Genomic DNA, 72,089 nt, shown 5'->3' on the forward strand with positions numbered 1-72,089 from the left:
GGGGATTTGATTGTTGTTGTTAGCATGTTGGTTGCTTGGTGAAGCCATTGGTTTCTTAATTCAAAAAATATATAAAGAGGGTACTTGGCTTTTTGTTTTAGATTTCCTACAGACAACGCTAATTGATATTGCACGATCTAGTTGCTCCCTCATGTTAGGTGACTCGGAAGGTTTCTTGTCAGGGCCGAGCTAATGAGTTTTTGCAAGAGAGAATGTTAGAGTGCTCGGGTTGTCTTTACTCAGGGAGGGCACTCGATGCTTAAGTCAAAAGGTGTTTAGAGAATTCTTGAGAGAATGAGAGAGTGTAGAGGAGATGGGCCGAATGGCCCATAGATTGTCACTTCATGTTATGTTATGTTTTCTCTCTATTATGGGCCTTATTCTGGGCCCATACTCTGTAGTGTTCTGTTTTTTGTATTTTTCTGCTCACTCAAGGGCCTCTCTATAATTTATCAAAGATTAACTTAAATAAAAGGTATTAGAGTGTTAGAGGGAGGTTTAGTTCAAACTCCTCATCCTCTAACTCTCCTTGCCACACTTCTCTCTCTCTTTCTTCTTCTCTAATCTTCTCTTGTTAGTTTTTCTGGTTTTCTAGCATAGTCTCATACTTCCAGGACTGTTTTTCAACTTGGTATCAGAGCGGGTCGTTACTTGGCGTGTCCCTCATGTGGTTCTAGTTCAGCCAACTGCATGAGGAGGTTCTAGGGCTGAATGTTTATAGTCATTCACCTGGTTCTTGGAGGTCATTGGAGGGTGCCCAAGTTTTCTATACACTTGGAGAAGGGTTCGGTGACCAGGAGGAATCTGAGAGCAAGTTTTTTTTCAGGTTGATTTGAAATCAGAGAAAAGGGATTTCGAAGCTAGCTCAGAGAGCAAAGAGTTCGGCCTAGTTTGAAGTTCAAACCAGAGATACTGTAAGTTGTTTTCTCAGTTCTTTGCTGAGTTATTTTTTGTTATTTGGGAGGACTGTTAAAGCATTCAAAGCACACCTCCATTCGGCCCACTGTTGCTGGACTAATTTCTGGGTTATTCTAGAAGTGTTGTTTGGCTGTTATTAGGCTTCCAAACTGCTAAAAAACTGATTTAAATTAAGTGGTACAAGCCTCTACTTTAGTTCAGCTACTTCTTGGACCTAGACAAAGTGTTCTTAAAGTGATTTCTGCTTGTTAACAGTGAAGTGTTGACTGTTGCATACATAGTGTTTGTAAAATGTCCTCTTAGGTACTGTGGACTATTTTTCTTTGTTCTCCTTGGAAAATTATTGTTGGGAAGCAAGAATGCATATTGTTTGGAGGCCTGCTGATTGTTCCTTGAAGGCTTAACCTGGGTTTCTTTTTTTTTTTTTTTGAAAGTGCTGCCATCGAACTTGGTTCTCACGACTGTTAGTTCTGAACTTAGTTTGTGTATTGTTGTGTTTGCTATTATTTCAACTCAATCTGAGTTCTTTGAAGTTAGATCCTTTTAAAGGCTTGTCGAAACCCTAATTGAAACTGTTACATAATGGACTACTCAAAAATTGAGAACGAGAGCACTGCTGAATATGGACATAATTCGAGAACTACAATTGATTCCTTGTTGGTTGTAACTACAGTTAAATTGGATGAAACCAATTATTTGGCCTGGTCACAATCCGATAAAATTCATATTTGCAGTAGAGGAAAGTGGGGGTTTATCTCTGGGAGCAAGAAGGCTCCCCAGAGGAGGATCCCTCCTATGAGAAATGGGTGCAGGAGAATTACACAGTGATTGGGTGGCTTGTGAATTCAATGCAGCCACAGATTAGCCAACATTACTTGTGGATGAACTCGGCTAAAGAAAACTGGGATAGTGTTGCAAAACTTACTCTCAGAAGTTGAATGTTGACAGAGCCTACAAATTGAGAAGTGATGTGAAGAATCTAAGGCAGGGGAGAAGTCACTTGCAGCATACTTCTCAACCCTGAAATCTCTATGGCAAGAGATTGATTTGATAGAGGTTGTGACATGGGATACCCCCAAGGATGCTGAAACCTACAGGAAATTGGTTGAAAGGAATAGGGACTTTGAGTTCTTAACAGGGCTAAACTCTGAATACGACATTACAAAGCAAAACATCTTGTCCAAGGAAGATGTTTCATTGTCACAAGCATATACTTTGGTCAACAGTGAAGAAAGTAGGAGGCAAGTGCAGGTTAAAGGAGTCGGTATCAATGATCATTTTGCAAATATGGGAATTAAACCCAAAGGGGTTACAGGAGCTCACAGTGGCACAGGAAGGAAGGAGGTGGTGTGTAAATATTTTAAGAAGCCGAAACACACAAAGAACAAGTACTGGAAATTGCATTCCAATCTTGTACCTATCAGATTCCAGAAGAAGAATGATAGTAGAAAGACAGAAAGTGCACATGCAGCCACAAGCATAGATATAGAGGTTGAGTCTACTAGTGCACAGTTGGCAGCCATGAAAGCTGAATATGAGAAGTTTGGAAAGATGATCAGTCAACTTGAAGGTGTATATTCATCATCCATCCCTTCTGAAAGTCTAGCCACCATTGCATTTGCTCACTCAGGTATAAGGGCTTCCGCTAACCATGCATCCACCTCAGGTAATCACAAAACCCCTTGGATCATAGACTCAAGTGTTTCTGATCACATGACCAACCTTTCCACTTTGTTTGTTTCATATGATTTATTTCTTGGTCGTGACAAAATCACCTTAGCTGATGGTTCTCTTGCCCCTATTTCTGGCAAGGGAACTGTCAAGGCTATAAACTCCTTACTCTTATCTTCCACTCTTCATGTGCCTAAATTAAATACCAACTTATTATCTATAAGTAGCCTGACCAAGTCATTGAATTGTTGTGTAACCTTTTTCCCTTTTCACTGTGTGTTTCAGGACCTGAAGTCTCAGAAGGTGATTGGGAGTGGCCATGAAGCGAATGGAATATACTTGCTCGACACCCCTGGCCAATGCTTTGATCATCCCAAGAATGTTGCTTTTGTTCTACTTTTTCAGAGTCTGTTAGTCAAATTATGTTGAGTCATTGTCGGTTGGGTCATTTACCTTTTTCTGCTTTAAGCCATTTGTTTCCAAAACTGTTTAAGGGAGTTAGTGTGTCCGTCTCAATTGTGAGTCCTGTTAGTTGTCAAAACATTGTAGAAAAAATTACCCTGTGAGCAATAAAAGATCATCTTTTCCTTTTCATATTGTGCACTCTGATGTGTGAGGGCCTTATCACTTATCCTCTATGGGGGGTTATAGATATTTTATCTTGTTTATTGATGACTTTTCTAGATTCACTTGGATATACTTAATGAAATCCCGGGATGAAGTCCTAAGACTTGTGAGGCAATTACATTAGCTTGTTTTAACTCAACTTAATGCCATAATTAAGGTTTTCAGATATGACAATGCAAAAGAGTATTTTGAGAAGAGTTTATCCTTGTATTTCTCAGACATGGGGGTTATTCATCAAAGCTCCTGTGTTAGAACCCCTGAACAAAATGGAGTTGCTGAGAGAAAAAATAGACATATTGTTGAAGTTGCAAAGAGCCTTTTGTTAGTCTCACATGTTCCCACAAGATTTTGGGGTGATGCTGTACTTACTGTTACCTATCTCATAAACCGTATGCCATCCAGGGTTTTAGGATTTAAATCCCTCTTTTGTCTTCTTCATCCAGACAATGATCTCTTCCCAATTCCTTTTCGTGTGTTTGGCTGTACCTGTCATGTTCACATTCCAAGTGTGTAGAGACATAAGTTTGAACCGAAAGCCCACAAATGCATCTTCTTTGATTATTCCCCCACACAAAAGGGTTATTGTTGTTTTGATCCAAAGACTAACACCCGACATGTCTCTATGGATGTTACATTTGATAAACTTTCTCCTTTTTATGGTTCCTCTCAGGAAGGACATTGTCCATAGGGGGAGAGTCTGTCACAAGTTCTTGCCCTTCCGCTTCCTGTCCCAGTTGTGTTTCTTGACAAACCTGTATCCTCACCAAATGAATCAAAGGAGGATTAGCCACTTCATACCTCTTGTCCTAATGCCCCTATTTCTTTACCTCCTCGTCCTACCCATAATCCCAAAGTGTATCAAAGGCAGAGATCCAGGAATGAGCAAGTGGTTTCCCTTACAACAGATGAGGCTCATACACTCCCAATCACAGATGAGATAACATGTACCGCTTCAGCTCCCTTGGAATCATCCTTCCTAGACCTTGATGTCCCCATTGCTGTTAGGAAAGGAAAGCAGAAGTGTACCGCACACTGCATTTCCTAACACCTTTCTTATGACCTACTTTCTCCCTCATACTGTGCCTGCCTCTCTTCAATTGCTTCTAACCCCATTCCTAGGTCTGTCTCAGAAGCTCTTGGGATTCCAGAATGGAGAGATGCCATGCAAACCGAAATGGATGCTCTACATGAAAATGGTACTTGGGAGGTGGTGGATTTGCCTGAAGGGAATGATCCAGTTGGGTGCGAGTGGGTTTTTACCATTAAATACAGGGCTGATGGAACTATTGAAAGGTACAAGGCCAGACTTGTTGCAAAAGGCTACACATAGACATATGGGATTGACTACCTGGAGACCTTTGCCCCTATTGCCAAGATGACATCTGTGAGGGTTCTTTTATCTCTAGCAGTTCACTTTGATTGGCCTCTCTATCAGTTAGATATAAAGAATTCATTTCTGAATGGTGACTTACATGAGGAAGTCTACATGTGTCTTCCTCCAGGGATGTATGGGAAAGATATGCAAGGAAATGTATGTAAATTGAAGAAATCTCTTTATGGTCTCAAACAATCTCCTAGAGTCTGGTTTGAGAGATTTAGAGCTGCACTTGTTAAATTCGGCTATGTTCAGACATAGTCAGATCATACTCTGTTTGTGAAGAAAAGTAGATGTCTAGCAGTGTATCTCATTGTGTATGTTGATGACATTATAGTGACTGGTGATGATGCCTCAGGCATTCTGGCCCTTAAGTCTTTCCTCCGTACAGAATTTGAGATTAAGGATCTGGGGGAGTTGAGATATTTCATCGGCATAGAAGTTGCCAGATCCAAGGATGGGATTCTTATTTCCCAAAGGAAATATGTTATTAATTTGTTGTCTGAAACTGGAAAACTGGGTGCAAGACCAGCTGCAACTCCCATTGATATGAGTCACAAATTTTCAGCTTTCAGATGGAACTTTGTTGGAAGACAAAGGGGTTTTTCAGAGACTTCTTGAGAAGCTTCTGTACCTGTGCATGACTAGACCAGATATTGCGTATGCTGTCAGTTGCATTAGCCAGTTCATGCATGCTCTTAGAGATACTCATATGGCAGCACCAGACCGGATTTTTTACTATCTGAAAGGCTTTCCAGGGAAAGGAATTCTATTTACCAAGCTTGGTCATCTGAAACTTGAAGCCTATACTAATGCTGATTGGGCTAGAAATATTGATGATAGAAGATCTACTTCAGGGTATTGCAGTCTGGCAGCTGGTAATGTTGTCTCTTGGAGGAGTAAGAAACAATCTGTTGTGGCCCGATCCTTCGCAGAAGTAGAGTATAGAGCCATGGCACATGGAGTCTCGGAATTGGTGTGGCTAAAGTCCTTAATGGAAGAACTTGGGATTGATCATGACAAACCCATGATGTTGTACTGTGATAATTAGACTACCATCAACATTGCTCACAGCCCGGTACAACATGATCGAACCAAACATATTGAAGTTGATTGACACTTTATTCGAGAAAGAGTCTCATTCGGAGAAGTGTTTATTCCATTCATTACTTCTGAAGGACAATTCACAGACTTTCTCACCAAGGGCATTTCCAAGGCAAGGCTTCATCATGACACTGGCAAGATGGGCATGATTAACATCTATGCTCAGCTTGAGGGGGAGTGTAGAAGAGATGGGCCGAATGGCCCATAGACTGTCACTTCATGTTATGTTATGTTTCTCTCTGTTATGGGCCTTATTCTGGGCCCATACTCTGTAGTGTTCTGTTTTTTGTATTTTTCTGCCCACTCAAGGGCTTGTCTGTAATTTATCAAAGATTAACTTAAATAAAAGGTATTAGAGTGTTAGAGGGAGGTTTAGTTCGAACTCCTCATCCTCTAACTCTCCTTGCCGCAGTTCTCTTCTCTCTCTCTCTCTCTCTCTCTCTCTCTCTCTCTCTTCTTCTCTAATCTTCTCTTGTTAGTTTTTCTGGTTTTCTAGCACAGTCCCATACTTCTAGGACTGTTTTTCAACTGAGAGCTTGAGAGTGTATTATCATGTGTACCTTCTCAAGTAGAAATGAGTTCTTTATATAGGTTTTGATGGTCAGAGCCCTTTACAATGGGTCTCATCTTCTTGTGGAGCCATTTTCGCTTAGTCGAGTGCACTAATAAGTTGTGAGATTTGCGCGGAGGTTACGAATTGCACGAATAACTTTGAGGCATGCAATGCAGTAGGCCGGTCTAACGATCGAGGTATTGTTTCGGAGATTTTGGGTTGGCAATGCACTATTGGTCTAACTCAGCGGACTCTCCTCACAGGTCGTTGTGGATTCCTACGGCTCGGCTGGTCTCTAAGATAGGTCGCCACAAGCTAGGGGGTCTATCAGTTCGGCCCAACCGAGGTGAAGGTCGACCTAGGTGAGGTGATCTAGGCTAATTTGTCAAGCTAGCTTGCTTAATCAGCGCTGAGGTGTTACTTGAAAGCCACATGTCGCGATGTGATTAGGAGGACCGAATTACCCCTCATTAGTTGGTATTACTCTTGAATTTTCACTAATAAATTGTCACATGTTCAAATTTTATAAAATTAATGTTAACTTCATTTTTTCATAAAAATATAATATTAAAGTAAATTTTAATCAATTTTATTAATAATATATAAAATTTTCATAATTTTTAATCTATTTAATATTCAAATTTGATGCGAATTCGACTGGAAATAACGGTTTAGCCCATGTTCAGAATTTTTAACCTCAATTTATGGTTGGGGTACGTATTTTACATTTTGAATGTTTATAGATTTGCCGTGGAATTCAGAAATCTTTAATAGGCCTATCCGTACTTTTCCGAAAGGCGAAGAATGAAAGAGTTATACGAACTATGAACAATTGAAAAAAAAGAAAAGAAAAGAAAAACTAATAAACGAGTCAGGCAAGTCGCAAGCGCAGGCTCAGCTTCTCGTGCTCATGCTCCCGAGAGAAGATCAGAGTCTCCCGCCACACATCCTTGCACATGGAGTTGCCGGAAATCGTCCAATTTGCTAGGAACTTCGCCGTCATGGTTAGGATCCAGGGCCCGGTAAGTTTCTCTCTCATGGGTTGTTTGTTCAAGATGGTTTGATTTGTTATTTTATTATATTTCTAGCTGTAATATTTGATCAATTCCAGGACCCAAAGGGTCTGAAGATGCGGGGGCATGCTTTCCACCAATATCAGTAAGTAAAGCAATGAAAATTAGTTAACACTCTGATTATATGAGCTTTGGGTATTTGATACAGTTTGTTGAATTATCTACTATTGGGCTCAGGTCTGGCATCACTACCCTTTCGGCATCTGGAATGTTGTTGCCGAATTCCTTTAGCGAGTTTTCAATCTTTAAGCATGCCCTGGGTGGTATTGAACGGAAATCTTCGTCTGGGTTGGCTCTGGTTGTTACTGTTGCATCAATCATGGAGCCTTTCCTATCTTTACAGTATCGAGAGAGCGCTGCGCAGGTTGAAGTCATTTCTTTTCACGCCTTATTGGTGCTTTGAATGTTTTGTTGAGGTTAATGGGTGAGGTTCTTTTAATTTGGCTTGTTGAGTTTTAGCTTCAGTTGGGTTTATTGACTTGTTGTCAATTTTCTGCAGGCTCCCCCTGAGTTGATTCCTGGTGCTCAGATTGATGTTATGGTAGAGGCATAAAGTGCTATTTGTATTTCTTTTGAAATGGAAGGACTTTATCCTTAATCCTTGTTTTTACATAATTTCTTCTGTTTTCTGTCTTTGGAATTTTAAACTAACACATTCTATTTCTGGTTCAAGACAAAGGTGGGCGAAAATCTTGGTGAAACGGACAAGGGAACTCCCCTTTGGCTCCGGTCAGAACTTTTAGCACTGGTATTCATCAAAGATTTGTAGCTTCATCTGTTTTTGTTCTCTGTACAATCTATGGTACAGCTTTTCATTTACGATTACTTGGATGCCACTTACATTTTCTGAGAATTATCTTTGTTTCATCTATTCTTGTTTTGAGTGCAATCTGTGATATAATTTTTCATTTACTATTATTTGGATGCAACTCACATTTTTTCCTAGAATAATCCTTGTGAAATCTCAGCAAATGGAGAGATTCAGATCTCAAGTGATGGGCATGAAGTTTAACAACCTTGATAAAAGGAAATTTACATGTTTCAGATGTACTCTTTATCCATTTACAGTCATGAGAAAATTAAAATTATTATATGTGCAGGCTATTAGACAAAGCCCACCTTTTTTTTTTACTTGAAACCGCAGTAATTCTGATGCTTGTGGCCATCCTTACTATTACTGGTGCATTTGAAATTTGAAAACTTTTGGCATGAGAATTTTCTCACAAGTTTACATGTTTAGTGACTAGTTGTGTACTCTATAGACTTCACACCTTGAATCTTCTAATAAGCTTTCACATTCTTTTAGGGTCCTATCTAAATTAAATTTACCACTTTTTAGGGTATATCTTCTCATATATTTAAGGGTCATTGCTTGGTCTAGTAGTAAAATTTTAGGCTGACAAACTTGAGAAATAGGGTTCAAATCTTACAGCAGCCACTTGCTCCAAAATCGTTGGAGGTAAGGTCTGTACCCAGGATAGTGAGGACCAATACTTGGTAATGGCCTTTTTATATCTTTCATTCTATTTTCATACCTTTTTGGTAACGGCCTGTTGAGTGTCAAACTGGAATTGGTGTATAATGTATTGAAATGCAATTAGTTCAGGGTTCAAAATGTTCATATAGTGAGACGACCTCAAAATTTCCACAAAGACGCATCTTTTTTTGGATGAAGGGGACATAGATGTTTGACATATCTTTATGTTAAAATTAGCTTACTTAGATTTATATATTGTGCATTGACTTGTATGTCGTAATGGTGGCCCTTGGAGGCTTGAGCACTATTTTAACATGATTAGGGAATCCATGGGGCAAATGTTAGTTCAAATTAGGCCAATTCCAATGGATTTAAATGCTACGGTGGATGAGCTCTTTTTACATATTGCTTGTTTCCTTAATTTTAGTATTGGAGGATGTCTGTTTATGTTTTTTGTATGGTAATGTACATCTCTTCATAAACACCCTTTCTTTCAGACTATCATATCGTACATGGTTTGGCTTCTGCTTCTTCAAAACATTTCTTGTTTGCCACTTTTCTTCTTTGGGTCTTAGATTTAAGAAATATTAACTTCTTTACTTGCCTTTTCTAGTTTGATTTCCAATTAACGAGTTCTTTTGATCTATTACTAATCAGAAACAAATAAAGATAAATTCTTTATTTTGATTTGACATGAAAAAGTGGAATTATGGTATTTTATCGAGTCAATTACATTACTAATGGTTAATCATTAAACTCTACCCATTTATTATATAACAATAGAAAGGGCAAGAGCCATCAACTTGATGAATAATGGATATGTGAATTTTAGTAAGTGCTCACCTTTTAGTTTAAACTAGCTTTCCTAATATTTATTAGGTCTTATGTTTTCTAGCATAAAACTTAGGTCTTTGTTTATTGTTTGGATATTAAGGTAAGAGTCAAAAGCCATCACAATATTCAAGAGTTGGTTGGGTTGTAAGATAACTCATTCTCTCTTGTTTCTAGAGCAGAGAAGTAAAGGGCTGATAATGTGCTGAGGTAGGAGGAGAGGCTCTTTGTATTCTGATTTTATTGAGCTTCAGTGTTAAACTCCAACTCTTGGGGTGTTTATCATACTTTTTCTTCTGTTTTCTTGAATATCATTAAGAGTTTATTTTACTCATATTGGAATTACTCTAATATGTCAATGTCAAGCTTTTCTTTTGGGAAGATAACCATCCCACCGATGGGCTTATTATAAGCATGGTTCAAAATATCAAAATATATTGGTCTGTATTGACCAATATGTATTGCTTTTCTGGATCACCGTTACTCTCAATAATAGGGGTTAGGTGATTTCAATTGTTTTACACCTTATGACTGATGTGACATGTCACCTGTCGAATTATCAAACCAAAAAGTAAAAAAAGGAGTTTTGATTAAAATAAACTCTTGATATGCAATGTGTTGAGAGTATTGATGCTTTGAACCTTGATTATAAGCTCACATCTTGGTTGTTGTCATTTGCATGGTCAAGTGGCTGTTATTGGCTATGCCTTTTTTGCTAGTCATTAGTGGACCATGTAATTTGTTATGTATTGTAACATGTAATGTACTAGCGTAGGGGTATTTTTGCTTTTTCCTCTTTTATTTTGTTATAAGTTGTCGCCCTAAGTATAAATACAAACTTAGGTGCTGCCAGCCTAGAACTACAGAATAGAACTCCTCTTCTTCTCTCTTTGTTCTCTCTTCTCTCTTCTCTCTTCCTTCTTCTATTCTCTCTTTTATCTTTGCTGGACTACATGGTATCAGAGCTCTTATCTGGACGCAACCTTCTCAGATTGTGTTCTCTATCTGAAACTGGGTTATTTGATTGGAAGAGGAAGTGAAGACTCCATTGGACTGACCTAGCCTTTCAGTCTTCGTTTTTTTCTTTTTCCTCTCTTGGTCATTGTACCAAGAAGAGGTTTGTGGTGGCATCCGAATGCAGTAAGCAGTATTTCTAGGGTTTTCTCCTGGTTTTTTATGGACCGCAGGTTGTGGAATTATTACTGTACTCCAGGTATGTCATTCATATTTAAGTGTTTGACTACTGTGAATGTCACAGTTTGGGGTTGTAGGGGCTGGTTGTCTCCTTTTTTTATAAGCTGAAGTGTTTCGTCTAGGGTTTACTGACCTACAGTCCAGCTGAACCTGTTTTTTGGAGCCTTCTTAAACTACAGTGCTTTAGAAGTACAGAACTTCTGCCTCAGTCCTTTTTTCTTGGAAAATCAGCAGTAAAATATTGGGAAAAATGGCTACTGAGGATTCAACAACCTCTGGTATTACTTCCCATCAAGGAAACCTTAATGGGGGAATGGACAGCATAAATTTTTCTTTGTCTACTACCCCCTTTGATGGCCTAAATTATCTGGAATGGTCCAAAGGCATCAAACTTTATATCACAGCTAGGGGGAAGGCTGGTTACATAAGTGAAAAAATAAAAAAATTAAAGAACTAAAGTCTAGTACAGATGAATATGATAGATGGGATCAAGAAAACAACATGGTTATATCATGGCTGTTAGGTTCCATGCTGCCTCATGTAAATAAAAATTTCATATGGGCTGATACAGTTTGTGAGATTTGGGAACAAGACAAGACAAGACAACCTATTTTAATAGAGGCATTTTGCCAAGATTTATCAGCTCCAAGCAAAATCATCTACTTGTAAGCAAGGAGACCATAGCCTATCTATACTATTCAGCCCTTACTTCTGTATGGAAGGAGTTGGACTATTATCAGATTATTGAGTGGAAGAATGATGAGGATGCAAAGGCATACAAAAAAACTTGTCTTCCAACAACGAGTGTTTGTTTTCTTGTTGGGGCTGAATCCTATTTATGAACCTCTTTGGGTACAAATTTTAGGAAGTAGGGAACTTCCTTCAGTTCAGGAGGTATATGCCTTAGTTCAATATGAAGAGAGCAGAAAAAATCTAATGAATGTTTTTGAGGGGGAGCAACTTGTTGCCCTAGCTACAAGAGGGGGCAACATTGGAATGAAAAGGGAGAATCAAGGAAAAATGAGGTCAAGGACAAACTGTGGTGCACTCATTGTCAAAAGCCTAGACACACTCGGGAGACTTGTTGGGAGCTAGTGAGGAAGCCCAAGTGGGCAACCAAGAATCAAGACACTTCAAAGAAGCCTTCTCAGAAGAAATTTACTTATGCAAATCTGGCTGCACAAGATTACCAATCAAATAATCTGACTACTGGAATTTCTCAAGAGCATCCTAGTGGTTCTGATCCCAAGTGGGCAACCAAGCATTTTATGTGTGTACCTCTTTTCCTGAGTCATCTTGGATCATTAACTTAAGGGATTCAAACCATATGATTGGTAAGTCAAATTTATTTTAGACCTACTATCCTCTCTGGGAGGGATAAAATGAGACTTGCTGATGGGTCTCTATCCACTATTGTTGGTCAGGGATTTGTATTCCTTCCTAATGGCCTTGTTTTACTCCATGCCCTTTACGTTCCCAAACTTCTTATTAATTTGTTGTCCATAAATAGTATTACTCAATCCTTAAACCGTTGTATAACTTTTTTTCCTCGTTCTTGTGTTTTTCAGAATTTAGCCTCGAGGAGGACGATTGGTAAAGGAGATATGGTTGATGGCCTCTACATCTTGCTGGTCCTGCGGCATCAACTCCTGTGAGTCTTATGAGTCAGTCTACAAAATGTCAATTGTGGTTGTGGCATAATCTCCTTGGTCATTTGTCCTTTGAGTCTTTGAATGTTATGTTTCCTGAACTTTTAAGTCTGTGTCTATCATTAGTTTACAATGTCAAACATGTCAATTAAGTAAGCATTGTAGAACAACTTTTCCATCAAATAATAAAAGATCCGCTTTGCCTTTCCATGTTGTCTTTTTTGATGTTTGGGGCCATGTGAACATACCTACAAAGGGTGGGTACAAGTATTTTATCAACTTTATTGATGATTATTTGAGATACACTTGGCTATATCCTATGCATTCTAGAGAAGAAGTACCCAAAATTGTGAAAGATTTCCACCGCATGGTTTTTGTTAGAGTCGGTTGTATAAGGGTAGTACAATCCTCTTATATTTAGTTATATATGTACTGCTCAACTGATGTGGATCTCACTTAAGTGAGGGCACAATGGTAATCCTTGTATATCTTAGAAGAGTATAAATAAAAGAAGGGTCGACTAGAGGGATTTGATTTTTCTCTCTAGTTCGGCTGTGACCTTTTCTCCTTTTTTCTTCTCTTTCTTCCTCTCCTTCTCTCTCTTTTGATCTGAACATATATGAACATCTAATCTGAGTTTTATCATGGTATCAGAGCCACGATAATCAGTTCAGATCAATTGTCTCCTTTTCTCTATGTTCTGCGCATTCCTTTTTAGGGTTTTGCAGAATTCTCATTGATATTTAGAGTCTTCTAGAAAGAAGGAAAAGGACTGGTCGTTTTCTCCTTTTGGGGGTTTCCATGCCTCTAATGAATGCAGTTGTTGTGGTTTTGTGTGGTTGGTAGAAAACCCTCTACTCGCAATTCGAAGAGGTCTGGTTTTGTGATGGTGACAATGCAGACTTGGTATCCTTTACTTGACAGGTACATGATCTTCGAATTAAGTTGTGGTATGTAGCAAGGTTCTTTTATTTGTTGCAGAACAAAAAGTATTATTTGTGAGGTGTGTTGTGAGGGTTTCTAGTGCTGACAGTAAACGACAATAGTAGTGTTGTTGCTAAAAGTGGTGAACAGTTGTGAATATTGTTGCTGAAACAGTGGTGAATGGTTGTGAGTGCTATTGCTGAAGCCTGGTACTAGGAACCCTAGTGGTGTTCAGTCATTTGTGTGGAGTGTGGTGATTTATTAGGGTAGTAGAGTAACAATTTAGTGGTACAACTTCCCCCTTTTATGTGCAGTTATGGGAGACAGTAGTGAATACAAATCAAGTGTGATGGTGCCTTCTGATTATCTGAATGTGTAGATGACATCTATAAAACTGAATGGTGAGAATTATGTCCCTTGGGCTAAGTCTGTTGAAGTTTTCCTGAAAGCCAAAAAGAAAGTGAAACCAATTGATTCTTCGGGATATGATGAATGGGAGCAGGAGGATGCTCACATTATGACTTGGCTACGAAACAATATGGAGTCCAAAATTAGTGCGAACTTCATGTTTTTAGATACAGTCAAGGAAGTCTGGGATCATGCAAGGAAACTATATTCTGGACAAGATAACACTACTAGGGTTTACTAACAACAAGGGAATCAGAGTCTTGAGGACTATTATGCCAGTATGAGAAATTTACGAAATGAATTGAATGTTTATCATCCTCTTACACCTGATGTCAAAATTCAGCAACAACAAGAGAGCAGTTGGATGTGACCATATTTTTAGTAGGGCTGAAATTTGAGTATGAAGCCGTATGGGCACAAATATTAGGTGGATCTGCTCTTCCCTCTCTTGAGGAAGTGTTTGCTCGTCTTCGGAGAATTTCGGTTGGACCCACAGAGACTTCCACTATATCAGATAGGTTTGCATTTGCAGTTACGAGAGGGGGAGGTCGTGGTGGTAGAGGAGGTTAGCATGGTCGTGGTAGTGGTGGTGGACCCATGTATGGTTGTGGTGGTGGTGGAATGTATAATTGTGGTGGTGGTCGTGTTGGAGGGTGAGACTCAGGGGGAGCCCATGGTAGGGGATGTGGTAATACTCAAAGAAGGTGTACTCATTGTGGTATGGAGGGACAAACTATCAACTTTTGCTACAATCTACATGGCCCACCTTCAACTTGGGCGAATCATGCAACTGTAAATGGTGGTAGCTCAAGACAAGATTCTCAAATCACTGATCAGATCCCCACTACATCTACAGATGCTTCTAGAAAGGAGATGGTGAGTGTTTCATAGGATGAGTATGAGCGGTTCATTTAGGGTGTATCTCAACAGAACACAGCTACTCATGTACACATAGGTACGACTTGTCTGACATCCACATCTTCCCGTTGGATTATAGATTCTGGAGCTTCTGATCATATGACTGGAACTCTAGGTGTGTTTTCATCCATTTCTCCATCCTCCACTTCCCAATCTGTTACTCTTGCCAATGGCTCTACATCAGCCATATATGGTGTTGGTAATGTTGACACAAACTCATTATCCCTCTCCTCAGTTTTATATGTTCCCAAGTTTTTCTTTAACCTGATGTTTGTTAGTAAATTGGCTCAGTCTCTTAATTTCTCAATAACTTTTTACGCTTCCTCTTGTGTGTTCAGGATCTCAAGACAGGGATGAAGATTGGTGGAGGGCATGAAGCTGGTGGACCGTATTATCTTAATGGAGGTGGTTCGACAACAACTCTTCAGTTATCTCTCTCCCCTCATCAGTGGCATTGAAGATTTGATCATCTGTGTCTTAGAGCTCTTCAGTTATTTGTTCCATCATTGCGTCGTCTTTCTAATTTAAATTGTGAGTCGTGTCAGTTTGGGAAACATCATCATGTTTCCTTTAGTCCTAGAGTTGATAGTCGTACTTCGAGTCCTTTTTCTTTAGTTCATTCGGACATCTGGGGTCCAAACAGAGTAGTGTCTTATAATGGTTATAAAGTACTTTGTAATTTTTGTTAATGATTATTCAAGGATGACATGGCTTTACCTTATGAAAGAAAATAGTGAATTGTTTTCTATATTTTAGAAATTTTATGCTGAAATTCGCAATCAATTTGGTGTATATATTAAAATTCTTCATTCTAATAATGACCGTGAGTATTTTCCCACACACTTTCAAGAATATTTGGAACAACATGGCATTATCCATCAAACCTCATGTACCTACACCCCTCAACAAAATGGAGTGGCTGAAAGAAAGAACTGTCACCTTTTGGAAACTACTCGGTCCCTCTTACACCAGATGAATGTCCCTAAACCCTTTTGGAGTAATTCCGTATTTACATCTTGCTTTCTTATTAATTGCATGCCCATGTCTGTCATTGAAAGTCAGTCCCCTTTCTCTGTTCTGTTTCCCACGTTGTCTCCTTTTCCCCTTACTCCCAGAGCTTTTGGATGCGTGTGTTTCGTTCATAATCTCGGGCTTGTAATGGACAAGTTAGATGCTTGATCCACTAAGTGTGTCTTTCTTGGCTATTCCAGGACTCAAAATGGTTATAAGTGTTATAACCCTTGTTCTCGGTGTTCTTTTGTGTGTTTTGATGTTACATTTTTCGAGTCTGTTCCTTTCTTTTCCAAGTTGGATACTTCTCCTCTGTTGCCGTCACCCCCTCTCCTAGTTCCTGTTGAGAATTCCATTCCTCTTGTTCCAGTTGTGACCCAGTCTTCGCCTCTAGTGCAGCTACCTAAGAGAGGACCACCTATCCGGCAAGTGTATACACATCGTCAGGCATCGGCTCCTCCCCTAGCTTTGTCACCGTCGACAGATCCGGCTTGATCCCACCCTAGCCCCAACCCCAAGTTCTGACCTTGATCTTCCTATTGCTTTGCGGAAAGGTAAATGCAGTTGTACTCTCCATCCCATTTCCAATTATGTTTCGGTATCTCACCTTTCGGCTTCCCATCGACAGTTTGTTTCTATGTTATCCTCTGTCTCTGCTCCCAAGGATGTCCAGGAAGCCCTCATTTCTCCAGGATGGCGCCAAGCAATGGAAGAAGAACTCTCGGCCCTGACTCGTACTCATACGTGGGACCTCACCACTCTTCTTCTTGGTAAGAATGTGGTTGGCTGTAAGTGGGTGTACACGGTTAAATACTTACCTGATGGGAGTGTTGAACGATTGAAAGCTCGGTTAGTTGCCAAAGGTTATTCACAGTAGTATGGTATTGATTAAACAAACACCTTCTCTTCGGTTGCCAAAATTGGGTAAGTTCGTGTTCTAATTTCTCTTGCTGCTATGTTTGATTGGCCCTTGTTTCAGCTTGACATCAAGAATGCTTTTTTGCATGGTGATCTTCTTGAGGAGGTGTACATGGAGCAACCACCAGGGTTTGTTGCTCAGGGGGAGGGTGAGAAGATATGTAGACTTAAGAAGGCTATTTATGGACTTAAACAATCTCCCCATGCATGGTTTGGGAGATTTAGTGAAGTGGTGAAGAAGTTTGGAATGAAAGTGTCAGGTTGACCATTCTGTATTCAGCTATGAATTAAATGCTGTGAAGATTCTCTTGGTGGTATATGTAGATGTCATTGTCATCACAGGTAGTGACAAACCAGAAATTGATAGGTTGAAGAATTACTTGCATGATCACTTCCAGACAAAGGATCTTGGCAAATTAAGATACCTTCTAGGGATAGAGGTTATATGGTCCAAGAATGTATTAATCTGTGCCAGAGGAAATAGGTTTTTGGGTGCTAGACCAGCTGAAACACCTATGGAACTAAATGTTAGATTGGGTAGTAATACAGGTGAGGAGTTTGAGGATTCGAAAAGGTACATAAGCCTGGTGGGTAAGCTTAATTACCTAACCATCACTCGACCTGATATCTCATTTGCGGTCAGTGTAGTTAGTCAATTTATGTAGAATCCTAGAATCCCACATTGGGAGGCAGTCCTAAGGATTGTGAGGTATTTGAAAGGTGCTCCAGGTCGCGGTTTATTGTAAGAGTGGAGGAAATCTTGAGATAGAGGGATACACGGATGTTGATTGGGCCAGGTCCATATTTGATAGAAGGTCCACTACAGGGTATTGCACTTTTCTTGGTGGGAACTTAGTGACATGGAAGAGTAAGAAGCAGACAGTGGTAGCAAGAAGCAATGCGGAGGCTGAATATAGGGCTATGGCTCACACGACATATGAACTAGTGTGGTTGAAGCATCTACTAGAGGAGATGGGATATTCGATTGACACTCCTATGAAGCTATACTGTGATAATGAAGTTGCAGTTCATATCTCCTCTAATCCAGTGTTTCATGAAAGGACAAAGCACATAGAAGTGCATTGTCACTTTGTACGTGAGAAGGTGCTTAGTGGAGTGATAAGCGCAACATATGTGAACACAGGGAATCAATGGGCAGATCTGTTTACCAAAGGGTTGAATCGGGGAAGAGTGGACTACATATGTAACATGCTGTGATTATATGACATATACTCACTAGCTTGAGGGGGAGTGTTAAGAGTCGGTTTTACAAGGGTAGTACAGTCCTTTTATGTTTAGTTATATATGTACTGCTCAGCTGATGTGGCTCTCACTTAGGTGAGGGCACAATGGTAATCCTTGTATATCTTAGAAGAGTATAAATAAAAGAAGGGCCAACTAGAGGGATTTGATTTTTCTCTCTAGTTCGGCTGTGACCTTTTCTCCTTTTTCTTCTCTTTCTTCCTCTCTTCTCTCTCTTTTCCTTCTCTTTCTTCTGATCTGAACATATACGAACACTAATATGAGTTTTATCAGTTTTTACTCAATTTCATGTTGAAGTACAAATTTTCCAATCAGATAATGCAAAGGAATACTTTCATCATGACTTAGCTGAGTTTTTCTCCTCTTATTTCTTCATAGAAGCTTGTGTGCCAGAACACCACAACAGAATGGTGTTGCCGACATCTTCTTGAAGTTGCCCGTAGTATGATGCTTCACATGAATGTTCCAAAACGATCTTAGGTTGATGCTATGATGGCCACAACTTATGTTATCAATCGTATGCCATCACACCTCTTGCAATACAAGGCCCACATCAACTTCTTTTCCCTCAATCCCCCATATTTTTTATTCCTCTACGTGTGTTTGGTTGTAAGTGTTTTGTTCATGACCTATCTCCAAACTAGGGTAAGTTGGACACGTAGTTGGTTCCATGTGTTTTTTGGGTTATCCATCTTTCCGGAAGGGCTACAAATGCTTTAATCCTGTCACACATAAGTATTTTGTATCGATGGATGTCCTTTTTTGAATCTGAATCCTTCTTCCAAGCCTCTCCTCTGGGGGAGAATAGTGTGGAGGAGGAGAGGCAAGCTCCACAAGTTTCTCTTCCCTCTTTTCCTAACACCTCTCCATTTCGTGTCTTCTTGAGGCACCGTAAGGGACAAATGAATTCAAAGGTTGTGGAGTAGCTAGAGACTATACATCCAACACCATTTGACTCTTTGAAGGAAAATCTAGGTACTCTTGTTCCCCTTGACATGACTGAACCTATTGCTGTTGATGATTCTACCAAGGATTTTGATGTCCCAATTGCTCATAGGAAAGGAGTTAGGTCATATACTACTAAGCATCCTATTGCTTAGTTCTTGTCCTATGAAAACATCACACCCTCATTTCGTGCTTTTTTGATTGCCATCGATTGTGTTTCCATTCTCAAAAGTATTGTAGAAGCTTTATCTATACCTGAATGGACATATGCAATGAAGGAAGAAATTTGTACTCTACGCAAAAACAACACTTGAGAGTTGATGAATCTTCTTGTAGCAAGGAGCCAATGGGTATTCACAGTAAAGCATAGAGTAGATGGGTTGATTGAGAGGTATAAGGCCAGATTAGATGCAAAAGGGTATACACAAGTGTATGGGGTCGATTATGCAGAAACATTTGCCCCAATTGCTAAAATGAACACTATTTGGATTATGCTATCCTTGGCTGTTAACTTTGATTGGGAACTCCGACAACTAGACATAAAAAATGCGTTCTTGAATGGGGATTTGGAAGAAGTATACATGATTCAGACTCTCGGATTTGTAGCACAAGGGTGTGAAGGGAAAATTTACAAACTAAAAAAATCTTTGTATGGTTTGAAACAATCTCCAAGGGCCTAGTTCAACAGATTTCACTTGGCTCTTCAACAAATTGGGTTTAAGCAGTGCCAATCTGACCATACTTTGTTTGTCAAAAGAAACTAGAAGAATGTTGTGGTATTGATTGTCTACGCTGATGACATTGTGATTACAGGAAATTGGGACTCTGAGATTCAAAAAGTTAAAGAATCCCTTGCTGTGCAGTTTGAGGTGAAAGATATGGGACAACTACGCTATTTCCTTGGTATTGAGGTTGCCTGCTCTAAAAAGGGCTTCTTCATCTTTCAAAGGAAATATGTCCTAGATCTCTTGTAAGACATTTAAGAGCTAAGCTTGCAGATTCCCCTATTGATGAAAACCATTGATTTGGTGATTGTAATGGAGAACCAGTGACAAATGTGAAGAAGTTTCAAAGGTTGGTAGGAAGACTTCTCTACCTATCAATGACTCGGCTAGATATAGCTTATGCTGTTGGTGTCCTTAGTTTATGCATGCACTAACATCTTCCCATGTAGAGGCACTCGAGAGAGTACTCGGATATCTAAAGAAATATCCAGGAACTGGGTTATTATTCAAGAAACATGGTCGTATGGAAGTGGAAGTCTACATAGATGTAGATTGGGACGGAGCAGTTGATGATAGAAAATCAACTACCGGATATTGTACCTTTGTTGGTGGAAATTTGATCACTTGGAGGAGCAAAAAATAAAGTGTAGTGGCCAGATCTAGTGTTGAGGCCGAGTATAGGGCCATGGCGCATGGAGTTGCTGAAGTGCTATGGGTAAAACATTTGATTGGAGAGTTGGACTTCTCTATTGATGGTTCAATGTCTCTCTACTGTGACAACAAGGCAGCCATTAATATTGCAGCCAATCCAGTTCTTCATGACAGGACCAAGCATATTGAAGTTGACAAGCATTTCATAAGGGAACAACTTGAAAGGGGGGAAGTTTGTAATCCTTACATTAGTTCCAAGGAGCAATTAGCTTATGTCCTTACAAAGGGTCTTCACTATTTGCGGCATAATGAATTGTGTGACAAGTTGGGCTTGATTGACATATATGCTCCAAGTTGAGGGGGAGTGTTGTAACATGAAATGTAATAGCGTAGGGGTATTTTTGGTTTTTTCTCTTTTATTTTCTTATAAGCTTTTGCCCTAAGTATAAATATAAACTTAGGCGCTGCCAGCCTAGAACTACAGAATAGAACTTCTTCTTCTTCTCTCTTCCTTATTCTATTCTCTCATTTATCTTTGCTGGACTACATTATGCATCACTTTTCAACCATGGTTATGGTAGGTATAACCAATAATATGTTTCTGCAAACATGTATAGCAGTGTCGTCATGCAAACAACAGATGTACATTTGTGCATACCATGTGATGCAGGACCTCCCAAACAGCAGCTATTTAAGTAGTTTGGATGCATCCTAGTTTACCAATAAAGTAGGCTGGACAGAATTAGGAGAGTTCAATAATCAGCAAACTAGAAAAACAAAGCCAGTAAATTGGTGAAAAAGGGATTTCAAACAAGGTCTATAGGAGGCTTAAGTGAAGCGAATGTTGATAGAAGTCTAGAGGGTACGTGGGACATTAAATATGTAATCTCTAACACTCTAAGAGAAACGCAGAAAGCTTAGAAATAGAAGTAAAGAAGGAACTGGAAAAGCAGTAAGAGAATAAATAAGAAATAAAGAGAAGAAAGAAAAAGGTAAATTGGTAGAAACAAGGCAAAGAAGATAAAGTTTAAGACTAGTGACAGAATGAACCAACATTAAGATAAAATTGTTAAAATATCTGTTGTACGGATAAATTAGATCCTAATGGAGTCAGCTCATTATATTTCTCTAAGAGTTAGCTCCTAGAGATGGACTCAGCACCAAAGCATAAAATTGCAAGAACAATTCAAATTTCATTCATTTAGTCATCTCAAAAGAGTCTTTACAACGATATGTATAAATGAACAGATCTTTTTGAGATTTATAAGATATTTTTTTTTTTATCAACAAGTGGTTTATAAGATGATTATCTTCCTAACAAATGTAACTAAGCAAAGAAACGTTTCTATATATACTAGCAGAAGAGCACGTGCTATGCACATGTATCTAATGATTTAATATGAAAAATTTTCTTAAAATAGAATCAAGAAAAAATTACATTATGAAAACTTAGAATTTTTTGTAACCATAATGTACAAAGATTATTACAGCTTTGTAGAAAATTGATTACATGATAATTATTCTAATAAATAATTATCAATAATATACAAAAAAAGAATCTAGAGAGTGCATAATCACTTTTGTTAGTTGGGTAAGTATTATTTGTCTTTTGCTTTTTACTTTCTCGTAGAGCTTTCTCTTGGAAGCTACAAAGGTACAAATGGGATTGGTTAAGAATAAATAAGGATAACAACATATACAATGAGGAAATAAAGATGTTATTTCTCTAGGAAATTAACAATATAGCAATGATTATTAGGGATGGCAAATGGGATTGGAGATCCCTGCTTATATATGTATATATATGTGTAGAGAACACTGATGTGGGCCCCACAGCTGTGGTCCCACTCTGTCCGTAGGGTAGAATATACGTAGTCATCCTAGGGTTAGCTGATGGTCAATCTGTTATTCTAGTTGTTATTTATTTTTCAGTTTTATATTGTTATGTGTTATGTAAATACCAAGGGCAGATGTGTCCTTTCATGTAACTAGCATAACCTATAAATATTAAATAGAAGTGGTGGCGACAGAACATTGAGATTCTGTCCTTCCTTTCAAAGTTTGTGTTCTACTGCTCTCTCACTACTCTTTCTCCTCTTTCCTCTATACTTTCTCTCCTTTTCGAACATGAAATTTATTAGTGCTCAAGACTGATAGCAGTCTTGAATAACTACATGGTATCAGAGCCAAGTTAGGGTTTCTCATGTGAGTCTAGTACCAACCAACCACATGAGAATCTCCTAGGACTAGAAGCTGAAAAGGTGGAGTTCGCAGACCGATTCTTGGAGATCGCCAGAAGGGCTAGCAGCTGTTGAAGTCTTGTCACGGTTGCAGAGTGTTGGTGGTCAGGAAGAATCAGAGAAGACTAGGGTTCAGGTAACCTTGGAAGGCAGCGAACATTTTTTCCTTGTAAGTTATTTACTTTCTAAGAGAAGTTCTATCAGAGAAGATAGGTTGGACCTATCTAGAGAGGGCGGCCGAACCATTCTAGGGTTTTCTCCCATCGATTCTCTAGGGTTTTACAGCAAACCCTACTGTTGGGTCGAACTGCCATAGCTTTGTTTCTCTCTTCTCTAGGGTTTGAAAGTGATCTTGCGGCAAGCCTTAGTGTTAGACTGAACCTTGTGATCTACCTGGAGCTGTCCTCAAGTTTTTTGTTAGCATTGATAAGATTTTAGGGTTTCATATTAACCCTATTGCAAGTCTATCTATACGGTATTGATTGGATTGTGCAACTGAACTGTTCACTTTAAGGACTGATTAAAACCCTAATTCTGCCAAGCATATCAGACCTACTTCTAAGCTGTTTTTTTTTTCAGTCTTTTGGGGTTTTCGAACTCTCTTAAGGGGTGAGAACTCTACGGACAGCCGTTGTTGTGTTTGCTAGTTGGTTTAAGATCAGAGTTATACCAGTTTTGTGCACATACATTGTGAATATAGATTGGTCTTACACTGTTTTTTATTGTGATTGATAGTCCAAGTGTTGTTTTTGAGACTTGACCGAGATGGAGTTTAAAAATCAGGCAGAAGGTAGCTTTGGGAACATCAATTATGGTAGTGTTTCCGAGACGGGTGGTCAGATTACAACCGTAAAGTTTGATGGATCAAACTATTTGGAATGGGTCCAATCAACCGTGATGGCTATTGGGGGAAGAGGTAAATTAGGGTACCTCTTGGGAGATGTGAAAGAAACCCCCAAGGGAGACCCTACGTATACCAAGTGGATCCAAGAAAACTACTTGGTTATGACATGGCTGTGTAATTCTATGCAACCTCATATTAGCCGAAATTACTTGTGGGCAAAGACAACTAAGGAGATATGGGATGTTATGAAAGAAACTTATTCCCAACCCCTTAATGTTGCCAGAGCATATGAATTGAAATGTGAAGTGAAAAATCTTAAACAAGGAGAGAAACCGATTTCAGTATTCTTCTCTACCTTGCAGTCCCTGTGGCGTGAGATTGATCACTTAGAGACTCTTGAGTGGGAGAGTCCCAAAGATGCACAGATATATAGAAAGCAGGTCGAGACAAACCGGGTGTTTGAGTTTCTGGCGGGCCTAAATTCAGAGTATGATATTGTGCAGCAACAAATTTTGACCAGAGACAATGTGACTTTCTCTCAGGCATATTCATTCGTACATAGTGAAGAGACCAGAAGGAAAGTTATGATGCAACATCAGCCCCTTACACCAGCCTTTGTAGCGGTCACGCCCAAATCAGGGGGTGATTCAGAGAAGGAAAGGAGGAAGGAAGACAAGAAGGATGTGGTATGCGAACATTGTAAGAAACCCAAACATACAAAAGTAACATGTCGGAAACTGCATCCTCACTTGGTTCCTGCAAAGTTGAGAAGCAAGAAGGGCACTGCTCATGTGGCCATGAACACTGATTCAGCATCCTCATCTGGCACAAGAGGAACACCTTTAGAGACCTTAGCTGCAGTTCGGGCTGCCCTAATACAGTTAGAAAAGGAAGTTGGAAATTCAGCTCAGCCACCGCAGCCACCATTAGCTCCTTGCCACATCTGCTTTCGCACATTCAGGTACTCGAGCTTCAGCCTACCATGCCTCAGCTCCAGGTACTACTGAACCTTGTTGGGTAATAGATTCAGGTGCATCCGACCACATGACTAGCTTGCCTTCACTGTTTACCACTTACCATTTGTCTTCTGGTAGGGATAAAGTATCTATTGTTGATGGCTCCCTGGTTCCTATTTCTGTGAAGGGTGACATCAAGTTATCAGATACTATCTCCCTGTCATTTGTTTTGCATGTTCCTAAGCTTGATACTAATCTTCTTTCAGTCAGTAGTATTTCCAAGCATATGAACTGCTCAATAACCTTCTTCCCTGACCGATGTGTTTTTCAGGACTTGGAGACGAAGAAGGTGATTGGGACTAGCCGTGAGACGAATGGGATCTATCTGCTCGGGGAGAGGTTCCGTCAGGAAGAGTCAGTAGAGAAGATGTCTTTTGTTTCTCAGAGTGTGAGTCCGGTTATGCTTTGGCATGACTGATTAGGTCATTTGTCCTTTCGGTCTCTAAAGAGTTTGTTTCCAGCTTTATTTAAGTCCATTGAGTTGTCTCAGTTGCAGTGTGAAAGTTGTGAGTTTGCTAAGCATTGTAGAAAGCCTTATTTATTGAGCAATAAAAGGAGTAATAATTTTTTTGATATTGTGCATACTGATGTTTGGGAACCCTATCACATCCCTTTCATGGGTGGGTACAGATATTTCTTGTTATTTGTTGATGACCATACCCGTTTTTCTTGGGTTTATCTCATGCGTTCATGAGATGAGACACCTACCCTGACCCAAAGCTTTCACCAAATGATCCTAACCCAATTTGATGCCAAGATCAAAGTTCTTAGATTTGATAACGCAAAGGAATACTTTGCTAAACCATTGACATCTTACCTTCTTAATCATGGGGTTATCCACTAGAGCTCTTGCCCTCATACACCTTAGCAGAATGGAGTTGCAGAAATAAAGAATAGGCACATCTAGGAGGTGGCTAGAAGTCTCGTGTTTACTTCCAATGTTCCTATTCGCTTCTGGGGTGATGCTATCCTCATGGTGGTATATCTTATTAATCGGGTTCCTTCCCGGGTTCTTGATATGAGATCTTTTTTCCTTCTATACCCAAATGAGGAGTTGTTTTCTATTCCCCTTAAAACACATTCGGTTGTACCTGCTTTGTTCAGCTTCTCGGACCCCATCACTCCAAGTTCGAACCCAAGGCCTCCAAATGCATCTTCCTTGGTTATGCACAAACTCAAAAGGGTTATTGCTGCTATGATCCTGTCTCAGGGAGGAAGTTTGTCTCCATGGATGTCACTTTCTTTGAGGAGACACCCTATTATCCTTGGGTTTCTCCTCAGGGGGAGAGCAGTGAGAGTGGGGCAGTTCATTTACCTATTCCATTGGGTGATGAGAGCTGCAATGGTGAGGGTGGTCAGAGGGATCAAGAGTTGAGGGTCTATCACAGGCGGTGCAGGCAGGTTGATCCTGATCATCAGCAGTCCAGGCTAACTCCAATCTCATCTGCAGCTCCAAGTCCAGGTATTACAGTCCTAGGGCCCACAGAGACTTCCTCTGTCATTGCCATTTCACCTTCTATAGATGACCTTGACCTTCCGATTGCCGTCCGTAAAGGGAAACGACATTGTACCACATCTACAACCCATTGTATTTTCCAGTTTTTGTCCTATGATCGCCTATCTCCTACCTACAGGTCCTACCTTAGTTCCGTTTCCAATGTCCCTATTCTAAGAACAATGCAAGAAGCCCTATCCGTCTCGGAATGGAAAGATGCAATGCAGGTTGAGATGGATGCCCTGTTGAAAAATAACACCTGGGAGGTAGTTGATCTGCCCAAAGGAAAGAAACCAGTTGGATGCAGATGGGTATTTACTGTGAAGCATTATGCAGATGGATCCATTGAGAGGTATAAAGCTCGGTTAGTTGCAAAAGGGCTCACACAAACTTATGGCATAAATTACTTGGAGACCTTTGCCCCGGTAGCCAAGATGACCACCATTCGAGTTCTATTATCCCTTGTAGCAAGTCACACTTGGCCTTTATACCAAATGTACATGAAAAATGCTTTTCTGAATGGAGACCTGCCGGAAGAGGTTTACATGCGTTTGCCTCCTGGATTCTATGATGTAGAAATAGGTAAGAAGGTCTGTCGGCTCAACAAGGCTTTGTATGGTTTGAAGCTATCACCTAGGGCTTGGTTCGATAGATTCAGACTAGCCCTTGTGAAATTTGGTTACGTACATGCCCAGTCAGATCATACTCTATTCATCAAGAGGGTAGAGTCCTCCTTGACACTACTGGCAGTATATGTTGATGATATTGTGGTGACAGGGAATGATAGCCATGAGGTTGAGTCCCTTAAACAACTCCTTCATCAAGAACTTGAGGTGAAAGACCTTGGTGTACTCCGGTATTTTTTGGGTATTGGGGTTGCTAAATCCAACCAGGGGATCTTTATCTCTCAGAGGAAATATGTCCTAGACTTGTTGGCAGAAACTGGAAAGTTAGGTGTCATGCTTGCGGATACACCCATTGAACAGAACCACGGGATTAGTGCAGAGAGTGGGGAGCCTCTTGAAGACAAGGTTATGTTCCAGCGATTGGTAGGAAAGCTCCTATATCTCTGCCTCACTCGGCCATATATTACTTATGCTGTTAGTGTTGTCAGCCAACACATGCATTTTCCTAGAACCACACATCTTCTTGCGGCAGAAAGAATTTTAGCCTATTTGAAGAGATGCCCAGGTAGGGGTATACTGTTTAAGAACAATAACCACATGAAGGTGGAGGTCTATACGGATGCCGATTGGGCTGGGAGTGTTGATGACAGAAGGTCTACCTCAGGATATTGTGCCCTTATGGGAGGTAATCTTGTCTCTTGGAGAAGTAAGAAACAAAGTGTTGTCTCCCGGTCTAGTGCTAAAGCAAATATAGGTCCATGGCTAACGGAGTGGCTGAAATCTTATGGCTAAGATCTCTACTTGAGGAGTTGGGTATTGAGTATGAGAAGCCCCTGATACTGTATTGTGATAATCAAGCAGCTATTAATATAGCACATAATCCAGTGCAACATGACAGAACCAAACACATTGAAGTTGATTGACATTTTGTACAAGAGAGGGTCTCATCTCAAAAAGTATGCATCCCTTACATCAATCACATCCAGTATGCAACTAGCAGATATCCTCACTAAAACCGTATCAAGAAAGAAGCTAGAGGCGGATCTATCCAAGTTGGGAATGATAAACATTTACTCCCAACTTGAGGGGGAATGCAGAGAACACTGATGTGGGCTCCACAACTGTGGTCCCACTCTGTCCGTAGGGTAGAATGTACCTAGTCATCCTAGGGTTAGCTGATGGTCAATCTGTTATTCTAATTGTTATTTATTTTTCAGTTTTATATTGTTATGTGTTATGTAAATACCAAGGGTAGATGTGTCCTTTCAAATATTAAATATTAAATAGAAGTGGCGGCGGCAGAACACTGTGCGTTCATTGTTTCTAACTTTTTAATCGAATATAAATCCCACACCACTTTGTATTGATGGAAGTCCCATCTGACATGAATTCATTGGTAAAAACCAAACGTGTTGGATTCTACTCTTAGCATAAATTCTTGTAGAAATCTTAAAAATTGCATCAATACAGGTCAAACAATTCACTAAAACTTTGGTACAAGAAATCACTTCATTTGTGCATTATTGTGTGGAAAAAAAATTCAAGCACCTAATTAACAACTTAACAACAGGTAATGCTTCAAAGGAAAAAAAATTAGGCATAATCCGACAACCAACAGATTGACTGGTGTTATACAGGCTTGGCGACTATCCGGTATTATAAAGATTGGATGGTTGCTTGTAGTTTTGAATCATCAATTGCAGTTGCAAATATCTATCAGTCGAGTGACAAAATAGTATTTACACTCTCAAATTCATCTAAAACCCAATAGGCCACAAGGTTTTATATGATTCTCACAACTGTACAAACCATTTGACATAGTGGAGACCGGATGGTGTTTTACAGACTTAGAAACCATTTGACATTACACAGGCAGGATGGTTGTTTACAATTTTGAGTCATCTATTATAGTTACAATCATCAATTATATAGGTGATCTAACACACTCAAATTCCTTTAAAACCAAATAAACCACATGGTTATATATGATTCTCATAGGTGTATAGACCATCCGGTATGGAAGATCGGATAGTGCAAGGTTCAAAGTATCGACACAAGTTGATACGCTGGTAGGGCGTATCGGCCTGTATCGGTACTTTTTTTTTAGGTTTTATTTTTTTTTCAAAACCGCTTCAGAGGGGTCGGTTTAAGGCCCGACTACCCTCTGAACCAGTGTCTAACCCAATACAACCCCTGGAGGGGCATATCGGGAAGCCATTGGTACGATATGTATCGGTCGATACCGGCCGATATGTATTGATACTTTGAACCTTGGGATAGTGTACTACAAACTTAAAAACCATATGATATTGTAAAGATCGGATAATTGCTTGCAATTTGTAACATCATTTATACTTGCAAACATCTATCCCCAAGATGGTCTAATTGTAGTTGCATCATCAAATGCACCTAGAACCCAATAAACCATAAGGTTCTGTATGATGTCTAATTGTAGTTGCATCATCAAATGCACCTAGAACCCAATAAACCATAAGGTTTTGTATGATTCTCACAAGTGTATAGACCATTTGGTATAGTGGCGATCGGATGGTGTTTTATAGATTTAGAAACCATCCGGCATTACATAGGCCGGATGGTGTTTCACAATATCAGTTGAGTGATCGAGGAAGCTCCATTTCCCCCAATTGTTTGAGATGAGTAGTGTATGCCTTCACGAACTAATGGGGTAAAACATCCTTCACCGTTTTAGCAGTCTCCATGACTACAACATGTAGAGTTGTGAAACAACGACCGGGGAGAAGAGAAATAAAAAAGTTATAGGGGTTAATGTTGGAAAAAGCAAAATTACATCATGGGTGAAACAAAAAATGTGAAACTGTCATTTTTATTATAGGTATATGGATATATCTAAAAGGTTTTCTCACTCTATCAAATTCTGAATTGATTTTATTTTCAGCAAGAAGGAGAAGAAGAAGAATGATGTGAGAGCCAAAAAGAATTCCTACTGGTGGCATCCAACATTGTTATTTATATGTTAGGGCGAACAAGACAAAATAAAAAAGGAGGAAAAGACAAAAATGCCCTTCCGTGGCATATAGTACAGATTTCACCACTCCCCGTCAAGTTGTGGCGTAGATGTCAATCATCCCCAACTTGTCACAAAGATCATAATGTCGTAGTGAGCATAATCCTTTAGTAAGAACAACTGCAAGTTGTTCATCAGGCCTAATGTAGGGAATGCACACTTGCCCCTTCTCAAATTTCTCTCTGATGAAATGTTTGTCCACTTCAATATGCTTGGTTCTATCATGGAGAACTGGGTTGGCTGCGATGTTGATGGCATCTTTGTTATCACAATAGAGTGACATAGGATCATCAAAAGGAAATCCTAATTCACTCAATGGGTTCTTGGTCCATAGCAACTTTGCAACTCCATGTGACATAGCCCTGTATTTTGCCTTTGCACTTGGCTTGGCCACCACACTCAGTTTTTTGCTTCTTCAAGTCACAAGGTCTTCACCAACAAAGGTACAATATATGCTGGTGGATTTTCTGTCATCCATTGAGCCGACCTAATCTACATCTTTATACACCTCTACTCTCATGTGCCCATGTTTCTTAAAGAGTAAACCTGTCCCTGGAAATTTCTTCAGGTACCTAAGAACTCTGTATGTTGCCTCTAGGTGTGCCTCCTTGGGTGCATGCATGAACTGTCAGGCCTGGTCATGTATAGGTAGAGAAGCTTGCCTACAAGTCTTTGGTACTGCCTTGGATCTTTCAAAAATTCATCACTGCAATCCCTAAGTTTGTGATTTACATCTATAGGTGTGCTAGCTGGTTTAGCTCCTAACTTCCTTGTATCCTTTAGGAGATCTAGGGTGTACTTCCTTTGGGAAATGGAGATGCCTTGCTGAGAGCGAGCAACCCCAATACCAAGGAAGTAACGCAAGTGTCCCAGTTCCTTTACCTCAAATTGTGTAGCAAGAAATTTGTTTAACCTTTGAATCTTTGAGACCCAGTCTCCAATGATGACAATATCATCTACATAGACAATCAAGGCTGTTGTTTTTTCTTGTTCCCTCTTTACAAAAAGTGTGTGATTAGATTGGCACTACTTAAAACCCATCTATTGAACTGCTTGATGAAACCTGCTAAACTAAGCTCTCAGAGATTGCTTTAGACCAGAGAAAGATTTCTTCAATTTGCAGATTTTTTGTTCATTTCCCTTAGCAGAAAAACCAGGGGGTTGAGTCATATACACTTCCTCTTCCAAATCACCATTCAGGAAGGCATTCTTTATGTCAAGCTGGTGAAGCTCCCATTCAAGATTTGCAGCTAAAGATAAGAGAAACCCAGATAGAGTTCATTTTTGCAACTGAAGCAACAGTCTTGGCATATTCAACTCCATGCACCTGTGTGAAACCTTTTGCAACTAACCGAGACTTGTACCTTTCCATAGACCCATCTACCTTACGTTTTATAGAGAAGACCCATTTGCACCCTATAGGTTCCTTTTCCTTAGGAAGATCTACCAGTTCCCACGTACCATTCTTGTGGAGAGCATTGATCTCTTCTTTCATTGCATTTGTCCACTCAGGAACAAGTAAGGCCTTTGCAACACTCTTGGGAAGGGGAGTACTATCAATGGAAGATAGAAAAGCACGAAAGGAAGATGAGGCATTCTCATAGGACAAAAAATGAGATACAGGGTGGTGTGTGGTGCATGATCTGACACCCTTCCTTTTTTGCAATAGGGAGGTTCAGATCACAACTTGAAGTGTCAATATCAATAGGTTTAGGAACATCAACTGTAACAATAGTACCTGGATGGGGTGAAGGATCCAACCCTTGAGATTCCGATGGCATTGGTGGCTCTGTGGCAATTAAACTCTGTTGGCCTTGATTTTTGTAGTGCAATCTCCGAAAGACACAAAATGGAAGAGGATTAGGAATAGAGGGCAACAAAACTTGAGTCTGACTCTGTTTCTCCTCAACTCTACTCTCCCCCCGAGGAGAAACAGGGAAGTAGGGAACATCTTCAAAGAAAGAGACATCCATAGAGACAATATTTTTTAGACAGGGTCAAAACAACGATAGCCTTTCTGAGCAAGGGGATAACCAAGAAAAATACACACAATAGCTTTGGGGTCAAGCTTACCACAAGTAGGAGAGAGATCATGAACAAAACACTTACATCCAATGACCCGCATAGGGATAGGAAACAAAGGAGCTTTAGGGAAAAGGAGTTGATGAGGGGACCTATATTCTAGTAATCGAGATGGTGTTCTATTGATGACATAGGTAGCAGTTAGAAAAACATCCACCCAAAATCCTTTTAGGAACATTCATCTGTAACATTAATCCTCGAGCAACTTCAAGGAGATGCCGATTTTTCCTTTTTGCAACCCCATTTTGTTGTGGGGTTCTGGCACAAGAGCTCCTATGTTGAGAGCCATAGGAGGCAAAGAAATCTGTGAGGTCTCCATGGAAATATTCCTTGGCATTATTTGATTGGAAGATTCGGATCTCGGATTGAAATTGGGTGTAAACCATACACTGAAAGTCTTTCACAATTTTAGGAACTTACTCCCGTAGGATAAATCCAAGTGTAGCGAGAGAAGTCATCAACACAGAAAATAAAATACTTGTAACCATTCTTAGTTGGAATATTAACAGGTCCCCACACATTTGAATACACAATTTGAAAAGGAAATTCTGATCTTTTATTGTGTAAAGGGAATGAGGTTTTACAATGTTTACTCATTTGGCACACTTGACACTGAAAATCACTAACAGACAAAGACTTAAACAACTTTGGAAACAAAATTTCAAAGACTCAAAAGAAACATGACCCAAATGGTGGTGCCACAAAATAATATGACTCTTATTCGACGGACTCAAAGACTCTGAAACTGTAAGACGAACTTTGTTCTCCAGCACATAGAGACCATCCACCATGTTCCCTCTACCAATCGTCCTCTTGGTAGCCAAATCCTGAAAAACACAAGAATGTGGAAGAAAGGTTACTGAGTAATTCAAAGCAATACTGTTAATGGATAACAAATTAATAGGTAATTTTGGAACATGTAGGACATTAGATAAGGAGAGGCCAAAAGGCAAAGATATAGATCCTTGACCAGCAATCGAGGAGAAGGATCCATTTGCTAGCCTCACTTTATCTCCGCCAAAGAGAAGAGAATATGTTTGAAACAAGGTTGACCTACTAGTCATGTGGTTGGATGCACCGGAATCAATGATCCATGGGGATTCCAGGTTATCAATAGACACATGGAAAACTGAGGCATAATTACTTGAGGAGGAGGCAAAAGAAGTAGAAGGTGTGAGTCCAGAATCAACATTGCAGAGAACCCTACCATATTGCTCTAGGTGGTCATGGAAGGAATTGATAATATTTTCCTTTGGGTCAGAACAAGGGGGGCAGCTCTGAGAAGTACTCTAATGTTCATGAGATGCTAAGTGAGCCGAAGTAAACTTCTTCTGGTATGGCTTCTTGCTTGGCTCTTGTGCTGATTTCTTACCCAATTCATGTGCCCATTTCGGTTTCCCATTCAATTCCTAACAAGTTTCACAGGTGTGCCTAGGTTTTTGACAATGAGTACACCATATTTTGTCTTTATCATCTGTCTTTTTTTGATTTTCCCCTTTTCTTGGTGCCCCGATGTTACCCCTTGCAGCAAGGGCAATGGTCTCCCCCTAAGGAGGATTCATGGTAGACTTCCTACTCTCTTTAGACTGAACAAGTGCATAAACCTCTTGGACAGACGGAAAATCCTTGCTGCCCAAAATCTGAACATGAATAGGTTCATACATGGGATTCAAACCTAGAAGGAAAGCGAACACCCTTTGTTGTGAAACTAACTTTTTATATGCTTTAACATCCTTTTCGCTTTCCCACTCAATGTTATAGTAATTGTCAAGTTCTTTCTAAACTGAAGTGAAGGCGGAATACTATGTTGATAGGTTCCTTTCTCCCTGCTTACATGTCGAAGATTCCGCTTGTAGCTAGTAAATTCTAGCATAATGCCTCTACTTTGAGTAAGTTGCTTGCGCTTGGTCCCATGTTTCTTTTGCTGTCTCGGCCCACATAAAATTCTGTTTGATAGATGGTAGCATGGATGCCAAAAGCCAGGACATAATCATGCAATTTTCTTGGTCCCACTTATCGTATTCTGTAGTAGCAGCCCTAGGTTTCTTTATTTTCCCATTAATATATCATGCCTTACCCCTGGCTGTGATATACAGCCGCATCTCCTTAGACCAAGCCAGGTAATTCCTACCATTCAACGGGGTGATAGTCATTGGGAAATTCATGGAGTCATGACCACTACCATCCATCAAAGCCTCTTTGGCAAATTTGCCTACATACTATCTCTCATCCTTTAGAATGCCAACCAAATTTGTCAATCAGCTGGAAAGACTTCAAAGAAATTTTCTGTGGGAGGGAAGTGGGGAAAAGGGATCCCATCTTGTGAATTGGTCCCTGGTGTGCAACTCTAAGGAGGAAGGTGGTTTGGGAATGGGTCATTTGAGAGAAAAAAACACAACTCCTTTGAGTAAATGGCTGTGGAGATTCCCTCAGGAACTGGATGCCCTTTGGACTGAGATCATCAGCAGCAAGTACGGGAAACATGCAAACGGTTGGGATTGCAGGCTGCACTTGAACCGGATCAAGGACATAAACCCTTGGAAATGTATACTCTCAACCTACTAAAATTTCATTTCCTTTATCAGGTACAAAGTGGGAAATGGGGATAAAATAAAATTCTGGACTGATGTTTGGTCGGGTCACTCTACCTTGGCTGAATCCTTTCCTCGTCTCTATAGCTTTACCTGAAACAAAGAAGCTCCCATCTCCCTTGTCCTATCCTCTCATCTCTCCCAGTTCAACTGGAACCTAGACTTTAGAAGACCTCTGAGAGAAAATGAACTTGAGGAAATATCTAGATTCCTTCACTCAAAGAGGTGTATCTTTCCCCAAACACCCCTGACACTCGAGTCTGGACCCTACACCCAACTGGTAAGTTCTCAACCAAATCTTTCTTCAGGGCTTTAATCAAGAAAGATCAGGTATCTGATATTTTCCTGTTTAAGACAGTTTGGTGCACATACATTCCCTCCAGAGTGCTTTTTTACGTGGGAAGCCAGTCTGAAGAAGATCAACACTTCGGATCTTCTCCAGAAAAAGAACCAAGGAAGGTCCTGTTTATCCCCTCATGCTTGCTGTTTGTGTTTAAAAGCCGGGGAATCAGCCAATCACATTCTGATACACTGTGAGGAAACCAGAAAATTCTGGAGTTTTTTCCTCAACTTATTTAATTTTAGTTGGGCTTTCCCTGAAAATTTGATAGACTATCTCAGACAATCGCAAGAAGGTTAAGCAAAAGAGGAAGGATCCTTTGGATTTCCGTAGTACATGCCATCCTATGGAGCATTTGGGAAGAAAGAAACAACTGAATCTTCAACAATAGAGAAAGGAACTTCGAGGAGCTTTTGTCTATCATCTCCCATAGAATCTTCGTTTGGACCTCCAGCTCAGAGTACTTTAAAGGGGTTCCATTTTCTGACCTCCAAAGAAATGCTGCAGAATTTCTGTTCTCCAAACACCAATCCTTAATCCTCCCTACCCCACATTCTTCTGTGACGGGAGGGGAGATAACCTTGTATTTTGAAGGAAGTGCATTTGGAAACCCAGGCGCAGCAGGAATTGGTGGAATTTTCAGAAGAAGAGATGGTACAGTTATTTGGGCTTTCGGTGGACCAATAGGGATAGCCTCTTCAACAAAGGCTGAATTTATGGCTGCTCTAACTGGAATCAGGATAGCAAGATATCTGGGTTTTCAGAACATCACCATAAAAGGAGATTCAGAAAATACAATCAGGTGGCTAGCTGACCATGGCAGTGGGCCATGGGCTGTAGCACATTTTTTGACTGAAGCAAGGGATATCCTTCTCAACCTAAATGTACAGCTGGGTTAGATCCCCAGGGAGCTAAACACTGAAGCGGATGGTCTAGCAAAAGCTGGTGTTCACAGGGATGTCTTATTTAGTGATAGTTCTCTCCCTACTTAATTTCTGAGTCGTAATTTCTGTGTACATCTCCTATGTACATTTTTTCTTTAAGGAGACTGCTTTGGGCTTGATTGTAAGACTTTTATTCTGTTTTTCCACCCATCCTTTGGGTGGTGATATCTGTATTCTCCTTTTTATCTTTAATGAAAGTTACCGTTTCTTATAAAAAAAAAAGACCACTACTCATTCCTTTGTGATTCATGGTGGTTCCCGAAGTTGCAGACTCTTCAGCGTTCATGGTTTCAGTCTATACACACCACAAGAGAAGACACAGCCCTCACTTTGAGTAAATAACAATCAAAGAACCAACTTCTGCTGCGATACTGGTCACCTGAACACTCTCACAGGTGTAACAGATCCTCCAAGGCTAATATTAGCCACAACATCAGTAAACAGCTGCTGTACCAGTCAGCCGAACCAGGTCACTCATGACCTACAGATTTCTTCACAAGGAAAAAGGGTTTTCTGGATCATCCGACCCACAAAGGGATTAAACCCACCTTATATCATTCGGTCAAAGGCAAAAGAACCTTAACCTGTTCTTGGCATCAGCACCAAGAACCAAAAAAAAATTTACAAGGTGTCCCTGATCAGTCTGAGAGAATTCTGGGTTTTCCAGTAACACAGTAGGAACAACAGAGAGAAAAAAAAAAAGAACAGCCGACCTCTTAGGGAGATTCAGCCAATCATCAACAACTCCTGGAATCGCTTCAGTTGAGTTTAAGCCCAGAACAGACAAAGGAGATGCAGTTGAACAGTTCTGAGGTCCAGAACATCAGTGTGCTTCCTTTGTTCTCAGTCCAGAAATCACAGAACACTCAGTCGATAGAGAAGAAGAAGAAGAAGAATGACATGAGAGCCAAAAAGAATTCCTGCTGCCGGTGCCCAGCATTGCTATTTATATGTTAGGGCGAACAAGACAAAATAAAAAGGAGGAAAAGACAAAAATGCCCTTCTGTGGCATATAGTACAGATTTCATCAGATTTGTTATCAAACCAAATCTTTGATTGAGAGAATCTCCATGGGCCCCGCTTGAGCTGCCCAAAACTGCTGGAATGGGCCCAGTGCATACTAGAAACACAATGCACTTTAGAAAGTTCCCATGTAAAATTCATACCTTAGTAGTTAGTGGAACATTTTAATATGAATGTCAGGGAAGGATTGAATACATTGTTTAGAGCCTCAAAACCTAAATTTATGTTTCACCATTCTGTTCCATTCAATGCGATATCCATTGTTAAATTATGAGTGCTTAAAATCATTTCTTACTACTTCAATCAATGTCCTTTTTGGTTTGCCCCTATTTCTTCTACTCCATGATCTTGTAATGGATCACTTCTTATGGATGCTGTAGATGGTCTTCTTTGTACATGGCTAAGCCATCTCCATCTTCCATAGGTTCTTTCAAATGACTTCATTTCTGGTCATGTTCTTTTTAGTTTTTCCACTCATTAATCTCAGTATTGACATTCTGTCACACTTATTTTTTTGGACATGTTGTTTATTGACTACCCAACACTCTACTCCATGCAACATGCAGCCATAGAACTGTTTTATAGAACTCTATTTAGCCTATTTGGTATTTGCGCATCCTGTTCTAATTCTGTGGGCGACATCCTCCTCAATCTCTCCCTTGTTATGAGTTATTGAATCAAAGTAAAGGAAGAGATCACATTGAGTTATCTCATGGCCTCCAATCTCAAGTGTTCCCTGATTTGCACACCTATGCACATATTCTGTTTTAGTCTTATTTAAAGACTCTTGTTTCAAAGGTAGTTGTCTATAAACCTAATTTTGCATTTAGTCCTTCATTGGTTTCATCAATCAATTCTATGTTATCAACAAACAACAAGCACCATGGGACCTCATCCTGAATGTGTTTAATCAATTCATCCACGACGAGCATAGATACACAAGGACTAAGTGCTAAGCCCTGGTGAAGACCCACTGTAACTGTAAAATTTGATGTTTCTTATCAAGAATAATTTCTTAACTTAATTTAGCAACTTTCAAGTGTTAAGTTCTGGTATGGTTATTATGAGAATACCACTAAATCCTTAGCAAGACTGGTAGAGAGGTTATGTTAACCCAACTCATCAAGGGCTCAGGTAGTGTTGGTACTCTAATTACAACAAGATTGTTATGGAAAAACTGTATTTGTATGTTTTAGAAAATTACTGTTTTTACTTTAAGTGAAGAGTTGGTGGTTATCGCACTTATGTGTTTTTGTATGGCTGTGATTGATAATCTATAATATCTCTTTGATGGATGCATCTATCTCCAGCTATGATTGATAATCATACAACTTTCAAGTTGTTGGTACTCTAATTACAACAAGATTGTTATGGAAAAATTGTATTTGTATGTTTTAGAAAATTACTGTTTTTACTTTAAGTGAAGAATTGGTGGTTATCGCACTTATGTGTTTGTAATTTGTATGGCTGTGATTGATAATCTATAATATCTCTTTGATGGATGAATCTATCTCCAGCTATGCTCTCCAGTTGTTTCTGAACTTGTTAGACTGGCCATATTGCTCTGTATTGATGGTTTGAAATTTTCATACTTCTATAATGAGTGGGGGCATATATTATTATTTTTAGTCTTATAAGGTTCAGTTGTATATGCTGCAGATGAGCCACAGTGCTTATATTTGTATTTTCATGTAAATAGGACTTTTCCCTTCCATGCTTTCGATATTAATATGTAACAACATGCTTTACCTATCCAAGAAAAAAGATCATTGCATGGCTTAAATTATTGAGGTATAACTCAATCATTGAAATGTGTTTTGTATAGATTGATGTCCCTGCATCTTCGCTTGCTCTCCAGTCACTAATTGAAGCTCCTACTGGCTCACCTGAGAATAATTCATGGGAAGTTGGTTGGTCCTTGGCATTTTCAAATGGTGATTCTGAAGCTATTGTGGACGCCCTTCAAAAACAGGTTTGACCCAGTTAGGTTTACTGATTGCTAATTATCCTCACAGCATAATGTTTAAGAGTTTCATTGCTTGTATTACTTTAGTTTTTGATCCATGATTCAAGGAGCTAACTTTCTTAAGCCTTGTGAAATAGAAAACAATTACTTGGAGATGAGGAGAGCCTTCCCTTAAAGTGGAAAAATGAGAACTAATTACCACAGTCTAATTGACTAATTGGCCTAGACAGATTAGTTTACCAATTTTTAGAAACAGCCACTTGTTGGTTGGCAAGGGCATAAGTTAACTAAATACCAAATTGACTCCTCGTATGTCTTTTTCCTCTTTTTTTATCAGCAACACAGAAATTCATTCATTCATTAACTTAAAAAAAAAAAGAAAAGAGTACAACATGAAGTTGTGAAAAAAACTGTCAAAACCAATACAAACAGGCCCAGCCAGCTGTATTACCAACTATATTACTGAAAGAATGGTAGGATCCATCTAATGGACGCCATAAAGGTTGCGGAATGGGTGGGCGAATTTCAAAAATTTCCTACCTTCTCTCAACTGGGAATCATATTCCCTAAAATTTAGAATACAATATTCAAGGATCCTACTTGAACCATAATCAAACCAGATCTGTACCAAAAGATAAATGGGAGGAATATACCTGATCCGGAGAAGCAGTATCTCCCAAAGTTGGTGTTCACGCCCAAAGAATGCTCCAAGATCCGTTCCTGCTGAAGATGACATAGCTGTGAATGGAACAGAACCAGCAGGGTGCGTCCTACACACTGGATCCTTCACAAGAATCCTCTGGAAGTACTAAACACTGAATCTTTTTCAGTCTTTCTTGCAAGACTGATGTTAAGAACAGATTTCTTGACTCTCTTTTCTGCAAAGATCTAATCTTGCAATGGCAGATGGCGGCGGCAGGAGGAGATCTCTAAAACGAAAAAGGCTGAACTGCTTTTTCTGTTTTTCTGGAGAGTATGAATGAGAGCCCTTCTCAATTCGCAGGAGATATCCTATACCTCTTCAAGGTGGTTCGAAATCTCCTCCTTTCTTCTTGATTAAGAAACCTCCTTTTTAGGAGTTATCCCAATCCAAATCAGTATTTGGATAGGGGATAATCTTAATCCTTTCTGCAGATAGAGTTAGCTTACTCCTGATCTTATCAGGAGGTTACCAGATTCAAATCTAATTTGAATTTGGTCTCTTAGAGTGGATAAGGCTAAAGGCCCAATCCTTTTACTAACTTTAATCTCAAATTCGCCCCATGGATGGGTGATCATATCAGCCCACCTCGAAATGGGCTTTTGGCCCATTAAGTGTTCAGTGTCTAATTACTTTCCAATCTGCTGCCCAGTTGGGCTTCTTTGTATGGCGTGGGACCCAAGCATTGATCTACACACCAGCCACATGGGTTCGGCCCAGCCTCTAAAACAAGGCCCAGCCGAATTCACTGAAAAACTCAATGAACCCCTTGAGTCCATCATATGGACCCTATGGGCCCAACACTTACATTAAGTGGTCCCTGGGCCAAGCCATCTTATAAAAACCCAGGGACTGTGGGCAGGTGCAAGATTAGCCCATCAGGTATTATCCTCAATGGTCTTACACTTAACCTCTCAGCCCTTAATGATCAAGCACTGCCCGACAAGAGAGGACCTCTCCCTCGGCTGCAAGGAACAGTGCCGCACTCTCCTCTCACATGGATCCCAGGAATTAAAACCATTTGCAAACAATTCGAAACCGTACAATATATATATAAATATATTAATTTTGCAAAACAAAATTCCAACGATTGAAATCAACTGCCGGCAGTTTGGTTTCCATCAGAGAGAGTGCATTCCCGATCATTACCCTTTGTCCGACAAAGTGGCTGATTCTGTCACTATGGTCACCCACTCAGATGAATTCTCAAACTGCCCCAACATACCCAGGTTTTGATCCCCGCTAAGGATCTCACTGAATGGCATATCAAAGGCAGCCTGATCCAACACCTAGTGAAATGTCATAATCGAGTCTAGGGGTCAGGTGTAACTTTCCAGTTTTGCCCATCTATCTCCAAGGTCCAGGGCAATACTGAAAATCTGGTCCGGTTCAAGGATTCAAGTAATCCCATACTGCATGTGCCTCGGGTCTTACCCTGATGGCTGAGACAGGCCATCCCAACACTTGGTGGCACACCAGTATCAGCCTTGGCAGGATAAATCTCCCCAGACTTATCCAACGGCTATGAACATTTAAAACTAACATGAGTCTCTATAAATGTCCAGTTTTAGGGTTTTACACAAAATTAAACCAAACAACATGAATCAAACATGCACTTTATTTATTTCCACTAAATAACAAAAGTACATCAAATCAGATTGAAGCTAAGGGCATACAAAACTGTCTAACAATTACAATCGGGCCCAGTACATATGTTTTCTTTGAACCCCTTGTTTAGCTTAAGCTATCTGCCAAACTATTAACAGACCTCCTAACCCACTTGATTTGAATTGTCATATCTTTTGATAGCCATTTGAAGCACCTAAATTCATTTCTAAGCTTCCAAATCACCCCTTCACCTTTCTTGAACCACCCCACTACCAGCTTCAAATCACCTTCAAGAACCAACCTCCCAATTCTTATCTTTAGCCATCTTTACCCCAAATACTGCAGCAAAGAATTCTGCACTAACAGAATCAGTTTTCTCAATTGGGCCTGAATACAAAGCACATATAAAATTAATACCACTCTCGTCTCTTATCACCCCTCAAATTCCTGAAGGACCTGGATTGTCCAGACTACTACCATCAAAGTTCAATTTCAACCACCCACCTATTGGGGGAGACCAATGTTTTAAAACACAGAGCGTGATGCGAGGTCTTCCACTACTTGGAGGCGTGAGGCGTAGTTCAGAACATAAGAGGTGTAAGCCTCCTGAACACAAGGAGGTGTAAGCCTCCTTAAGAGGAGGGAGATGAGGAGGAAGAAGGGGGGGGGGGGGAGGAAGGAGGATCTTATTTTTCTTTCTTTTTAATAAAATCTTTTATATTAAGAAGAATAAAGATGCATAACACTAACTGAAAGGGGGGTGTTGTCAAAGCTGAGGTGAGTGAGCAAAGCTAGTGAGCTGGTGTGGAGCAAGACCCCCTAGCACAAAACAACCAAATTGACCTGCACTGAAAAGAGGCTGGGGGGCTTTGCCCCCGACCCACTTTCTTTCCCCTTATATTTCCCTCCCTTCCCTTTCTTTTCCTTTCCATTCCTTTCCTTTCTTTTTTCTTTCATTTTTTTTTGTCTTTTTGTATGAGGTGTGCGGGTGCATTAGGCATGCACCTCTTGCACACCTCATGAAAAAGGTGTATTAGGTGTACGCCTTAGAGGTATCAGTACCTTTGACATATGCCTCAGGGCGTTTTGGGGGTGCCTCTAGGCGTATGCCTCCTATGCCTTTTAAAACACTGGGGGAGGCCAAACTTCAAGTGGTTTTTGTTTCCTAGAGGAGGACCCAGATATTGGCCCCCAATTCCTAAAGAAATCTGCCACCTTAAAGTCAGAGAATAACTTCAAGGTCTTCAGCTTCACCCAAAAAGCTACTCTTAGCGTTATGATTTCTATGAATGCCTCCTTGCTCCTCTCCTACTCAAAAGCTCTTGAGTTTCTTTCTCCCCATACTGTCCAAATCACCGCTGCCCGAGTGCACCTCCATAGAATCCTGCCTTTCCTAGATATGCACCTCAACACAAAAGGGCTAAGCAACCTTTCCAAGCATGCAGGAGGATTCCACCTAAAACCAATAAGGGAAAAGAACCATTCCAAATACAACAAACAAAGGGACAAGAGATTAAGAGATAGAAAGCAGTCAGTTCTTGAAGGTGTTTTGAAGATCGAGTATTCACTTTTTGACCACTTAACATCGCAATCTAATCATATTGTTGATAAACTAACCAAGTAACTAGTCATATTGTTGATAAACTAACCAAGTAACTAGTCATATTGTTGATTTACTTTAATACCATTTGATTTCATTATATTGAATATTGTTCTGAAGATTGAATGAATCAAATGAGTCCTTGAGAGATGAGGTAATGCATTAAGGACCAATCTACTGTATGCCATGAATCGTGATATTACTCCAATCAAATTCTAATAGCTTTCTTTCCTTGACTAGATGTTAGGTATGCTACATGTAATCTATCTTGGATCTTAAGACAAAAACATCAGTCTTCATGGCAACTTGGAAATATAGAACTCGGTATACTTGATTCAGCATTGCTTTCATCTATATAATGAATATCGGAAGTTATGGTGGATGCGTGTTTTTTTATGAAAATGGTAATTCTTCTCTGATGTTTCTTGTATCCTGTAAATCAAACTTTCACTGATCCAGGTCAAGCATGATATTGGATCCTCATTTGAGGCTCTTGGATTGCGAGAATTAAGAAATCCAACTCGTATGGCCACCTCAGCCACTAGAATTGCTTTTATTGGAGTTCACTCAATAACGTCTGAGGTAAGATGCTCTTATCTATCTTAGTTTACTATCTTCTTAGCTGTACAAACATGGTATTAACAAATTTATTTTGCTGTTTTTTGGTGCTTAGTTATCTATTCTTTATTTTCCTTCATGCCTTTTAGATTCAATTATATGCTCATCAGCATGACAAGGTAGATATTGGTTATTCAGGATTTGCCAAATATGGTTATATCACCACCAAGTAAGAGGGGGGATCTTCTTCTGGCAATGGGCTCTCCTTTTGGGATCCTATCACCGGTTCATTTCTTGAATAGGTATTGCCGTTGTGTCTTTATATGTTGATTAGTACTTCCAGACAGGAATTATTACCTAGCTGTCTGTTTCTATAAAACATATAGTATATATTTTGGGTGTTCATTAGTTATATCAACTATTGATGTGTTTGGTTAATTAATCTTTATTGGCACACTAAGACATGACTAGTAATAGTGAACTTTGGGTGCATGTCTGGTTGGTGGGTAGACTTTCTAGGTCTTGCTTTCTCACAGAAGCAATCCAGTCTGTGCTGTGTTTCCCAGGTTCAGGAGCTTTTCTTCTTTTTGGTGTCTTTGGGGTGGGCGGGGGTGTTGAGTCTTAAGTGGGTGTTGTTAATGGTATTGGATTATTTACTTTAGTTGGTTGATGGAAATGCTTTTGGCACAATTTGGTCTTAGGTGGGTGTATTTTTTTGATGAATGGGGTCTTAGGTGGGCGTTGTTGATAGTATCAGGGTAGGTTTACTTTAGTTGGTTGATGGAAATGCTTTTGGCTATTGAACATTTGAGGAATGCTTTTGGCACATTTGAGGAGTGCTGTTTCTGCTTTTTGTAGGGGTTGTCCTTTTCCCTCTCTTTTGGTTTTTGCTCTCTCTTCTTTTTTATTTATTATGTTCACCTTGTTTCGTTTTAAGCATCATGGTTGCCAGCACATACTAGTCCATCGTGGTATTGGTCAGTTTTGCTATTGAACATTTAGCAGAGATAAACTCTTCTGTAAGAAATATTGATACCTTGATTTTGTGGGAGGAATTGCTCATTAAGTCTCATATTTTTGTCCAAGTATTTTGAATTTCACAAAGAAGAGAGAAGATAAGACACTTCTCAAATTTTCTTCTATGGCTTGTGTTAAAACAGGTTTGTTTATTTTTTTTTATGTATTATGGGCCGCAGGGCTACTGTGGTCCTTTTACTCTTTATTATGTAATTAGTGTGTTGCCCTAATATATAAGAAAAAGCTGGCACTGCCAGCAGAACTTTTTGCCTCTCCAATTTTTGTTTCTCTCTTCATATCTTCTCTTCTTCCTCTCTTCCTTTCTTTGCTTCTTATCCTCTTTTTCTTCCTTTTCTACCCAGAAAACATGGTATCAGAGCAGGTTCTGTGGGCCTGAAGACAGATCGAACCTTGTTTTTCTTCCTCCATTGCTGGTTTTCTAGATTGATCAAAGGAAAAATCACACTAGACTAATCTGAAAGGAATTTCTACCTCTTTTTGTTTTTTTTTTTTTTTCTCTTAGCGGTGTGCCAAGACAGAGCTGTTTGCTCGTGGTGACAGAATGCTGTGAAGTTTTTTAGTGGTGTTTAACACCTGTATGGATTGTGTGATCCTTCCTGTACCCAGATGGGTGATGTTTACTGGTCAAGAATGATTGGTGATGACTGCAACAGCAGAGGTAAGTTCTGTTTGGTGGCTGTGGTCATTGTGTGACCTTTTTTTTGAATGAATGATTGTGATTGAAGGACCTGTTCCTTTGTACTGTGTCGATTTGGTGAATAACCTAGCACTGTGGCTGCACTTTTTTTTTTTCTTTTCTGGCCATAGTGGTGTTGGATTGCTGTCAGATGTGTGAATCTTTTCTGATAAAGGTTTTCCTCAGTGCTATCCTATACCAGAACCTATATTTGTGTGTTCGAGACATCTGGTCTGTAGTTGGAAGTGTTTTCCAGCTAATTTTTTTTTCCATAACCTCTGAGGAGACAGCCACCTCGGGTATGTCTTCCAGCCATAGTGAACTAGGTGGGAGTGTTGACTTGCCCTTCCCCATGGCTGTTGTTCTATTAGATGGCCTCAATTATTTGGAGTGGTCGAGAGGAATTAAGCTTTACATTACAGCAAGGGGAAAAAGAGGGTATATCAATGGGAAAATTAAAGAACCAAGATCTGGGAATGCTGAACACGACAAATGGAACCAAGAAAATAGTGTGGTAATGCCGTGGTTACTTGTATCTATGCTCCCACAAGTAAGGAGAAATTTTATATGGGCTGAGACTGTTGTTGAAATTTGGGAACAAGCAAAAACAACATATTCAGAACAGAGACACTATGAGAAAATATATCAACTGCAAGTTGTGTCTACTACATGTAAGCAAGGGGAAAGAAGTCTTTCCATATACTACTCAGATCTGACTTCAATTTGGATTGAGCCGGATCACTACTAGAATATGAATTGGAAATGTGAAGATGATGTCAAAGCCTACAAGACTCTAGTCTCCCAACAGAGGGTGTTTGCTTTTCTATTGGGACTGAACCCTATGTATGAATCTATTAGTGTTCAAATCCTTGCAAGTAAAGACCTCCCTTCAGTCTAAGAAGTTTATGCTTTAGTGCAGTTAGAAGAAAGTAGAAGAAATGTGATGAATAGTTATGAGGGGGAGCCAGTTGCTTTGATAGCTAGGGGTGGTACTAATGTGAATGGCGACAACCTTTTTAAGAAGGGTGATTCCCAAAAAAGGGTGGAGGATAAGGATAAACTGTGGTGTACTCACTGTTAGTGGCCTAGGCACACTAGAGAGACCTGTTGGAGTCTCATGGGAAGCCGAAGTGGGCTCTAGAGTTGAGCAAAAAATCAACTGATCAAAATAAGAAGCCAATCCAGCAAAGCCAAAAGAAGTACAATTCAGCAAATGTGGCAACTCAAGAGACTTCATCCCCCATTGTACTTCAGGATCGCCTCACTGTTTTTGATTCGAAGGAAGAGATTATCAATTCCTTCCATGATCATTTGGAATTGTATGGTAGGACACTTCGTCAGATGGACTCGGGTCCTACACCATCTACCTTGTTTGCATGTGTCATCTCACTCACCTGAGTCTGCTTGGATCATTGACTCTGGAGCCTCAAACCATTGCTGGTCAAGGAACCATCTCTCTTCCATTTGGCCTCACTCTCTCTAATGTGTTGCATATATTATCAACTGTATGCCATCTTGGATGTTAGGGTACAAGGCTCCACATCAGTTGTTGTTTCCCAAGGCTCCTTGGTTCTCCATTCCCATGCGTGTTTTTGGTTGTCGACGCTTTGTCCATAACTTGTCTCCTACTCGTGGTAAACTTGACCCCCGTGCTATCCCATGCGTCTTCTTGGGCTATCCTTCCTCTCAAAAGGACTACCGGTGCTTTGATCCGGTTTCTCATAAGTATTATGTTTTCCATGGATGCCTCTTTTTTTGAGAGCATTCCTTTTTTCCCTGTTTCTCCTTAGGGGGAGAGTAGGGTGAAGGAGAAACGTGCTCAAGCACAAGTTCAGCTCCCTCCTTTTCCTGATCCTCCTCCATTCCGTGTCTTCTTCCTCCATAATAAGGGCCAACAAAGTTCAACAACTACAGAAAAACCTGAAGCTATGCCACCAATACCATCAAACTCTCCAGAGGCAGATCTTCCTCACTCAGGTATTCCGTTCCTATTGATATGTCTGATCCTATCGATGTTGATGATTCTTCTATTAATAATTTGGATGTTCCTATTGCTAAAAGAAAAGGTGTTAGATCTTGTACTACTAAAAATCCTATCTCCCATTTTGTTTCCTATGGTCATGTTTCACCCTCCTTTCGTGCTTTCTTACCTCCATTGACAGTGTTTCTATCCCTAAGAAATTGGCAGAAGCCTTATTTATACCTGAATGGACGGATGCGATGAAGGAAGAAATTGGTGCCTTACATAAAAATGGCACTTGGGAGTTGGTAGATCTTCCTAGAGGAAAAGAACCAGTGGGGTGTAAGTGGGTTTCCACAGTTAAACATAGGGCTGATGGTACAGTTGAAAGGTACAAGGCTAGATTGGTAGCAAAAAGGTTTACTCAAGTATACGATGTGGACTATGCAGAGACTTTTGCGCCTATTGCCAAGATGAATTCCATTAAAGTCCTTCTATCTTTGGCGGCTAATTTTGATTGGGACCTTCATAAACTAAACATAAAAAATGCTTTCCTGAATGGTGATTTAGAAGAAGTATGCATGATTCAACCCCCATGCTTTTGTGCAAAAGGTAGTGAGCAGAAGGTATGCAAGTTGAAGAAATCTCTGTATGGGCTAAAGCAGTCAAACCACCGTGGGCTTGTTTTAGCAAGTTTCATTTAGCAGTTCAACAAATGGGGTTTAAACAATGTCAGTCAGACCACCCATTGTTTGTGAAGAAAGGTGAAGGAAAAATTGTAGCCCTGATTGTGTATATTGATGACATAGTAGTTACTGGTGACTGGACAGTAGAAATACAAAAATTGAAAGAGTTCTTAGCCACACGATTTGAGGTGAAAGATCTAGGTCCCTTGCACTATATCCTTGGAATTGAAATTGCTCGTTCCAAAAGGGGGATATTCATCTCTCAAAGGAAACATGTTCTTGATCTATTGGAGGACATTGGGAAGTTAGGAGTGAAGCCAGTTGATTCACCTATTGATCAAAATCGCAGGTTGGGTGACAGTCAAGGAGAACCTATAAAAGATGTAAAGCAATTCCAGAGACTTGTTGGCAGGCTCTTATATTTGTCCATGACCAGACTCGACATTGCTTATGCTGTGAGTGTTTTCAGTCAATTTATGCATAATCTCAAAACTATACATCTTGAGGCTGCTGAGAGGATTCTTAGATACCTAAAAAAGTTTATAGGTGCTGGTTTGTTGTTCTAGAAACACGAGCATTTAAAAGTTGAGGTGTACACAGATGCTGACTGGGAAGGGCAGTAGATAACAGAAAGTCTACAAGTGGATATTGCACTTTTGTAAGAGGAAACTTGGTCACATGGAGAAGCAAAAAACAAAATGTGGTGGCTAGGTCCATTGTGGAAGTGGAGTATAGAGCTGTCCCATGGAGTTACTGAGGCTATGTGGATAAAAAGCTTGTTAGGTGAAGATAATCCCACGTCACTTTGTTGTGATAATAAGGCTGCTATCGACATTCCAGCCAATCCTATTCTCCATGATATAACTAAACATATTGAGGTTGACAAGCATTTCATCAGGGAGAAAATCATAAGTGGAGAAGTGTGTACTCCATATGTTAGCTTTGAAGAACAACTTGCATATATCTTCACAAAGGGCCTTCATCATCTGTGGCACAATAACTTGTGTGACAAGTTGGGCATGATTGACATCTATGTCCCAACTTGAGGGGGAGTGTTAAAACAGGTTTTTTATTTTTTTTAATGTATTATGGGCCATAGGGGTACTGTGGTCCTTTTACTCTTTATTATGTAATTAGTGTGTTGCCCTAATATATAAGAAAAAGCTGGCACCGCCAGCAGAACTTTTTGCCTCTCCAATTTCTGTTTCTCTCTTCATCTCTTCTCTTCTTCCTCTCTCTTCCTTTCTCTGCTTCTTCTCCTCTTCTTTTTCTACCCAGAAAACAGCTTGGTTTCAGTTTGGAAATAGTGAATTCAAATTACATGAACAATATTCCCTTTGGAATTATGAAACCAATATGAATCATGCATTTGTAAAGGTGCCTCTACCTCTAGTTCTCACCCATGTACTCTGCTCTTTGAAGGGAATCTCATACTCATGGACTATTCATGAATGGAGTATTTGTGTGTCAGGATGCCTAATTGGGTAACAGCATTGAGTTTTTTGTTGGGTAGGGCCATTATTGCCTTCCATTGTGGAATGTGGGGTTTGTGCAGCATAGGATGATAGCAACAAACTGAGATACCACTCTAATATACATGTTCTGAAATCAGTCCATCCAGTGTGTCCAACATTAACCTCCAGATATGGTTCCAAGTTTTAAAGTTCTGAATTATTTTGGAATAGAATAGACTTGCTGATATGCTTCACAGAGTAGTATTTAATTTATCGATAATCTTGAATCTTGGTCTGATGTCTCATCAAGACTTTACAGCCTTAACTTTATTCAGGGGCTTTCCTTTTATCATTCTGTATCTGACCTTTTATTCTCTGACCATTGATTCTTGGTAATTGATCCCTTTTTTGTCCTTGAATCAGCATATCTGCAGGATCTGTTGCAAACTGCTATCCACCCAATACATATAATAGCTCATTGCTGATGGCTGATATTCGGTGCCTTCCTGGTAAGATTATTTCTTTTAGTTGCATCACCATTGAATTCCTTTCTTGCAATTATATTCTTATACCATTTTGATTATTCGATGTGCAGGAATGGAAGGTGCTCCTGTTTTTGGTGAACATGCAAATCTTATAGGTATCCTAACAAGACCCTTGAGACAAAGAGCTGGTAGTGCGGAAATTCAGGTAACTGGAAGCATTTGTCTCTCTCCTTGTTTAATCTTCTTTTTCTCATTGTTAACATATTATGCACACCCTAGCTCTGGATAACAGCTGGTGATTCCATGGGAAGCTGTGGTTACTGCTATGAGTGACTCACGGCCAAATCAACCTCAAAAGATGAAGGGGATTATACATTACAAGGAAGATGGAGATGTTGTGGGGAAGGGATGTTCAACTAACAGTTGTGACACCAGTGGATTTTTTAACCCTATTCATGAACATCGGTATTCTCATTGCTCTCCACCAGTGCCAGTTGAGAAGGCGATGCCTTCTATTGCTCTTATTACCATAGATGATGGGGCTTGGGCGTCAGGTGTCTTGCTAAACAATCATGGACTGATACTCACAAATGCTCATCTTTTGGAGCCATGGAGATTTGCTAAAAGATCTGTTAGGGGTTATAAAGATGGAAACCCATCAGCAGCACTGCTTATGTCCTCTAACAGATCGATGGCTACTTGGCATGAAAATTGTGATGGGCTGGAGACGGTGAAGATTTCAGATGCTTCTGTGGGTGACAAGTATAGTGAATATAAGTTGAGTTCAATTTACAAGAGGTATAGAAGAATATGTGCCCGCCTGGATCATATGGACACATGGATGTGGTGTGATGCTAGGGTAGTGTATGTTTCTAAAGGACCCTTAGACATTGCCTTGCTGCAGCTGGAGTCTGTTCCAACTCAACTATGCCCTATGGTTCCAGACTTTACATGCCCATCTCCAGGATCAGAAGCACATGTTATTGGACATGGACTCTTTGGACCACGGTGTGGTAAGGAACTTGCAGACCTTTCATTTATGTTCTATTTTACAAATCAAATAAATATGAAGATTTCTTCTGAGTTGCTTACTATTTCTTCCTTCTTTTGTCTCAGACATCTATCCATCTGTTTGCTCTGGTGTAGTTGCACGGGTTGTCAAAGCGGAGATTCCTCTCCATTCCTGTGAATCAAATCTACCAAACAACGTAGCAACAATGCACCATAATGCACCAAAAGAGGTACCAGTTATGCTTGAAACTACTGCCTCTGTGCATCCTGGTGGTAGTGGTGGTGCTGTTGTCAATTCAGATGGTCATATGATTGGACTTGTAACAAGGTACTGATGAGCAACAATCATTTGACAGCAAACATTGTCTTATGAAAATTAATAAATCATCTTAGTTGTCAATTGTCATGTTCATATTTTTTAGTTGCCTGTTGAGGTTTAAGTCCCAAATAAAATATGGCAGTCCTGAAAAAGGTGTCACTGGAGCCGGCAACTAAAATCCCTGTAGAAGTAAATAAATTATTTGCATCTTGGGAGAATTCACTTACTTGAAATTGTCATAAATGTTTCCATTTTTTTGTTTTACCTCTGTGTTCATCTTTTTTTTGTGTGTGTTTTGTTTGACAAGTAGGTTGGTTATCAGTTGGTTGAAGGTGGAGACAGTTTTGAGCCCAGGTTTATGGTATTAAGCTCCATGGACTTGACCAAATTAACAAGTTGGCGTCTTCCAATGTTACAAGCCAATTATACTCTATTCTTGGTTACCATATACATAATGATTCCATTTTATCACATTAGAGTTAGAAACTAGCATAGACATTTTTTGCACCTGCCTTGACACAAAAAGATTTTATTGCTTAGATGATGTAATGCATTTTGGCATTCTGTTTTCAGAAATATTCTCTGAATGAACTTGATCCTTATCTTGTCAAAATTTCAAAGGTATTCCTATATTTTAATATATTCTGCATTTTCCAACTCAACCTCCATAACCAATGAGTTATTTTCTTTGATGCAGCAATGCAAGGCACAGTGGAGGAACAGTCATACCCCACCTCAACTTCAGCATACCATGTGCAGCTCTTGAGCCCATCTTCAAGTTCTCAAAGGGTCAGTTCTTCCCCCCAACATACATTGCCTTAACATTATTATGGTTAATGATAAATCTTACAGCGAATCTGGGTAAACCAAATCAAAATCTTCCAGACATGCAGGATTTATCAATCTTAGAGAATCTGGATAAACCAAACGAAAATCTTTCTGCTGTATGGGCATTGATGCCACCTCTCTCTCCCAAGGTGAGGCCCCAATTTCCACATCTGCCAGAATTTCAGCCACCAGAGAACAAGGGAGGAAAGGGTTCTCGTTTTGCCAAGTTTCTTGCTGAACAATGCACCGAGGCTTTTCCAAGGCCGAATAAGCTTGTCAGAGTAGAAAAGGTTTCTAATAAGCTTCTTCCTAGCAAATTATGACCCTACAGAAATCTCCTATAATCAAGCCAAATCTCGTGCTTACTGGGAACTGGGAACCGCAGAGGGCACTTGATACCAGGGACCGAGCTCTACCACCCAGCTTATACCATGACAGGCTTCATTCTCTCTGAACTGAACTCTTCTACAACCAAACTGATCATTACTAGGGAACTTGGTGTTTAATGGAGATCAAATTTGTTGTAACTTTTGATATTTATCAAGAAAAATAAAAACAAAATGCAAGTTGATATGTATTAGATTGTTTCTCTACTTCTGTTTTTTTTATTTTGGGTATGGGAACATGGCAATATACATGGTGGTACAACTTCAAAGTAGCCAAATTTCATGGGTAGAAATCAAAGTCATCATCGATGTTCTCAGACCATTCCTGACCCGGATTGTCGAACCAGTAGCAACTGACCTGGGCAGCTACTTGAGCCCCGCTCTTATTTTGGCAGTGTTGAGTTGTTGACTAATAACTACACAATCGGGTGAACCACCCAGTTGAAGTGCCGAATCTGTGACCTGGGCATGGGCAACTTTCTGGTTTGCCCATGACAGTGACTCCGAGGTACCTTTGGTAGGGCTGGACCTTGATCTGGAACTGGACCTTCCTTGGGTTATGGTTAAGGGCTAACTACCATCACTATGGCCTGTGGGCTACCCACCTATATTGTCCATATGAATAAAGGTAATTAGTTATTTTGGTTAACTTTAATTAATGACGTGCGTCCAGAAACCTGAAGGCTTGCAATCAGATTCAGTGTTCACTGTTCAGTTTATTTATGTATCTTGACGCCTATTGTTGGATTGATATCTTAGACCCAGCAGCCAGAACGGACTAACTAGTAACGAGACCCTTGATCAAATATAGACCTCCAACTCCCAAGTTCCAACATGGGTTGCAATAACGATCAACTTTGGGGGCATCAAAGATTAAACCGTTTCATACATCAAAACTGTTTCCAATAGCCGAGAGATGCTTTCAAGTTCCATAGTGCCATTCTTGTTGATTGGATTCGATATTGGTTCCCAAACAAAGCTAAAATATGGTTCTCCACGCTGCTGCTGCTGCTGCAGCTGCATTCAGTGTCTTTTTTGTTTTTTAATGCCGAACCTTTACTTGGTTCCTCGGGAAGGGACTTTCCATAGCGACCTGTGACTGAGTGGATGGTTGAGTGAGGACGTGTATACTATTCAGAAGGGATGAATGTGAGTAGTAGTAGTTTGTAGAAAGTACGGAAATAGGAAAGAAAAAGGGAAAAGTACGAACAGGCCCATTGCAGAAATCTGAACACCAGGCCAGTCCATACAGAATTTACAATGATTATCGAATTCAACTTTTGAAATTATAAGACTGACTCCCACGCCATGTAAGTGTCACACTTCTACCTATGCTTTTCCTGTGAGGTGGCAATCCAATTCCGATTACATGTCACAATAACATTTATTTAAAATTTTATTTTGAAATTTACCCTTAAATTGCAAAGTCTAAAATGACCATATTAGGTCCCACGGCCATTGTTCTCTCCCGCCCTCCCTATTCTCTCTCTTTCGTTCTCTCACACTCTCAACTCTCTTCTCTTCGACTACAACTTTTCCCTCGACGACTGAACTTCGGTTGCTCTCCCTCCTCTCTCACTACCTTTCGTTGTTCTCACAATCTCAGCTCTCTTCTCTTCGGCTGCTTCCTTGCAACTGCAAGTTCTCCTCCCCAGTGGCGCCCCTCGTTCTCACTACTCCCCCTGTCTCCAGTTCTCAGTCTCTCTTGCTCTCACTTTCTTCCGTTCTTGCTATCCCTTTTTCACACTCTCATTTTCTCCTTCCTCGCCCCCCTCAGTCTTGCTCTTCCTTTGTTGTGTCCTCACCCTCTCCCTCTATCAGTCTCTCTCGCTCTCGCTTTCTACCGTTCTCTCTCTCCCTCTCTCTCGCTCTCCCTCCCTCTCGCTATCACTTTCTCCCGTTCTCCCTCTATCTCGCTCCCATTCTCTCTCTCTCTCTCTCTTGGTTCCCTTCCCCTCTATCGCTCTCCTGCTCTCCCTCTGTCTCGTTGTCCCTCTCCCTCTATCGCCCCCACTTTCTCCCGTTCTCACTATCCCTTTTTCACACTCTCATTTTCTCCTCCCTCGCCCCCCTCAGTCTTGCTCTCCCTTTGTTGTGCCCTCACCCTCTCCCTCTATCAGTCTCTCTCCCTCTCTCCTGTTCTCCCTCCCTCTCGCTATCACTTTCTCTCGTTCTCCCTCTATCTCACTCTCCCTCTCTCCTGGTCTCCCTCCTCGCTCTCACTCTATAACTCTCTCTCGTTCTCCCTCTGTCTCGCCCCCAATTCTCTCTCTCTCTCCCGGTCTCCCTCCCCATCTATCGCTCTCCTACTCTCCCTCTGTCTCGTTGTCCCTTTACCTACAAAATTTCAGGTAGCATTGTTGCCTTTTTCACTTCTATTCCTGTCTCAATATATACCAGGTGAAGGCCCATCTTAACCGTTTTTGTTTCTTGCACAACATTTGTCACTACTCCATCATTTTGTTTGCCTTATCCATTAGACTAAAGTTTTGGCCAATACATTGAGGCTTTCCCTAACCGGAGGAAGTATCATTTTGAACATTTGTGCCACAACAAGTATTTGACAGTTTTTTTTGTATGATAGTTTAATTTGTTATAGTCAATCAAACAGTCCTTTCAAATAAATTTGATTTTTGGTTCTCTTTGAATTTCTATCACAGTAAATAGACTGCTGTTTTTATATAAAATTTTTTGTTAAGTTGTGTTTGATGTTGATCCATTCCTGTTGAATGTGCATTGGAGAACGAGTGTACATTAGTTTACACATGGAAAATAAGATCAAGCAAGTGCGTGTTTGTAAAATTTCTTCTATGGAAGGTCAATTTACTTTGGTTATGAAAATGTCTCTCCAAAATTAAGATATAGTTTAGTGATAATCACTCATAACAAACATTAATAATCACATATTGTTTTGTTATAGACTCTAGGAGGGTGTTTGCCTTCTCAACATGCTATTCAAATTCCTCTTATAAAGAGCCAAATTGAGTTAATGAGAAACACTATATTGTAAGTTGAATGTCCTCAAATCAAAGAAATCTGAATTTGTTTACCTAAGGTGAGAATTCTGGCTAAAATTAAAATAGTAATTAAAAGTGATGTTGATAAAACTTAAATGGGAATAATAACCTTATAACCTTAATATGCAATGATGCTAAAGTAATTACAATGAATGACAACAATAAGCATGGAATAAAGCAAACAAACATGTTTTGAATAGAGGAAAAGAAATTTATAACAAATAGGCAGTAACTGTGGAACAAAGCAAATCAATGGAAAAAAAATAAACAAACGAATCACACCATCGTAACCTATTGTCATTTCAAAACCACAACCAAAGATTGTGAGGCAAAATGAAGATAAGTTATAGATTGAGATTGAAGGCACATTAACATGAAAATCTAGAAAAATGAGATATGTGACTGATGAAATACCAATGTTAAGAATCTCCTCAACCCAAACCTTACCATCCCCATGGGATACAGAGAACTAAATAAGGGAGAGTACTGCAGTGTATATTACATTGAATTGAATCTTGGTTTTCGTATTCCAAACATAAGTTCTTATCCAACCATCTAATAAAGGGACTTTACCTTACAATGATCCCAATGATTGGCAATCCAGAATTAAGTCCTAATCTTTGGCAGTTTTGGACAAGACTGAAGCCAACATTCTCTTGCTTGGCATTCTAGGACATTATCATTGCATCGCCAATGACCCCCTCATACAAATATATTCAATGGCTTGGACTAAGCAGCAACTCTTAAGTTTAATCATTTCTTGGAGCTAGAGTTTTCACAAAGTAAATGAAATAATATCCTAGATGATGGTTACTGGGTTGGCACATTTGGCCCATATCTGCCAATGGGCCATTAAGATATTTTTTTTTGAAAAATTAGATAAAATTCAGTTGGAAAAAGAATACATTAGGAAGGTGATAAAACATCACCCAAAGTGGAAATAAACACAAGAGCACAACTTTGATCTCACAGATCCCATACTAATACCAGTAGAACCGAATGACAAAATGTTATAATCTTTTCTCGAAATAACCTTTATCACAGTCTAATAAAACGAACTGAGGTATTTCTTTATTGCCAACTAATATTGCTTGTTTGCATTGGATTTTGCAGCTCCTTATGTTAAAAATTGTCATTTTAATTGCACCTTGGTAATTTTTTACCAAGTTAGATGATACTTATTAAGTTGGCACATTTTGCCCTACATTTGCCAAGGGGCCATTAAGATTTATTTTGAATAATAAGATAAAATTCATTAAGAAAAAGAACACATTAACAAGTTGATAAGGCATCACCCAACTTTGATCCCACTGGCTCCATACTAATACCCCTAAACCGAAAGGCAAAATCTGATAATCTTTTCTCCAAACAACCACTATCACAGTCTAATAATACAAACCAAGGTATTATTTTATTGTCAAATAATATTGGTTATTTGCAATGGCTTTCGGATGTCTTTATATTAAAAATTGTCATTTTAACTCCATCTTAGTAAATTTTTACAAAGTTAGTAGATGATTAACAGATTGGCACATTTGGCACCATATTTGTCAAGGGGCCATTAAGATTTTTTTTTGTTGAAGAATAAGATAAAATTCATTAAAAAAAACTTAGGATGGTGATAAGCCATCACCCAAAGAGGCAATAATTCTAAAAGCCCAACATTAATCTCACAGATCCCATACTAATACCCGTAGAACCGAAAGACAAAACCTTATCATATTTTCTCTAAACAACCTCTATCACAACCCAAAAAATAAACCAAAATATTCTTTTATTGTCACATGATATTGCTTCTTTTCTATGGCTTTTGCATGCCTTTATATTTCAAATTGTCATTTTAATTTTATCTTGGTAAAGTTTTACCAAGTTAGATGATGCTTACCAAGTTGGCACATTTGGCCCCATCTCTGCCAATGGGCCATTAGGATATCATTTTTTTGAAAAATAAGATAAAATTCATTTGAAAAAATAATATCTTAGGAAGGTGATAAAGCATCTCCCAAAAAGGAAATAAACCTAAGAGCTGCACAATCATCCCACTGGTCCTATACTAATACCCCTAGAACCAAATGGAAAAATTTGATAATCTTTTCTCCAATCAACTTCTATCACAGTCCGATAACACAAACCAATGTATTATTTTATTGTCAAATGATATTGGTTGTTTGCAATGGCTTTCGGATGTCTTTATATTAAAAATTGTCATTTTAACTCCATCTTGATAAATTTTTACCAAGTTAGGTGATGGTTACCAGGTTGGCACATTTGGCACCTTATTTGCCAACGGGCCATTAAAATTTGTTTTTTTTTGTTGAAGAATAAGATAAAATTCATTAGGAAAAATAATACATTAGGATGATGATAATCCATAAAGAATTCCAAAAGCCAAACTTTGATCTCACAGATCCCATACTAATACCTGTGGAACCGAATGACAAAATCTTATCATATTTTCTCTAAACAACCTCTATCACAGTCCATAAAACAAACCAAAATATTCCTTTATTGTCACAAAATATTGCTTCTTTTCTATGGTTTTTGCATGCCTTTATATTTCAAGTTGACATTTTAATTCTATCCTGGTAAAGTTTTATCAAGTGACAATAAGCATGTTTTGTTAAAATGTGTTGTATAATGTAAGCTCACACTATTAGCATGAACCTTCAAACTACCACACACTTCATCAACAAATTCATTAAAATCTGTTTGACTATCAACATGAACCCCAATTATAGTATCCTCAAAAGTGCAATAACATAATAAGACCTTGCGTGGAGTTGTTGCCATTTCTACACAATAAACAATATGAAAACCTTGTCATAAATCAGAATAAAGACATGAACATATAAATTTAAATAAAGAGGCTATGCGATCTTGTAAATATTATGAATCATGTATCTAATTTTATCACTGTGAATTATTCAACCCATATTAATCTTTTATCCCATCATTTTACTCTATACATATTTCATAGTACATTATAAAGTGTTAATTATGATGCTCAAACATCTGTTGGACAACATAATGATGGTTGTAGGAATGTGAATCATTAATTATCACAATATATATGCTTAAACTATAATTCAATAAAAAAAATGTCGCATACTCTGCATTTCAGCATTTGCATTCTCTTAAAATATGATTTCTAAGGTAGATAATTTATAAATTGGAAAAGGAAAAGCATTATCATCATTCCCTTCATTTCTTCAATATATAATTTATACATACTCTGTATTTCAGCATTTGCACTCTCTTTATTTTTTGCTTTTGTTGATTTAATGTGGGATTGTTGGAATTCAAGCAAGTCTGAAATAGGAAAAAAGTGTTGCAATCAAAATCAATGTCTAATCTAAAACTTAAGTATTGAGTGTAAATTCCATATCTGGAACTTTGTACAAGAGTCTTGTACTTATATGGTTCAGAGTTCTTGAGAATGCCAACCTTGGAATCAACTGGAATATATTCCAGAAAGTTGCATTGATATCCTAACATGTCCTTAGGTACATCATTATTTGTAAAATGACCATAATGAGTTGTGTCCTTGTCATTACCAAATTTGGTTCTGAATGATGAGAATGATAATAAAATTTCTATGGTTACAGGATGCAAGTTTTAGTGAAATTCCATTTTTTAAGAATCCCTTTATAATTTCCTAAATAAGCTATTTCTTATTAACGATGACAGAACCTAGCTTTGGTATTTACTGTCATCTTAATTTGACATTTGATACAAATTATTTTTATTCTAAAGAATACTTCCATTAGAAAGTTTGGGTCTTCCAGGGACATTGCAGCTCTGTTCATGGAGATCCCATGTAAGTTTCATTTCAACATTCTATTGACATTTCAGAAAAATATCATCAGTGTTTTAATTGGATTTGTGTAGTTAATAGAAATAGTTATTTTAGGAATTAACAAATCTTTTAGATTAAAGTTTGTCATTGGATAGATTATGCTAATATATATGAATGAATGGTACAAGTTTGATAGAATTTACGAGCTCTTAAACTCTTTGAATTGATATATTGAATTGGTTTATCTAGTGGTGGATATTACTAGCTCTTTAAGTATTTGAATCAGTGCATTAGATAGGTTATAGAAATCTATTCAACTTTAACTTCACCTGCTTCTAATGTAAAAATAGTTCAGAAATTGGTGTTTCCCAGACCACTTGAAAGGATATTTTTCTTTTGTTTTCTGGCCTTTGAGTCAGCTTATTCAAATGAAGTGACAACGGTAATCTATAAAAAAAAGTAGCGGCACATATTCTATCAAATAATCTAAAGAACTTTTATATAACATCTAGCCTAGGTCCTCAGCCTAGGCCTTTGAGTAAAACTTCTAGTTAGTCAAAGGGAATAGTCTCAAAAAGAGAAGTTTGCATATGTTTATATGATTAACCTTAAGACTTAATTTGAAGCATTTAACAATAAGAACTTTCCATTAGGGTTGTTTGATTGTTGAGAAAGGGATAAAAAAAGGGAGTATTCCCGAATGATTCTCCTTTTTTTGTGTTTGTTTATGGGTAAACAATGTTGCAGGCCCCGGTGAGAAAAGAAAAGGCTAAGAAAATATCTCGGGTTTGTCGGAGCAAGATGTCGACAACCTCCTCGCTCGAAGTAGCAATCCAACGGCCATATCTCCGGCCATCTCTGTGAAAGGTAACACAAGATCCATGAATCTCTCTCTAGCGGTCCTGTTCTACCCTTTTTTTTTATTGTTTTTCGGTCCATGGTTCTTGCTCAGCGAGTGTGTTCTAATGTCATTGTTGATCCGAGCAGGAACAACGGAAGGCTGAACACCGCCCATTCTCAGCGAACAGTTCTCTCTCTCTAGCAGGAACAGTGGAAGGGTGACTTATGCGACGAGATCTACTAGATCTACTAGAGAGATCCTCGAGCAGTTTGGTGGATTCAAATTGGACAGTATCAGATATCAGTGGAGCATAAAGTGCTTTGGAATTTTTGTTGGTTAAATGGCGTTGCCAGTGATGATATCAGTACCCAAAATACCATCTTTCGGGACTGAATGGTGATGAAGGAAGATTTGGCCCGACCTCTCTCATGTGACACGTGGCAGAAACAACAGCTCGGCAAAAGGGGCCAAGCCTAGGTGGGAACAAGGGGACACACTTCGCCGAACTGACCCTTGTAACAGCTCGGGATACACTTCGCCGAACTGACCCACCTTGTAATAGCTCGGGATACACTTCGCCGAACTGACCCACCTTGTAACAGCTCGGGATACACTTCGCCGAACTGACCCTTGTAACAGGTCAGGATACACTTCGCCGAACTGACCCACCTTGTAACAGCTCGGGATACACTTCGCCGAACTGACCCACCTTGTAACAGTTCGGGATACACCTCGCCGAAACTGACCTGCCCTATAGATACCTCCGAGCTCAAGACCGCCTCGCTCAGCACTTCGCATCACCTTCTGGGCACCAAAGCCAAACAAGTCATACCATGCCTGACACTAGGGAAGTCCGTGCCCGAGGGCGCCACGCCTGACTGACTTGGGATCTGACGTTCGGCAGCAGCACTCTAAACGGCCACCTGCCACCACCACTGACGCCGCCATCTCCAGTTAGACGGTTAGGCAGTGACGGTTCTGTCTCCGCAGAAAGGACGACGACCGAATTGACAAGCACAAGGATAATCATACCCGATCTGACAAGGGCCTCGGGACGAGTACACGAAGTGACTATAAGAGCCCCTGCCCCCCGACAACGGAGGTATGCAAACTTTGCGCTATCTGGTACTACCTTGCTTTTGAAGGATTCTAACTTGAGCTTCGCAGCCTCTACACCGGGTTCCCCCCGAAGCTTTCCCATCTCATCCGTTTCAGGTTCCCTGCTACCCCGTTCGGAAGCAAGGCAACAGACAGCTAAGACCAGCCGGATCGCGCTCCATCAATTGGCGCCGTCTGTGGGAAACGCTTCAAAAAGCCTCCCTCCAAACTTCGATACCCCCTTTTTTCTTCAAAAAACCCAACACTCATGGCTTCCTCCAGCAACACCGGACGTGGCACGGAGACAAACGCCACCGGGGAGCAACTTCAGGTCCTCGTAGTGTGCGTTGGACAGTTCACCATCCCCCTTTCGGCGGATGGGATCCCCATCTTGAACACGCCACAAGCAGTGACACCCGTAAACCCTCCTACCACAAGCGTCCCCTTTCCTCTCCCCATTGAGACAACCTTCACTGAACCAACTGCCGTCCCCCTGGCAGCTAGCCAAAACCGATTGGAGGACCTGATGCAGTGAATGCGGGCAATGCAAGCCCAAATGCAACAGTTCCAGCAACACCAGCTTCACCAGCACCAAGTGCTGCACAACATCTCCCAGTATCACTATCAACAGCAGTTCCCCCAACTGCCACTGAACCAACCACTACTTCCACCTCGCCACCCCGCTCCGAAGCCGGTCAAGGCCTCCCCGCAGGATGGGCGCCCCCGCCAGGCGAAGGCCTCCCGGCCCCAGAACCACCCCAACAGCCAGGCCTCGTCCCCAAGCCGAAGAGAGAAAAATGTCATCCCCGCCTCACAACCCGCAGGCGGGTCGGAAACCTCGCCCGCGAGGTCGGCACCCCGGCGCTCCAAGCCCGAGCTCCCGCTCACCGAAAACCGATTCAGCGCCCTGGCGGCAGACTACCAGCACTCCGGGCCCATCGAGCTCGGTAACACGGAGGCCAGCAACTCCAGCACAAGGCCCGCTCAATGGCGAAGGCGCCGGCAAAGTCGCCAAACCGCCACCCGCGCCTTGTCGGAATTCAGAGGCAAAGACACGAGCTCGGACGAGGTAGGGGCTGCCCTGGCTCTCTCCGTTCCTTCCCCCATCGCATCGGAACTCCTGGCGGTCCCCTTACCCAGAGACTTCAAGCTCCCACCTCTGGACAAGTACGGCGGGTCCTTTGACCCCAACGACCACGTTGACGCCTTTCAGTCGCAAATGCACCTCGCCAGGGCTAGCGAATCGTGCATGTGCGTGGCCTTTACCACCACCCTCAGGGGGGTAGCCCGCACTTGGTACAAGAACCTGGCCCCCGGGTCGAGAAAGTGCTGGGCCCAGTTCGTGCAAGTCTTCACCACACACTTCGTCACCAGCCGACGGTGCCCCAGAACAGAGGAAAGCATCTTCGGAGTGGCCCAAAGAGAAGGAGAATTATTCGGGGCTACATCAAGCGGTTCAACGAAGCATGCTTGCAAATACTGCGGTTGGACCCCGCAGTGTAGCTCGCGGTGACCAAAAGAGGGGTGACGCACAAAGAGTTCAAATGGCACATGGTGGCCAACCAGCCCGCGACCGTGGCCGAATTCCTCAAACTCGCGGATAAGTTCATGAGGACAGAGGAAGAAATCAACCAACGAACCGAAGGCGGAAACGAGAAAAGAAAGAGAGAAGGCGAGCTCTCCAACCCGGTGAATAGAAAAAACCCGACCAGGGAGCCGAAGCCGAACCAGTCCTTCCGGGCCCCCCTAGCAGTTCGGACGGACTACACGCCTTTCAGTCGCAAATGCACCTCACCTAAAAGGAAATCTGAACGAGAGAAACAAGAATTTGTATTGTAGTTTCCATAGAGACCATGGTCATAGCACCGAACAGTGTAATAACCTCCGGGACGAGATAGAGGGACTCATCCGTCACGGATACTTGAGAAACTTTGTACAGCACAGCAATAACAATAAAGCATGTCGGCAAAGGGAGCACGAAAAGGATGCCCTCGAGTCTAACAACAGACCTGCCGAACCGTTGCAGAAGCAGCCTCCGGAAGAGAGGCCAGTTCGGGGAACCATCCATGTAATAGTGGGAGGTTCGGTGGTAGCGAGGTGTACCTCGACAGTAGCCCGGACTTCAGTTCGTGAAGCGGCCCTCGAAGAACAGAACCCCCCAAAGAGACCAAAGACCGAAGAACCAATCTTTTTCACGGAGGACGACGCGCAAGGAGTCCACTGCCCCCATGATGACGCGCTTGTCATTAAGCTAAGGATCAGCGACTTCGAGGTCAGGCGCGTACTCGTAGATTCGGGCAGCTCAGCGGACATCCTCTTCAAATCAGCATTTGACCAGCTGCAGTTAAAGAGGAGCGAGCTGAAGCCCGCGAACACTCCCCTGGTAGGTTTCAGCGGAGAGGAAGTCAGGCCCCTCGGAAAAGTAATTGTCCCTGTGGAAGTCGGCACATGGCCTTGTGCGGTCAGACTAAACCATGATTTCCTAGTAGTCGCGACCCCCTCCCCATACAATGCCATAATAGGGCAGCCGATCACGCATATCCTACAGGCGGCGGTCTCCACCTACTATTTGGCCATGAAGTTCCCTACGGACTTTGGTATAGGGGTAGCGCGGGGCGACCAGCTCGAGTCCCGCAAATGCTACGTTGCCGCCCTAAAGGGAAAAACCAAGGCGGCCGACGACCTCGAACTAGAGCGGCCGGCGGAGCAAGGTGAGGAGCGAGCTTCGCCCACGGAGGAAACAGTCGCAATCCCGACTTCAGCTACGGACCCAGCTCGCACACTAAGCATCAGAGCTTCCATCGAAGACCCCCTACGAGCCGAACTGGTGAGTTTTTTACTTCAAAATTTAGATATTTTTGCCTGGTCCGCGGCCGACATGCCCGGCATTAGCCCCGGACTGATAACTCACAAACTTAATACTGACCCTGTAGTCAGACCCGTTAGACAGAAGAAACGCAACTTAGCCCCAGAACGTTGGAGAGCGGTCGACGAGGAGGTTGAGAAGCTCCTCGCAACAAACTTCATAAGGGAAGTCCACTACTCGAGCTGGGTGGCCAACCCAGTGTTGGTAAAAAAGGCAAGCGGCAAGTGGCGCATGTGCGTCGACTATACCAACCTGAACCGAGCTTGCCCGAAAGATTGCTTCCCCCTCCCCAGAATTGACCGCCTAGTGGACGCGACCTCGGGAAACGAGTTGCTAAGCTTCCTGGACGCCTATTCGGGCTACAACCAAGTTAGGATGGACCCATCCGATGAGGAAAAAACCAGCTTCATAACCGAGTTCGGCCTGTATTGCTACAAAGTCATGCCCTTCGGACTAAAAAATGCCGGGGCAACTTTCCAAAGACTTGTAAATAAGCTATTTCGGCCCCTGATTGGTACGAAGATAGAGTGCTATGTTGACGACATGGTCGTCAAGACTCAGTTTTCACAAGAGTTAATACAAGACTTAGATTCTGTTTTCCAAATCCTGCGTCAGTTTAGCATGAAGTTGAATCCCAACAAGTGTGTCTTCGGCGTCACCTCGGGCAAGTTCCTAGGCTACATTGTCAATCGACGCGGTATTGAGGCGAACCCGGACAAAATAAAAGCCATTCTAGATATGAAACCACCTCGGAAAGTAAAAGAGGTTCAGAGGCTAAACGGCCGCATAGCCGCTCTAAGCCGCTTCTTGTCTAAGTCAGCAGACCGCTGCCTACCCTTCTTCAAGGCAGTCAAAGGCAAAGGGTTCGAGTGGACCCAGGACTGCCAGTTCGCGTTCGACGAACTAAAAGGTTACCTCGCTAGTGTGCCAACCTTAGCCCGGCCCGAGGTGGGCGAGGTCTTAGAACTGTACCTCTCGGTGAGCGACGAGGTGGTCAGTTCGGTACTAATAAAGGAAACAGACCGGGTCCAACGACCCATATATTATGTTAGTAAAATTTTGCAGGGAGCAGAGGCAAGGTACCCGGAGATAGAAAAACTAGCATATGCCCTAGTAATAGCAGCTCGTAAACTCCGCCCGTACTTCCAGGCTCACACCGTCATCGTCCTAACTAACAAACCTCTTAGACAAGTTTTACTCAAACCCGAAGTCTCCGGTCGACTGACGAAATGGGCCATCGAACTCAGCGAGTACAACCTCCAGTACAAACCGAGAACCGCTATCAAGGCCCAAGCTTTGGCAGATTTTATCGCCGAGTGCACTTTCAGCCACGAAGCCCCACAGGTCGAGCCCGAGGTCCCCAGTTGCGGTGAACCCAGAGCTCCTGAGCCCATAGAGTCTGAACCCCGTGAAGTAGCAGCCAGTGTGGCATCTCTCCTGGTCAGGCGAAGAGCGAATTGGGATGAGGAGCCCTGGATCCTTCACTTGGATGGTTCCTTGAACCGGCAAGGCAGCGGAGCTGGAATAGTCTTGTGCAGCCTGAGCGGCACAAAAGTAGAATACGCACTACGCTTTGAGTTTGCGGCATCCAACAACGAGGCAGAGTACGAAGCACTGATCGTCGGGCTGGACCTAGCGCGAAAGGTTAAGGCAAAACACTTGGTCATCTGCAACGATTCTCAGCTCGTGGTAAACCAAGTTACCGGAGAATACGAAGCATGCGATCTCTCCATGATCGCATATTTGGCCAAAGTAAAAGAAGCCCTGCTCAACTTCCGGTCACACATCATCAGGCAAATCTCGAGGTCAGAAAACACTGAGGCCGACGCCCTGTCCCGGTTAGACAGTACGAGTCACAACAATATGAGAACTGTGTACATAGAAGAATTACCTCGGCCTAGTATTCTCGGGGGGACAGAGGAGGTCGCTCCCGTCTTAGAAGCAGAGCCGAGCTGGATTGATCCACTCGCGAGCTTCCTAATAGACGGAACCCTCCCTGTAGAATGCAATGCGGCCAAGAGGGTGCAGCGCCAGGCGGCCAAATACGTCATAATAGACGAACGGTTATACCGATGGTCGTACACGCTCCCCTATTTGCGGTGCCTGCGACCTACCGAAGCTGAGTTCGTACTCCGCGACACTCATGAAGGCCTGTGCGGCGGACACTTGGGGGGCAGAGCACTCGCCCAAAAGGCACTTCGACAAGGATACTACTGGCCAACAATGAAGGCAGAAGCTGTCGAGCTCGTCAGAAAATGCGACAAGTGTCAGAAGCATGCTAACATCCACCATCAACCTGCCTCCGACCTCAAATACCTCGCCAGCCCGTGGCCCTTTGCACAATGGGGCATCGACCTCCTAGGGCCATTCCCACCAGCAACAGGCGGAAGAAAATTCTTAGTTGTTGCGGTAGATTATTTTACGAAGTGGATAGAAGCTGAACCTCTGGCAACTGTCACAGCTCGAAACATACAGAACTTCTTTTGGAAGAACATAGTATGTCAGTTCGGGTTACCTCGGGTTCTAATCTCCGACAACAGCAAACAGTTCGAGGATATCAAGTTCCAAGAGTGGTGTCAGAACATGGGGATTCGGAAAAATTTCACGTCAGTCGCACACCCGCAGGCAAACGGTCAGACGGAAGTAATGAACAGAGCCATCCTGTGCGGACTGAAAGCACGTCTGGATCGAGCTAAGGGATTGTGGGCCGAAGAGCTACCAAGTGTCTTATGGGCTCACCGAATGACCAAAAAAGCAGTCACGGGAGAAACCCCCTTCAACCTCACCTACGGCACTGAAGCGGTGATCCCGGCGGAAATCGAAATGCCAACGTTGCGATTAGAAACATATGACGATCGGACGAACGGAGACGAGTTACGCACCAACCTCGACCTACTGGACGAGGTAAGGGACCTCGCTCACATCTGAACAGCGGCATACCAGCAGTAGGTAGCTCGCTACTACAATAGCAGAGTAAAGCAACGAAGCTTCCGAGTCGACGACCTGGTCCTCCATAAGATTATGGTGCCCGAACCCGGCATCGGCAATCTTGGACCTAATTGGGAAGGGCCCTATAAAGTAAAAACAGCGCTCGGGTGCGCATACGAACTCGAAACCTTGGAAGGCAAACGAGTACCCCGAACGTGGAACATTGTAAACTTGAGGCGATACTACCTATAAACCACCTAGCGAAGTGGACGAAATCAGACCCTATGTGCCACAAGGCAAGCCGAGGAACTTCGGCGTAGACAACACATTATCAGCTCGGCAAAAAATCAATTCACGGCATAAAAGACCACGGAAATTTAAAAACCCGGCAAAGAAACAGCTCGGGGAAAAAGACACTCCATTGCAAGAAACAGTACATTGGCAAAAAAAAAAAAAATTTACATGCCCGGAGCCACTTCTTCGCCATCGGAAGGCATTGGCCATCTTCTGAGTTATACGCGGAGTGGTTATGGCACTTACATCGAGGTCGGGGTATGTATTCCGGATCATCCACCAGCTCAACTTGAACCCCCTCCTGTAAGAGTCCACCATCAGATCGTCAAAATGCCGGGAGGCAATGTAGTCTTCAACTGCCTTCTTCTTGGCGTCTTCAATGCCTTGGGAAAAAATCAGTGTTCTCTCCCTGATGTCCTCCTGAAGATACTCGACTTGATGCTACAAATCCAACTTCAAGTCCGCCATATGCTTGACAACTACCCCCATGGCCTTGGCGTCACGCTGAGACCTCGCCTGTCTGGCCATCGCGATGCGAGCAGCCTCTTCAGCAGCCCGGGTATTTTCCTCTGCAGCACGGAAGGCTTCTTCAGCAGCATGAGCAGCAGCCTCAGCATCTCGCGCCTGTCGCGAGCTCCTCTTCACTTGGGCCGCCAAGGCATGAATCGAAGAATTCACCTACCAAAAGAAACAAGTGAGCAAATGACAGCAGAAGCAACAGAATAAAAAAGGAAGACAATCTAACTTACCACCATGGCATGTGTTACGGCGCGGCAAGCGACCTGATTCAAGGGAAGAGTAGCGTCCCTACTCTTCTGAAGTGCGTAGTTCGGCGTCAACATGCTCCTAAACTCCCCTTGAGCTCCCGAGCCTGAGGGCCCAACCCACGTATGAGCAGACCCGGAGTGAGCAGAAGCACTTGAGTACGCAGGAGCGCCCGTATGAGTGGTTTTAGCGTAAGGCGCCCCGGCAATCTCGTGCACCGGTGGAGTCACTTCGGGCTCCCTAGGCAGATCCTCTGGCGTATGGTCTGGGGCTTGGGGCTCCTCATCCAGGGGCAGCTCGGTACGAGTTCGCTTGGCGACCCGCTTCCTCCTCTTCATACCTTGGAACAAACGCCCCCCACGAGTTCTCTCCGCATCCATCACACCTACAGAAACGAGTTCGACATCAAAAAAAAAAAAAAGAAGAAGCCGCATAGCCAGAAACCTACCCGAACTCAGGCCGACTGCAATAAGCTTGGCCTCCGTTAAGTAGTGGTGGCACTTTAAGCCTTGCCGTGCCCATTGCCGGAGACCCTTCACCATCTCTTTATCAAGAGTTACGCCCAAATCGGGAGCGACCTCACCCCACCCGGTCTGAAAGGGCCATCCTTGTGCACTTCGCACGCCGAAGTAGTCCCGCTTCCAAGCCGAGACCTTATTAGGAAGATCGTGCAGAAGTTTGAAACCCTGGCGAGGAGAAAGGTAATACGCCCGTCTCCCCCCAGGAAGAGAACCCGCCTGTCTCTTGAGCATCAAGATAGAGGAGAATATCTCTAAGTCTAAGGGAAAGTTCTGCTCGCAAAAAAGGGAAATTGTCCCCACCAGGTTCCGAATAAAGTTCGGATGAAGCTGGCCAATGGTGACACCGAAGTGGTTTATGACTTCGACGAGAAGGGGATGGAAAGGAAGTCGCAACCCTGCAGCAAGCTGCTCTCAAAAAATCACGATCTCGTCGGGACCGTGTTCCCAAGGAAAGCTACCCGAAGGAATACAATATGTGTACCCCCCAGAAAGATTATAAGACAGAAGTATGGATTGAAGCCCCTCAGGCGTCATGGTCGAAGGGCCAAACCGGTCTAGCATCTGACCTCGGCGGGAGATAGACGCCAAACTGCCCGAAGCGACTCGACCTACTGGTTCGTAGTCCTCAAACTCCACCTCAAGATCACTGAGGCAGTCTGGGGACACGACTCGGTTGGTGGAACCTACACCGGCCCTACTCGAAGAATCGTCTGAGCTATCAAAGCTAGACATTGGGGAAAAGACGAATTCAAGAAAGTACTCATCGGAAAGTTTGAAGAAAAACCAAAGAACCGTGAACTGTATAACCAGCCTTGACGCGAGCTGGAAAAGACTTGGACGCGAACTCGGTAGACAAACCGCAGAAGTGATAACAACCGGGGTCCCCCACTATTTATAGCTACAGTAACCAAGAATCGACCGTGCAAACCGAAGACGATCCGACGGCCCACGTTCTTACCGACCGCACAACCCTTAAGGTCGAGACGTGATTGGTGCACTTCTTTCCGAAAAAAGCGAAACGTCAGCGCGTCTTTTTGAAACCGATGTCGCTTCGACACGCGTTTTTTTGAAACTGACGTGCCACACGTCTCCCTGACAGTCGACCGCGCACGTACAGCAGTGGCGTGCCCTTTTGAAATGACCCGCCGTCACGTCCTAGCGGCGCGAATTGGTTTGAAATTTAAAACGCGCGGTCACAACCACCAGCGTTCTTGAGTAAGCACGTTTCCAGCCTTCTCGAAAACCGAAAGAACCCTAGCAAAAGCGTCTCGAACAGTAAAGGTTCGAAGGACGGGACAAATCCACCAGCTACCTTGCGAAAACTCCCCGCACCATGGCAAGACCCCCGGCGCAAGGAGTGGGGGGCAATTGATGAAGGAAGATTTGGCCCGACCTCTCTCATGTGACATGTTGCAGAAACAACAGCTCGGCAAAAGGGGCCAAGCCTAGGTGGGAACAAGGGGACACACTTCGCCGAACTGACCCTTGTAACAGCTCGGGATACACTTCGCCGAACTGACCCACCTTGTAACAGCTCGGGATACACTTCGCCGAACTGACCCACCTTGTAACAGCTCGGGATACACTTCGCCGAACTGACCCTTGTAACAGGTCGGGATACACTTCGCCGAACTGACCCACCTTGTAACAGCTCAGTATACACTTCGCCGAACTGACCCACCTTGTAACAGTTCGGGATACACCTCGCCGAAACTGACCTGCCCTATAGATACCTCCGAGCTCAAGACCGCCTCGCTCAGCACTTCGCATCACCTTCTGGGCACCAAAGCCAAACAAGTCGTACCATGCCTGACACTAGGGAAGTCCGTGCCCGAGGGCGCCACGCCTGACTGACTTGGGATCTGACGTTTGGCAGCAGCACTCTAAACGGCCACCTGCCACCACCACTGACGCCACCATCTCCAGTTAGACAGTTAGGCAGTGACGGTTCTGTCTCAGCAGAAAGGACGACGGCCGAATTGACAAGCACAAGGGTAATCATACCCGATCTGACAAGGGCCTCGGGACGAGTACACGAAGTGACTATAAGAGCCCCTGGCCCCCCGACAACGGAGGTATGCAAACTTTGCGCTATCTGGTACTACCTTGCTTTTGAAGGATTCTAACTTGAGCTTCGGAGCCTCTACACCGGGTTCCCCCCGAAGCTTTCCCATCTCCTCCGTTTCAGGTTCCCTGCTACCCCGTTTGGAAGCAAGGCAGCGGACAGCTAAGACGAGCCGGATCGCGCTCCATCAAATGCCTTATTAAGCCTTGTTGTCACTCTAAAATTCTGAGGCATATTATTGTACAATCTACAAACTACTCCCTGTTCATTATACAGTGAAAATTCTCTTGATTTTGTAACTTTTTTTTTTTTTAATCCGATACCCCTATTATGGTTTTTGGATATTGCCTTCAAAGTGCAGTATCATTGTTTTGAGTTACTCTTATGTTGTTTTATGATATCTTTTTCATGTGTTCTTCTAGGATTGCTTTGGTCAAAATGGGAGTGGTCAGAGAGATTGCCCTCTCTCTGTTTCTTGAATGCTATTCTATTTTAATTATAATGTAACTTCTAAACTTCACATGTGTCCATGATTCCATGGGTTTTCTCATTGTGCTTCATTCCTCTACTTTTTGTCTTTCTGTTCTTTCCATTAGCCTTTAGAGTCTGATGTGGGCTCTTGATTGCTCCTTCTCGTCTTCTATGAAGAGCTTTGGAGTTCTGTCATTTGGACTGATCATGTTCCTGTTAAAGCTAATTGGGGATAATCTCTGCAATTATTACATCTAATTGCTGCAGGGCCATATATTCAACCCTTCTCTTGGCTTCCCTATCAATTCTGTAGTTTTCTGTTGTCGTTTTCTCAGAATATCATAATGTGCATTGGTTGCAGTTCTTTGTTACAGGTTTCTTAAGTCTTTTTGTCTTTTTAATATTCATCTTATTTGCATTTGCAATGCATCGGGCTTGATTGGTCAGCGCCAGTCATGTATAGACAAGGTTGTTTCTACTTTGTCAAGATTCTATTCATATATTTGATTCAGAATGCTGGTGGAGGTTCTTGATAGAGCAGAGTGACAGGACATGATTCATATAGACGATCCTACATGGTTGGGATTATGGCTGAGTTTAGTTGGAAAGCGTGTGTGGGCTTTGTCCTGACCTAAGAATGTCCTTTTTTTTGGTTTTTAATAAGCTGTTACTGTTATTTGCATGATAGACATGCCTAATCCTTCTTTACATGTTGTTTAAGGCCAAGCTTCATAAGCATTTCATGAGTCTGTCTTGATTTTTATGATATTTGATGGAGGAGTCTCTCTTATTATATATATTTTTCTCAATGGGTGCAATCACCTGTATTTATAAACGCAAGTCGGTTTTTAACTGACTTCGTATTTTCAGTAGCTAATGCCATAGAAGGGCATAGAAACATAGAAAGTCTTCAGTTTTTTGGAATTCCTCTATCGATGTGCTATATTGTTGCGTAATTGAGTATATTTGCCAAAAGTACCTCTTGGCAATGAAAATGTAGTCTCTTATTGTTTTTTATGGTATTACTTTATAGGATACATTTTAGACTAAATGGTTCCTTGACGTTCTCATTTGGATTTTCGTCTACTTACCTTTGCTCCTGTATCCACTTTATTCTACAGTTTTACTGAACCTATTATTGAGGCAGAACCTACAGTTTAATAAAACTATCATGCCACGTGGTAAGTTCAATCATATGTGTCATACATTTGGGGGGTGCAAATTGTCATAAAAGTAAATTACATGCATTTTTTAGTTTAGCATGATTTTTCTCCTATAAATTTTCTTGCAAAACAAACACTAGAAAGTGGATTTTCTCAAAAAAAATTTCTCAGCAAACAAAACATTATAACTAACTGAGAAAATAAATTTTCCTCTTCTCATCCCAACATTTCTCATCCCATCCTTTCTCAGTCCAATTTTCTCAGCAATCAAACAAATCCTTAAGGAGGTTAGTTAGACTTAGGTACTGAGAACAAATGACCATACAGTGAGAAAAAAATAGCATTAGAATTAAATTATAATGTCTTGCTCCTAATTATATGCACAAGCTTAATAATATGCATAGTGTCAAATACTTCAAAATTATTTGGTTCTTTCCAGGAATAAGATCATCTTAATACTTGTGGAATTGAAGTTAGCCCTTTTCATTTACATACTAAACTCCATGG

The 72,089-nt window shown here is 41.3% G+C and overlaps 1 protein-coding gene across 4 annotated transcripts; it reads left to right on the forward strand.

The window, feature by feature from the left end:
* Positions 1 to 7,044: 7,044 nt before the first annotated feature.
* DEG15 (protease-like protein) lies at positions 7,045 to 51,951 on the forward strand. 4 transcript variants are annotated; one of them, XM_088942692.1, is made up of 14 exons: positions 7,045 to 7,270; positions 7,360 to 7,406; positions 7,499 to 7,685; positions 7,821 to 7,862; positions 7,995 to 8,069; positions 38,308 to 38,454; positions 42,816 to 42,938; positions 43,113 to 43,216; positions 49,152 to 49,237; positions 49,324 to 49,418; positions 49,506 to 50,226; positions 50,330 to 50,552; positions 51,241 to 51,332; positions 51,429 to 51,951. In XM_088942692.1, exons 1-14 carry the CDS (start codon positions 7,205 to 7,207, stop codon positions 51,692 to 51,694), a joined length of 2,274 nt encoding a protein of 757 aa, XP_088798818.1. In that variant the 5' UTR covers positions 7,045 to 7,204; the 3' UTR covers positions 51,695 to 51,951. The 4 variants fall into 4 exon arrangements, with proteins under 4 accessions (XP_088798818.1, XP_088798825.1, XP_088798835.1 ...); XM_088942699.1 differs by having other exon boundaries at positions 7,048 to 7,270; positions 50,360 to 50,552; XM_088942709.1 differs by having other exon boundaries at positions 7,139 to 7,270; positions 7,499 to 7,745.
* Positions 51,952 to 72,089: the final 20,138 nt, after the last annotated feature.

The sequence above is a fragment of the Nelumbo lutea genome, chromosome 1, assembly GCF_056320005.1.
Source record: "Nelumbo lutea isolate HS-2025 chromosome 1, American lotus-T2T, whole genome shotgun sequence".
Classification (NCBI taxonomy): domain Eukaryota; kingdom Viridiplantae; phylum Streptophyta; class Magnoliopsida; order Proteales; family Nelumbonaceae; genus Nelumbo; species Nelumbo lutea.

Coding starts and splice junctions, on each gene's coding strand:
- DEG15 (XM_088942692.1), top strand. CDS start 7,205: ATGGAGTTGCCGGAAATCGTCCAATTTGCTAGGAACTTCGCCGTCATG. Junction 50,227..50,329: donor ACTCTTTGGACCACGGTGTG/GTAAGGAACTTG, acceptor CTTTTGTCTCAG/ACATCTATCCATCTGTTTGC. Junction 50,553..51,240: donor ATGATTGGACTTGTAACAAG/GTACTGATGAGC, acceptor TCTTTGATGCAG/CAATGCAAGGCACAGTGGAG.